This window comes from Sminthopsis crassicaudata, chromosome 4 (assembly GCF_048593235.1).
Source record: "Sminthopsis crassicaudata isolate SCR6 chromosome 4, ASM4859323v1, whole genome shotgun sequence".
NCBI classification, from domain to species: Eukaryota; Metazoa; Chordata; class Mammalia; order Dasyuromorphia; family Dasyuridae; genus Sminthopsis; species Sminthopsis crassicaudata.
The window spans coordinates 101442672-101503619 of NC_133620.1; the positions used below are offsets into that span (position 1 = coordinate 101442672).

The following is a 60948-nucleotide window of genomic DNA, read 5'->3' on the forward strand; positions in this document are numbered from 1 at the left end:
TGGCACATAGAAGATGATTAATAAATGTTAAGTGCTGGCAGTGCTGGCAGTGCTGCTCCCTTAATTGCAGCACTAGAAGTGTGTTGTGATGAGACTTTCTTATCTAGGAGTTTCTTATAATTAATTAAATCATAAGTCTAGTCCCTGCCCCTATTATTTGTAAATTCAGGAGTTTACATGTAGTAGATAGTAGGTACTTAAACAGAGACTTATTGGACTCACCAAAGCTCTCATAATGTTAAGATATCTAGTTCCAGTGAAGATTCTGAATAATCCAAATATCATCATAGGGAAAAACAAAAACTGACTATGGAAAATGACTTTGGGCCTCACCTTTTTTTTTTTTTTTTTCCAAGGAAATAACAATGTTCTGGTATGTAGCTTGCATTTCTATAGCACTGTACAGTTTATAAAGCACAGCCCTCACTACAGATCTTTGAGATCAGTAGAATAGCAAACACAGAAAAAAGCTCAGCTCACCTAATGCAAGTACTTCATTTTTACATATTAGGAAATGGAGGCCCAGAAAAGTGAAGTGAATTTTGCATGAAAACAGGTCTGGAAGAGTAGGAAGTCATTTGATCCAATTCATATCCAAAGCATAAATCTTGTTCATAACATCCCTAAATGGGGGAACAATCAATTGGCCTCCACTTGAAAAACTCAGAGGTTGAAGGACTCATTTTGTAGATCATTTCAGCTAGTTATTGTTTTATCAATTTGAACTGGTCATATGGCATTTCTGGCAATGTAAAGACTAGAACCCAATTTACTAGACTCCCATTCCAGTGAGTTTTCTTCCACTATGCCAAACTCTCTCTTCAATCTCTCTTGGAGTGAGGAAAGTAGGGGGAAGGAGGAAAAAAGACACAGAGAGACACAGAGACAGAGATAAAGACAGGGAAGAAGGGAGAGAGAGTGAATAATGGAGTAAATAGAAAAGCAGAATGAGGACTAGGGGAATAGTTCATTTCTATCCAGTTTCTGTTGTGCTTTCTCTATACTTTCTGTATCTGGAGAGATGCATTTGGGTCACAGAATGTATAATGTACTTAGAATGGACTCTAGAATTCATCTAGTTTAGCTCAAACCTGATTCAAAAGCTTTAGATTTATTTCCCTTTAGACACAAGATAATTTCATCCAGCAGATAAAAAAGAAGCTCTATAGATATCTTCCCACTCCTAAAAACCTTGCATCTTCAGGGGAAGGGAGGGTTTAGAGGAGTTGGGATGAGGGATATCAATCTCTATTCCATTTTCTCAAAGGGATTCCCATCTCAGCCAACCATAGTCCTCTGGATGGATTCCAGCAGCTGTTGGTGAAAGCCTAAGATGACATCTCCAGCTGTGCCTTCCAGAACCCATTAGGGCCAATAAACAGGTCAGTGTGGGAGTCAATGGGGTAGGGTTGTAGGAAGACCTTGCTCCCAGAAAGGTCATACCCCCTTTTCTGTGAGTACCTGTCTACTTTCCTTTTCCCCAACTCCTTTCACTGGAGGAGGAATGTCTCCTGGAGTAAATGGAAAAAACCAGGATTCAGGAGGTAAGAAAGCTGTGGGAATTTAGGCACTATTTATTTCAATGTGACTCTGTTGGGTTGAGGTGTTAACATCTACATTATTTCCCTCCCTACATTGTAGGAAGGAAAACACTTTTTAAATCATAAAGATCCATTGTTACAGTTACTGATGTTGTAGGAACCAGAGCGGGGTTAACTTTATCAGTTCAGAGAATTGTAATGGAACCACAATGCTCAGAGATGGAGAAATTCCCTTAACTCACATACCATTTTGTAGTCAGATCTTCATATTGCCCTTATAATTGAGGGAAGAGAAGACAGCCAGTCCCAGAGCATGCTCAGGAAGCAATTTAGTCTTAGACTGACTGGAACTGCTCCCTATACTGATAAAGAGGATAATACCTTCAACCATACTGCCAGTATATTTAGAGCCATAGAATGGGCATCAGCAAGACCTGCGTTCAAATTCTGTCTCAGTTACTTGTATAGTCCCTTGCCATTCATCAACCTCAGTCTTCTCATCTGTGAAATGAGGAGGCTGGATTTGATGCCTTCCAGGGATATGATGAAGCCAGCTGTGGAGCCAGGATCCTTGGAGTTAGTTATTAAATTTTCTTCCTTCTCCTTTGTAGGTAATTGGGGTTAAGTGACTTGTCCAGGTCATATAGCTAGTAAGTGTCTGAGGTCAAATTTGAACTCAGATTCTCCTGATTCCAGGAGTGGTTCTCTATCAACTGTTACATCTAGCTGCCTCTGATTGTTAAATTTTCAATATATTTATACCTCAGAAATTTACAAAAGTTACTAATCTGGGCTTGATTTATTGTTTTGTTGATTGTCCAGTGGTCCTTAAACTTTTTAAATAGGGGGCCAGTTCACTGTCCTTCAGACTGTTGGAGGGCCCGACTATAGTAAAAACAAAAGCTCACACTCTGTCTCCACCCCTCAGCCATAAATGTCCTCAGTGGGCCGAGTGTGGCCCATGAGCTGTAGTTTGGGAACCCCTGGTACTCTAGACTTAAAAAAGCGATAAAAAATTTGTAATAGTTCAGATTGAATTCAGGAGTCTATCATGCATTCCATTGTTTGTTTTTGAGATCCTGTTGTTAAATATTTACTGGCATGCCCCTCAGGGCCATTGAAATCCCTTCTATCTCTAACTCAATGTTCCTATGATCTCTGAGTTTAGCAAATTATCAAGATGGATTGGGGGCTTAGGGAAGCAGTGTGATACCTGAAAAAACACAGTAGCCAAAAATTTGGGACTGGAGGTTCTCCTCCTAGTTTGATCTGCCTAGAATGTATTTTCCATATCTTAGTTTCATTCTTTATCTGTTAGGAGTCCTTTTCCCCCATGCCTGGGGGAGGAATCATGTAAGCAATTTTCCTCTCAAAGGACTTAAAATTCTTGAGATGAAGCAGATAACTTGTTTAGGTAAGAATTTCCTGGGAATTTGACTGTGTTGGGAACTCATTCCCAATAGTTCTTTGATTTGGCCACCTAGAAGTGGTTCATCGTTCCTGAAGATGGTTACACCATCAACTGTAATGTGGAATCAATTTTTTGATCCTATCATTGCTCTAGAATTGTTAAGGTTTCTTACAACTCTAAAATACCAAGCTATGTTTCTAAATCTCACTAGTTTGTCTTTGTAATTCTATGTATTTTATTTTATATATTAAAAAAAAAAACCACTTTATTCTGAGAAAGGGGTCAGTATGCTTCATTGGTTTTCTTTGTAATTCTATGTATTTTATTTTATATATTAAAAAAAAAACTTTATTCTGAGAAAGGGGTCAGTATGCTTCATTCAACAACTACCAAAGAGGGGACATTTCTGGCCTAAACAATATTCAATCACAGGACTACCTATTGGGACCCAGGACTTGGCTCTGACCCAAACCAGGGTATTTTGATGATTCCCATCTGAGCCTTATCTGTTAGCGATGGCCCATGAAGGAAATGAACACTAGCATTTAGACCAAGGTAGATGTCTTTGGCCTGGCAAGCTGTATCTATAAGTCATGCCCAGGAGGCAGATAGAAGGCCCAACAGAGGATTCAGAGCCAGGAACAGTGAGCAAATGATGCTAATCTCTGAAACTCAACTCTAGCCTCCAACCAACAGTCTACCCCAATCCCTGCCCCAAAGGGAAATTCTATAAAACAGTGAGAGTGACTGACAGGGGAATTTGCTTACATCACAGGGATGGATTTCAGGGAAATTCCTGAATCATATGTTAAGGATGACATACCTAAATCAAGCAGATCTGGGCTTCCTCATACTTCTGACATCCCTTCACCCCATCCCCCAACATGAGAGTGATGAGACTGGGAAACAGAAAGAGAAAAATCCTCTTTTCAGCTCCTAAACTCTAAATCAGAGTGAAAAAAAAAATAGATTGGCTGTGAAATAAAAGCTTAAGAGAAACCTACACTCCTCACATTAACTTTCACCATTGTGGACATCTCAGATCTTTTCTTCTTTTTCTTTTTTCCTTCCTTCCTTCCTTCGTTCCTTCCTTCCTTCCTTCCTTCCTTCTTTCCTTCCTTCCTTTTCGGCAAGGCAATCTGGGTTAAGTGACTTGCCCAGGGTCACATACCTAGCAAGTGTCAAGTATCTGAGATTGAATTTGAACTCACATCCTCATAATGTCAGGGCCTCTATCCATTGTGCCCCCTAGTTATCCCAACCTTTTTAAACATGAGAGACATGGACAGAGATCAGATTGAGCCCCAGGAAACCAGGGTTAAAGTTCCTATTTTGCCATTACCTTACTTCAGGCATCTCTTTGGACAAGTGCTTTCCAACTCTGGATCTCTATTTCCTTAACTATAAAATGGGTGAGCTCTAAGGTCCCTTCCAATTCTATAATAATCATTAAATAATTCATCACTTCCCAGATAGCAACACATGCATCACTCTACATACAAACACACCCTTAAATGCTTGTGCCCTCTTGGCCTAGGTGGGTTTAGGGATTATTCTGCTTAGAAGCAGGATTGGAGGAAGCTTGCTTGACATGATGGATTTGTTGAAACTCCAGACAGAGATGCCTGACAAGAGTCCCATCTTTCAGACAAGAGCTCCAGGGGCTCTCCAGAATATCAGATCCCTGTGGGTCACATAGAAGTTTTACTGCCCACTTCCAGCCAGTGAGCTCAACCATTGTGTTCCCTTTCCCTAGAGCCTCCTGGAAGATGTCATCAACTTCCTTTAGTCCCCCCTCGCCCTCCCTCTGCCCCACCATGGAGGACAGGAAGGATCTGCAGGCCCATTTGCTACTAGACAGACCCTCTGGGTCAGGAATTAGTACGTTAAAATTGTGCCTCCTAGCTCAAGGACAGTGGGAGACCCAAAGAGTACGTCTTGGAATTCTTTGGCAAAGGGTCAGGTTCAGCTCATTGGTGCCCTCTTCTGGTTCTGTGCCCAGGGCCAGGTTGCATAACTAAGAGCATTTGCATCCTGGGATTAGCACCTACCACCATGAGGTAGGCTTTTCATGGATGGCAAGATTATAGACAGAGTTGTAAGGGATCTTGGAGACCATTATGGTCATCAATAATCTTCTTTAATTTAATATTTTAAAATTTTATTTTAATATTTTTATTTCTCCTAGTTACATGTAAAACAATTTTTTACATTTGTTTTTTAAAACTTTGTGTTCCAGATTCTCTCCCTTCCTTTCCTCCCTTCATTGAGAAGAAACTTGTGAGGTTATGTAAAACATTTACATAAAAGTCAAAACAAAACAAAACAAAACAAAACAAATCATAGAGCTACTCCCCCCCCCCAAAAAAAAACCCTCAAGAAAAATAAAGTAAAAAAAAAAAAGCATACTTCAGTCTGTATTCAGACACAATCAGTTCTTTCTCTTGAGTGTGAATGGCATTTTTCAGCATAAATCTTTCAGAATAGTCATGGATTTATGTATTACTGAGAATAACAAAATCATTCACAATTGGTCATCCCGCAACATTGCTATTAGTTTGTACACAATACATTTTACTTTGTTTGAGCTCATAGAGGACTTTCCAAATAATGTCTATAAATCTTGAGTACAAATTGAAAATCGAATAGATCTGCTCTGTGACTCTGGGTTAAAAACTGAAGATCCCAGAAGGTTTAGTTTTAAAATTGTAGGATACTATATTTAGAGTTAGAATCTGGGAACTTAAAAGTCATCTAATCTAAGGAGCTGAGGTCCAGAGGTTAAATGACTTGTGTCCCTGATAGCTATCTTCCTCTATCTCTTTTCCCTTTAAACTCCTACAGAAAGCTGTCTATACTAAGCTCCTCTACTTCCTCTAGTCTCACTATCATTTGCATTCTCTTCTCTAGCTGAAGGGCTTCTCTCTAAAAGCTAAAAATGATTTCTCAACTATCAAATCCAATGGCTTTGTCTCCATTCCCATCCTTCTAGGTTTCCCTGCAGATGTGGCCCTATTGGTCCCTTTCTCCTCCTGGCTACCCTCTCCTTCTAGATTTTTGGGATACTGCTGTCTCTTGGATCTTCGATTGCCTCCTTGTTCCTTATTTCTTACTGGGCTACACTACGAGGGATCATTTCTGAATTCTGCACCATGCCCCAGAATGCTCATTTGGAAAGCTTCATCATCCAGCAAGATCCCATCAGCCTCATCACAGCCCTTCTGATTGAAGAGTGGAGCTATGAATTCCAAAACCTCTGTTTAAGGAGGGTACTCAGCTTCATCTGGCTGCACTTCTTTGGGGCATCTCTGAGTCTCCACTAGACCTCCAACTTTCAAATACCTCCCCTACTTTTGTAGGTTGTTTTTCCCCCACTAGATTGTAAGCTCTTTGAGGGCAGGAATTGTCTTTTGAGTGTTTTGTATTTGTGTCTCTATCACTTAGCACAGAGACTGTCCTGTAGTTGGTACTTAATAAATGTTTACTATTGACTATCTATCTGATTACTATTGCATTGGCTAGCTCTTCATTCCTGTCATGCAGTCAACTGTGGGTAAAGTCCAAGGTTCTATCCGTGGTCCTTTTATCTCTTTATTCTACATAGTGATTTCATCTTTCAGTTCTCTTTATTCAGATGATTCTCAGATTTATAAATTCTGTCCTAGTCTTTCTCCTAAACTATGGACTGTCATTAATAGTTGCCTTTTGAACCTCTTGAACTTGATGTTCCATTGATATTTCCAATCCAACAAGTCTAAAACAGAATTTATCTTTTACCCCAAACTTTCCTGTCTTCCAGATTAACCTGTTACTTTTTCCTGTTCTATTATCTTCTCAGTCATCCATACTACTAGCTTAGTTTTATTTTTAACTCCTCCCTCTCACTCACACATTCAATTACAATTTATCATTTCTCTCTTCACAAAATCTCTCAGGTGTCACTTTGTCTCTATTCCTATAACCACCACCTTCAATCTGAGCTTTATTACCTTTTCCTTGGACTGTTTTTGCCCTAGACTTCTAATTTGTCTCTCTTCCTAAAGATTCTCCTTACTGCAATCCGTCTTCCTCCTGGCTACCAAAACAATTTTGCTGCTGTTCTGCTCTTCACCCTCCTCACTCATTGAATTCCCTATTACCTGCAGGATGGAATAGAAACTCTGACATTTAAAGTTCTCTCTCATCTGATGCCTTTAAACTTTTGCAACCTTATGATTTATTTTCCTTCATATCAGTATGATCCTGTAACTTGATTATCTGCTACTCCTTTAATAGGACTCCCAGAGTTGTCTTTGCATTAGCTGTTCCCCATGTCCAGAACACCATCTCTCCCCCTATGGACATCTCTTAGCTTCCCTGGTTTCCTTCAAAACTCAATTCAAATCCCACTTTAAGTAAGGGAGCTTTTCCAGTTCCCCAGGCTGCCAGTACTTTTCCATCTATTCAACACATATTTTTTATGTATCTAGTTTATGTTGAAAAATTATATATTTATGCAGAGGGGCAAACTGTACATTGCAGAGACCTGCAGTTCCTTCATATGTACTATTTTGCTATGTTCACAGAATTACCTTTTTTTTTTAAAAGAAAAAAAATATTGCATTTAGAACAATTACATGTTGTCTCCATGGGCATTCTTAAAGAGTCTGATTATTTTTGTGTCTTTGTCTCTCCAGTGACAAGGGTTTTATTCAATCATGTACTATTCTCTGTGACCTTGTGTGGGGTTTTCTTGGCAGAGATACAGAAGTGGTTTGTCATTTCCTTCTTCAGTTCATTTTACAGATGAGGAAACTGAGGCAAACAGGCTTAAGTGATTTCTCCAGGGTTACCTAGTAAGTTGTAACTAGTAAATATCTGAGGGTGCACTTAAACTCAGGAAGATGAGACTCCTTGAGTCTCCAAGCCCAATACTCTATCCACTGCACCACTTAGCAGGCTTGAAATTGATTTAATAAATGTTTATTCCTTCACTTCTGTTGAGGGGTAGATCATGGGAGAGGGAAGGGAAGGAAGAAGCATTTAAGTAAATGCTTTACAAATATACCTTATATATCCTCACAACAACCCTGTGAGATAAATGCTTTTTTATGCACAGTTGAGGCAACTAAGGCAAAGTGACTTGGTTATGGTTACCCAACTAGTAATGGTCAGTGGCAAAATTTAAATGATAATATTCTTCCTGACTCCAGGTACAGTACTGTATCCATTATGTTGGAAATTCTTATGCTTTTAAGTCTCTAGGAACTTTATACTCTTAAAATTCATAAAAGATTCCCCAAAGTTCTTTTATTTATGAGCTAGCTCTATTGACGTATCATATATTGTCTTGAGTATTATAGGTAGTGCAGTGGATAAAACAAAGGCCTGAAGTTGGGAAAACCTGACTTCAAATTTCCCCTCAGATACTTAGGAGCTGTATGATTCTAGGTAAGTCACTAAATAATTTCGTCTTTCAGTTTTCTTTATTCAGATGATTCTCAGGTTTATAAATTTTGCCATAGTCTGTCTCCTAAACTTTGCCTCAGTTTCCTCTTTAGTCAAATGACCCAGAGAAAGAAATAGCAAACCAATCCAGTATCTTTACCAAGAAAACCCCAAATGGGTTCATAAAGAGTCAGATAGGATTGAACAAAAAAGTTATTATAAAAATAGTTTGGTCTCTGGGATCCAGAGACCCACACTTTGAGAAGTACTACATCTTAAATTCGAGCCATTTCATAGACTCCGGGAGGGCTAGAGACAAAAAAAAGGGAAGATTGCCCTGGAAGAGCTTCCAGGTCCACGGGATTCCCCCGGATTGTAAGTAAGATCAAAAGCAATTTAGTCAAACTGATCCTGAATTGTGCCTACCGGGGCAGGAGAGCAGAGCAATATACTAAATCTGCAGTAAAAGCTGGCTTAATCGATGTTTGCTGAATGCTATGGATCAGATGCAGATAACAGAAGCCAGATGTCGAAAGTGTGAAACCCCAGCTGCTATAAAAGGATTAAGTGTAAGGAAGGCTCGAAAGTATTGCGACCTGCCAAGGCAGTTCAAAATGGGGGCGGGGGGGGGGCGGATTTTATGACACCCTCCTTTCAAAAGCCCAGCCCCCTTCCTGACCGAGGGAGGGGCGGACTGTGTCGGCTCTTAGAAGTCTGGCCTTTATCTGATTCTACCCGCATTCTCCTAGAGTTCTAGAATCTGGTCTGGAGGGAGGAGAAGATAAGGAAAAACTGACAGTGAAACTGCCCTGCGGGAGAAGGAGGGTGGGGGAAGGGTGGGTGTGTTTTAATTCCTTTTCTCCTTTTTTTTTCATTTATTTTTTTTTCTTCTAATAAACATTTACTAAGCATCTTCTGGACTATGTGCCCTTAAGTTCAAAATTTACTTAAGACTTACTTTCTGATAGGGAATAGGACAAAGCGACAACGTAGATAAAATATAGATATTTTAGATATAATCTATCTTATTATATCATATCTTATCTATTATGTCTATAAGATATAATAATAATCATAGATGAACATATATCATATCGTAGATCTAATAAGGGCAGCCTATGGGAACACCTTGTCATGGAGGAGGAAAGCATTTGAATTGGGTTTTATAAGCCAGTTAGAAATTCAACTGAAGTTAGAGGCTCTTGGGGCTTTTTAGCATTGCGGTTGGGGAGGTGGGGGAGGTGAGTGCAGGGGTGGAGATGGATGGGAATGACTATAGTATCTATAATTCCCTAGTCAAGCTTTCTGCAAGGTGTTTTTTGGGTTTGCTTTTTTAAGTGAAGAGGGTTCTCTTAGACTGGGGTTGAGAGGAAGGTGAGGGCAAAAATACCACTCTTTATTCTTCAAGATTATTGTGAGGAAAGCATGAGATGGGATGGTTTAGTGGAAAGAGCCCTAAATTTAAAATACCAGTCAATAAACATTTATTAAGAGTCTACTAAGTTAAGTGCTAGACACTGTGTTAATCCCTGGGGGTATAAATAAGGAAAAAAAAAAAAAGTCTGTGCTCACAATTTAATAAGATAACACACAAAAGGAAATTAAGGGGGAGGGCAGGGAAGTATTTAACACCAGACCTGCTGCAGGGGTCAAAATGGAAAAGACAGATAAGTTCTAAAGTGGTTGCATTGAAGTCACGTTGAAAAATGACAAAATGTTCTGCACTGGAGATCCTTCTTAAGTGGAAGTTTGGATTTGGTGGCTAGACCCTCCAATCAGTGAGACTGAGGGTGGTGATGAGATGGCTTTATTTAGGCTGATGAGATCAGAAGACAATCACAAAAGTTCAGGATAGGAGCCCAAGAGCCCTATTTGAACTGCTCTGCTAGGTCTAATAAGTGGTCAACAAGATCTCTCCATTTCTCCCAAGATATCTAATAAAGAATCTTCAGTCTCAAATTCAGAGCTCCTGAATCTGGTTAAATTCAGAGGAGAACTCATTACCAGAGAATCTGGCTAGCAGACGGTCAATTTATTTGAATATCTACCCAGATCTAAGAGACTGTGATCTATGTTGATAGAAATATAGCCACATCAATGGATTCTCCTTTATTGAAATGGACTATAGTTGTTGGAAGTTTTGCCTCACATTAAAGTCTATATTTGACTATTGATCCTAGTTCTGACTCCCTGGGGCCCAATAATTAAAAAAAATCCAATCCTACTTCTAAATGAGAACATGCCAAATGCAGAAAAGATATCCATCATAGCTCATTTTCCTGAAGAGTTCTTTGAATTGATCTGCAAAGGCCTGATTTCCTGGGCCTGATCATCAGTTTCATTGGGGTGTCCACTTTGTTGTTCAGTCATTTACCTGTGTCTCACTCTTCTTGATCCAGTGGACCATTCTACATTAATATCTGCCATGAGGTTTTCTTGACAAAGATACTGGAATGGCTTTTCATTTCCTTTTCCAGTGGATTAAAGCAGAGATTATGTGACTTGCTCAGCGTCATGCCAGTAGTAATTGTCTGAGGTTCAGATATAAATTCAGATCTTCCTGACTTCTTCCACTGAGCTATGTACCTGCCTCCCCAAGTATGCACCTAGGAATTTTATTTTCTTAAAGATTATTTGATCATAAATGATATTTAAATTCCTCAAAAAAATTAAAGAAAATGAAACTTAATTTTAAAAAATAGTAATTAAATATTATGTTTAAAAATGAACACTTTGCAAAGAGCTCATATCAATCACATCCTTCTTTCCCCCCTAAGATATAGAACAATCTTTTTAGCTTCAACTTCTTGGGTAAAGAACATCTTTCTGACAAGATCCTATTTATTATCTTATTTTATGCCAAATACCACACTCTGCTGTGAAGGGTCAGCAATTTACTTTAAGGATTGGTGACTAGAAACCCATTCTTTTTTCTTTCTTTCTTTCTTTCTTTTTTTTTTTTTAAGTAATAATAGCTTTTTATTTTTCAAAACATGTGCAAAAATAATTTTCAACATTCACTCTTCCCTTCCCTCCTCTCCTAGATGTCAAGTAATCCAATATAAGTTAAACATATGCAATTATACTAGACATATTTCCACATTTATCAAGTGCACAGGAAAAATCACATAAATAAGGAAAAAAATGAGAAAGAAAAAAAAAGCAAGCAAACAATAACAACAAAAAAGGTGAAAATACTATTCTATGATTCACATTCAATCCTGATAGTCCTCTTTCCAGATGCAGGTAGCTTTCTCCATCTATTGGAATTGGCCTGAATCATCTCATTATTAAAGAGAGTCACTTCCATCAGAATTGATCAGTCTTGCTGTTGCTGTGTACAATATTCTCCTGGTTCTGCTCATTTCACTCAGCATCAGTTCATGTAAGTCTTTCCAGGCTTTTCTAAAATCATCCTGCTGATCGTTTTATAGAACAATAATATACCATAACATTTATATACCATAACTTATTCAGCCATTCCCCAACTGATGGGCATCTACTCAATTTCTAGTTTCTTGCCAACACAAAAAGGGCTGCCACAAACATTTTTGCACATGTGGGTCCCTTTCCCTTTTTTATGATCTCTTTTGGGATACAGACCAGTATCAAAGAGTACAAACTCACATTTCGATAGCCCTTTGGGCATAGTTCCAAATTACTCTCCAGAATGATAGGATCAGTTCACCACCAACAATGTATTACTGTCCCAGCTCAGAAACCCATTCTTTAAAACTTATCACTTTCATCCTATTTCCTACCTTGACCAAAACTCTAGGGATAGCCCCAGACTGGAAAAAAGAATTGTTTGGGGGCTACACTATCTGGAGGGGGGTTTTCTAAAGTCTTCTAAAGAAGGAGAATTAACTGCTAACACCGGCAGAAACTGAATTCTACCAGTAGAAGCTCTTCCATCAGCGCAGATGAGGCAGAGTCTTGGAGAGTCTGAGAAAGGGTCGCAGAAGGGCCCTGAACTCCAGTCATCAAGGCAAGAAGGGAAGCACCAATGGCGGGAAGCTGATGAATGAATGAAAAGCACTGGAAACACATAGCAATATAGTCTTGGGGCTTCCAAGGGGTTCCTGGACTCCACTGCTGATGTAGTAGAAAAAATTCTGGATTGAGAATCAGAGTGTAGATTCAAATCTTGTTCCTGCTGCAAGCCATGTGATTTTAGGAAATTAATTTAACCACTTTGGACTTCAGTTTCTTTCTCTGTGAAATAAGGAAATGGAACCAAATAACCTTTGAGACCCTTCCCATCTCTAAATCTGTGGGTTAAAAACTATAGCATATGATCAGCTTTACAATAGGACTCTATGAATGTGTGCAGTGAGGATGCCTTATGGATGAGCAACACCTTGACATCCATGACTGCATTTGAAACTGTGATGTCCAAACTTGAGTAAGAGCCTAGGTGGCACAATGGTCAAGTCTGTAAGGTACTCTAAGGTCATTCCAATGTGGGTGAATCATGAATAGAAAGGAACATTTGTCCTCCTTATCCCTCTGGATCTAAATTTAGAATTATCTATTCCAAACTCCACATTTTACAGATGAGGAAACTGAGTCCCAAAGAATAGAAGTAATTAAGCCCTAGTCACACAGAAAGCAAATCCTGAACCAGGATCTGAACCCCGGACCTCCAAATCCATGGTCTCATCTTTGTACTACATAGTATTCATCCATTTTGAATCTCCAATCCTTTTGAAATTATTACTAGTAATTCACTAGCAAAGAGTCTTATATTGAACCAGCTTTCTTTTCAGCAAGATCTGTGTCTCCAAAACATATTAGCTGAATGACTTCATTTAGTACATTAAATTTTTCAGAGCTTTACAAGTTCTCTAAAACTAGAAATTTCAGAAAAGGAACAGATCTTAATTGTTGGAGAGATCTTCCTTACTAGAGTTCTATATATCAATGAAATCACAAATCTAGTCCATTAAAAAAAAAGAGAGCACAAACTGTTTTTCTCATAAGTGTTGTTATCCCAGTTTTACAGATGTCAAAACTATGGTATGATTTCAATCATAAGATTAGTAAATTTCAGTGCAAAGAACCCAGTTCTTCTCACAACCTGTACATCTTTTGGGGTTGTTCTATTTACCTGGTATCTAGCCTCATCAAATTTGGCACATTTTGCTCTGGACTGACCCATTTGGGAGAGGAATGGGTATACCCAGCCGGGAGGCATAAATGGGCCATGGCCAGAGCCCGCCTGCCCTGTGCCTGGCTCCTGCTGGCAACCCGAGCCCTCTGTCTCCCACACAGACCCTGGAATGTAAAACCCAAACAAAGCACATTCTTGAGCTGGGTCACCAGCTCCTAGACCTGGGAAGGCCGGTGCCAGGCCACAGGCAGGCAGAGGCAGGACACTGCCCCAAGGACACAGGCTGCTGCTGAGCCAGTCCAGGGCCCACTATTGCCTCTTAACAAGGGTACCATTAACTGGCCAACTCACCCTCATTGGCCCATTCAATCATCCTGTTGACCCCTCCCCCCCAGCTTTTGTATCACCCATCCTGCTAAGCTAGGAACTGCAAGAAAAAGGGAGAGGGAAACAATATCCTTTGGGACTCGGCTCTCAGCCGGGGGATTTGAAATGCTGAATGCTTCCTGGATCTAGGACTGCATGCTTGAACTCTTCTGTATCAACCCCCAGGGAGCAGATGGTCTGGGGTGGCTAGTGGGGGTAGCAATAGAGTAAGATACCAAGTAGCCAGGATGGTTCTGAACTCTCTAAGCCTGAGGCTAAGGGCTGAACAGACACTCATTAGATATAAGGTGGTGGGCAACAGGCCCATCCCCAAATCAGAATCACAGATTTATAAGATTTCACAGTGAAGAGGAATCTCCAAGGGCATCTGTCTGACACACACCTGAGAATCTCTTCTCCAAAATCCCCCCAAAGTTCTCCTTCAGCCTTCTCTTGAAAACTTCCAGTGAGAGGGAGACTATGAGTTCCCAAGATGGCCTATTTCATTGAAGATGAATGAATTCTGCTTTCCAGGATCTTCTCCTTGCATTAAACCAAAATCAGCCTGACTTTATAATCATGGCTGACCACCTATTTCCAATCATTAGCTAAGTCCCAATGAAAAATCTCTTTTATCCTCTGACACTATTATCACTCTGGTATAAACACTCATCACCTCAAACCTGGATTATTGCAATAGCTTGGGAAGGCTACCAGGAGTTTATAATCTAATGAGCTAGATATGTACAAAAATGCTATACACAGGATAAAGTCTATTTAACTGTGTGTGTCTGTGTGTGTGAAATTGTTTTTGTGTGTGAGAGTTGTTTCTGGCTCTTAGTGACCCCATTTGGAATTTTCTTGGTAAAGATAGAGTGGTTTGTTATTTCCTTCTTTAGCAAATTTTACAGATGAGGAAACTGAGGCAAACAGGTTTTAAGTGACTTGCCCAGGGCCACACAGTTAGTTCGCATCTGAGGACAGATTTGAAGTCAGGAAGAGTATTCCTGACTCCAGGCCCTGGTGACTATCTACTGTACCACCTAGTTGCCCATAAATTTGATACAAGAGGGGAGGTACTAGAATTAAGGGGGATCATTGAGAAAGATTGCTTATAGAAGGTGGGATTCTAGTTGGGACTTGAAGGAAGGGAAGGGAAGAGATAGAGATGAGGAGGCAGAGCCTTCCAGGTATGGGAAATAATCAGTGAAGATGCCTGGAGATAAGAGATGGAATATCTTAAGTGTAAAGGAACTGGAAAGATAGAGGGGATTGGATTTGAAGGGCTTTGAAAGTCAAAAGAAGAATGTGCTCTTTGATCCTGGAGGTCATAGGTAGCCACTGGAGTTAATTGAGTTCAGAGGGGGTACTGGTTCAAACCTCACCTTGGGAAGATGACTGACAGCTGAATGGAGGATGGACTGGAGAGGAGAAAGGAGAGAGGAGGCAGGGACGTCCTCCAGCCCACTAGCCATGTGGGAGGTGATGAAGACTTGTACCAGCACACCTTTAGCATGGGGGTGGGGGTAGGGGAAAGAGTGGTGTGGGAGGACTCTAGGAGAGCTACTGAAAAGACAGAATCAGCAGGATTTGGCAAATGATTGGATATGAGGAGTTTGATAGATAGATTGCAAAAGCAAAGCTGGAGGAAAGAGTTCTGGGTTTCTAGAGATCCATTCATTCTTGCTGAGGACCTTTCAACTCTATTCCATTATAAAGAGATTTCCCCCCACCTCTTCCCCTTCTCAACCAGCTAACTACCATGGAGCCTCTCCCAACAGAATGTGAACCCAATTAGGTAAGGTGCTAATAAGCTGCATTCCTAGAGTTCCTCCACCAGTCCCTAAGGGACTCCAAAGAGGAAGAAAAGCCACAGACTTGACAATTCTCATTTTTCACATTTAAACCAAGTGTGAACCACAAAGGTCTTGTTTTAGGCACCTCGCTTCCAGTTCCCTCTGCCATGTTTGTCCTCTCCCCCTAGCCCCTCAGTTCCAGCCAGATGAGTCATCACTGAGCAATTTCCTCTCTGGTACAAGGTGGCAAGGAAGTTTTTAGCTTGAAAGAAGAAATGAAAACAACCTTTAGGGCTCAAGAGGTGGTCTTGAGAAGGAAAAGGGGCAGAGGAAGAGGAGAAGAAGAAGGAAAGAAATCAGAGAGCTGAATTGAGAATGGAGACGTGGATTTAACTCAATTTTCCCCCTAAGACATAAGACCTGGACCAATTCATTGGACTTCTCTGTAAAGTGAAAGGAATGAAAGACATTTGTATAGTACCTACTATGCATTGGGCATTTTATTAATATCTCATTCATTAATATCTCACAGCAATCTTTGGAAGCTTTTCAGTTATGTCTGACTCTGTGGACATCATTTGGGGTTTTCTTGTCAAAGATACTGAAGTGGCTTGCCACTTTCTTCTCCAGCTCATTTTACAGGTGAGGAAACTGAGGCAAACAGAGTTAAATGACTTGCCCAAGATCATACAGTAAGTGCCTGAGGCCAGAGTTCAGTTTTCTTTTGTTATCAAACTTCCTGAAAAAGATGAAACCAAATACACCTCACCTCACTCCCCACTCCTCACCTTCAAGAGGAAGAGAATTCTTAGAACTTTGAATCTAATACTGTTATTTAAAAGGTGAGCTGTGAGCTCTTTATTGCCAAATCTAATGACTATTTTAAAATACTTATTCTGCTTCTTGGAACATTTGACACTCAATTGCCTTTTTCTTCAATTCAACACAGTTTAGTTCAGTTAGATTCAGTTCAAATTGATTAGCCACCTACTATGTCCAAGATACTAGATGAACAAATGAAAAATACAATCACTCTCTTTAAAGAGCTTACCATTTCCTGGAAAATATTACATATATACAAATAAGGGTGTGAAGTAGGCAAAGAAGAAAAAAGGTTGCTAGGAACAGTTGGGAAGGGAGTAAAGAAACATTTGTGGAGTGAAGAAATCAGAAGTGGAGGAGGTGGTGCTTGAGCTGAACCTAGAAAGAACCAGAGTAATCTGGAAGAAAAAGATGAGATTGGGAGTGAATTGCTATCTTTATGAATACACTTGGGAAGTTTGATATTTTGCAATTTAGTAGAAGCTCAAATGAGGTCATTTACATAAGCTGCTTTTTGAATTTTAAAGGGATGGGAGAAGGACTAAACCCATGATTTCAATGGTAAATTTCCAAATGAGGAAATAACCAATATAGAATGGTATTTCCCATGCAATTTATATTCTGAGAGTTGTTTAAAGATTTGACTGATTAAGAAATTGGTCCAGTCACACAGCCAGTGTGCGGTAGGAGTGTTACTTTTAATCTAAGTCTTCTTGACTTTAAGGTCTATTCTTTATCACCATGCTATCCTGCTGGAGCTCTTTATTATTTATCCTTATTAAATTTCCTTATTGAGTTTTCACTCTGTTCATTACAGTAGCTCTCCCTCCCATCTTGGTGTCAACATTTACATAGTGCCTACTATGTATCAGACACCGAGTTAAATCTATACAATTATTGCCTCATTTGATCCTCACAACAACCCAGGAGGATGCTGTTAATGTCCCAATTTACAGATGAGGAAACTGAGGCAAACAGAAGTTAAATGATTTGCCCAGGGTCACACAACTAGACAATGTCTGAGGTCAGATTTGAAGACTCAACACTTCATGTGCTGCCATTCCCTAAGTGCTTTATATCATGTTTTGAGTATATTTTATTATTTTCCCATGAGGCAATTGGGGTTAAGTAACTTACCCAGGGCCACACAGCTAGGAAGTGTTAAGTGTTTGAGGTCAAATTTGAACTCAGAACCTCCAAACTTCAGGGCTGGCACTCTAACCATCATGCCACCTAGCTGCCCCTTGAGTACATATTATATTCAGTTCTTGAGATCATATTTTTATTAAAGCTTTTTATTTTCAAAATATGTGCATAAATAGATTTCAACATTCACCCCTGCAAAACACCGTGTTCTAATTTTTTTTCTTCCTCTTTTCCCACACCCCCTTTCTTTAGCTAGCAAGTAACCTAATATATGTTAAACATGAGCAAGGGAAAAAAATGAGAAAGAAAAAAGCAAGCAAACAACAACAATAAAGTGAAAATGCTATGTCATGTTCCCACAGTGTTCTCTTTCCATGCAATAGCTCTCTTCTTGATATTATATTTTAAGAAGTACATTAATAAATAGTGTTCAAAGAAAGGTCAATAGGATAGTGGAAAGGCCTTGAAGGAATGAGGAATGTTTATCTGCAAGAGGAGATGAATTTGGTGTGGGGGATGAGAGGAATGGCAGCTGTCTTGTGAGTATTTGATAGTCTGCCATCTGGAAGAGTGATTCACCCTAAAGGACAGAAGTAGGAAATAGAAGAAACATAGATTTCAGCTCTGTATAAGAAAAACTTCTGGAGAAGCAGAGCTGTCCCCAAGTATGATGGGCTGCCTTGGGAAATAGTATAATATCCTTCAGTAAAGGTCTTTAAGCCAAAAGGACTAAGTTTCAAGGATGTTATAGAAGATTCCTGTCCTGACACAGGTTGGATTTAGATTATCTTCATGATAAAAATATTAGGTTTAGAACTGGAAGGAATGTTAGAGATAGTTTAACCTAATCCTCTCAGTTTATAGATGAGGAAACAGGTGCTAGAAGGTAGATTTCTTTGTTTTTTATGGTTTTCTTTTTTTTTCCTTTTTAAAAAAATTGAATCTTTTTATTTTCAAAACATACACAAGGATAATTTTTCACCATTGACCCTTACAAAACTTGTGTTCCAATTTCCCTCTCTTCTTCCTACTCCCTCTCCTAGATGGCAAGTAATCCAATATATGTTAAACATGGTTAAAATATATACATATATATATATATAAATCTAATATAGGCATACAGATTTATACAATTATCTTGCTGCACAAGAAGAATCAGCAACAATGATGGACAGAAATAACTACACCCAGAGAAGGAACACTGGGAATTGAATGTAAATTGTTAGCATTACTGTCTATCTACCCAGGTTACTTACACCTTCGGAATCTAATACTTAACGTGCAACAAGAAAATTGGATTTACATACATATATTGTATCTGGGTTATATTGTAACACATGTAAAATGTATGGGATTGCCTGTCATGGGGGGAGGGAGTGGAGGGAGGGAGGGGAAAATTTGGAAAAATGAATACAAGGGATAATGTTATTAAAAAAAAATTACTCATGCATATATACTGCCAAAAATTTTTTGTAATTATAAAATTAATTAAAAAAAGAAGAATCAGATCAAAAAGAAAAAAAAAAGAGGAACAATTCAATCAAACAACACCAAAAGAAGTAAAAATGCTATGCTGTAAACCATATTCAGTTCCCACAGTCCTCTCTCTAGGTGTAGGTGGCTCTCATCATCACAAGATCTTTGGAACTGGCCTGAATCACCTCATTGTTGAGAAGAGCTACAGTCAGGACAGCTAGTTGGTGTAGTGGATAGTCAGAAGGAACTGAGTTCAAATCTGGTCTCAGTCACTTAACATTTCCTGACTGTGTGACCCTGGGCAAGCCACTTAACCCCAATTGCCTCAGGAAAAAAAAAAAGGCACATTCATTAGAACTGATCATCGAATAATCTTATGGTTGTCTTGTACAATGAAATCCTGGTTCTGCTCATTTCACTCAGCATCAGTTCATGTAACTCTCTTCTAGCCTCTCTAAAATTATCCTGCTGATTATTTCTTATAGAACAATAGTATTCTATAACATTCATATACCATAACTTATTCAGCCATTCTCCAACTGATGGGCATCCACTCAGGTTCCAATTTCTTGCCACTACAAAATGTGATCAGAATTCTTCAATCTTTCAAAGTTAGCTTTTTTTTTTTTTTTTTACAATGTTGTTAATGTATCAATTATTCTTCTGATCATGTTTATTTCACTTTGTATCTGTTCATTCAATTCTTCCCAGGCTTCTCTGAAACCATCCCCTTGATAATTTCTTTCTTAACTCTTATCACTTTTATTTCTCTGTCTGTGCTAGTTCTTTATTCTCTTCATGCCCATTTATTGTTTACATTCCAAAGTTTGTTTTTTAATCCTTTTTTCCCCCATCTCTACTCTTTATCTGGATAATCTCATTTATTCCTCAGAAACTATATATCTGGCTCTCTGAAGCTTGACCCACAATCTTACCTGAACCCAGCACATCTCTATCTATATCCTCCTGAAATCTAACAATGAGATGGTCCTTTTCCTCTAATAACTATCACCAGTATGATTTAGTGAATAGAGATCTGATCTTGAGTCCTTGAGGGGATAGGGAGTAGAGATTGGGGAACAGGCTTTAACAGTTTAAAACAGCTTTCACCTGCTTCACTACTTTGATCTGGGACTATTCTCAAAATAGCCCCCATTATTTGTCTTTTTATCTCTTTATATGTTTCTGAAGTTTAATTCTCTTTCTTTCTTTCTTTTTTTTTTTTCATTCTTCTTCCAGTACTATGGTACACAACAGGATCAGGGATCAGGAATCGTCTGCCATTTATTAGCTAAGTGGTCTTCACTTAACTTTTCTGGGCTTCAGCTGCTAAATGAAGGGATTAAATTAAATGGTTACTAAAGTCTTTTCCTGGTTTCAGATTAAAAGCTATATTCCTTAGATCAATATTCAAGGAGACAAGAAATTTAAGACCCTCAAGATTCTGGTTCCAGACTACTTTCTTGACCATAATTCACACTATTTTCTTCATTTCTTACCTAGTTATACTCCTCATCTAGCCATACATCGTGCTTCAAAAACCTTATCATCATGCACGACACGTCTTCTTCTTTTCTTCTTCTTCTTCTTCTTCTTCTTCTTCTTCTTCTTCTTCTTCTTCTTCTTCTTCTTCTTCTTCTTCTTCTTCTTCTTCTTCTTCTTCTTCTTTTCTTCTTCTTCTTCTTCTTCTTCTTCTTCTTCTTCTTCTTCTTCTTCTTCTTCTTCTTCTTCTTCTTCTTCTTCTTCTTCTTCTTCATCTTCTTTCTTTCTCTTCTTCCTTCTTCTCTTCTTCTGTAGTAGATGTTTAACAAGTATTTATGAGCTGACTAACTTCAAATGCTGAATCCCAAATAGCCTTTCCCCCAATCTCTTTCTTCCTCTTCACCCTTGAGTGCATTTGTGCATACTTTTATTCATAGCTGCGATGGACTTCCTCTATATTCCCATCTGCTGTGATCTTTTCTAGGATCAGCTAGGATCCACCTTACACCCAGTTAGAAGGGTTTCTTACCTCTCCAGTCTTTCATGTTTGACCTCTCTTATATCATATCACATAAGATATGATATATATCGTATATGATCATATTCTAACTTGAATTATATATGTAGTAGAGGCCATTCCATGGAGTTTGGGTTGAGCACCCTGGCCACTTCAGAGATTCCAGCCATGAGCATACTGAGGGGACTTGATACTTTAATAACCTAGTAGTCCCTTGGTCCCTGTTCAGGAAGCTGCAGGAATAGAATGTGTTAGGGAGACAAGAAGTGGAAGAATCACTCAGTCAGTAAACTTGAAAGGATGAGATGATTTCTATTCTCTCTAATAATAAAAATAACTAGCATTTATATAAAACTTCAGCATAGTGCTTTACAAATATTATATCTCCTTTGGTCCTCAGAACAACCCTGAGTCATTCTGCATTTTACAGATAATAGTGATAATAATACCTAATATTTAAATGGTGCTTATTATGTGGCAGTTCCTGTACTTAAATGCTTTATAACAACAACTAACTAACATTTACATACTATCTGCCCAGTATTGTGCCAAAATACTTAATAATAATAATAATATAGCACTTACTCTGTGGCAGGGGCTGTACTTAAATGCTTTATAACAACAACAAACTAACATTTATATAAGGTTTTCTATGTCCCAGGTACTATGCTAAACTGCTTGATAATAATAATAATAACAATAATAATAACAATAATATAGCAATATGTAATAGGAACTGTACTTAAATATAACAATAACTAATATTTATATAGGGTTTTCTATGTCCCAGGTACTATGCTAAACTGCTTGATAATAATAATAATAATAATATAGCACTTACTATGTAACAGGAACTGTACTTAAATATAACAATAACTAACATTTATATAGGATTTTCTATGTCCCAGGTACTATGCTAAACTTCTTGATAATAATAATAATAATAATAATAATAATATAGCACTTATTATGTAATAGGAACTGTACTTAAATATAACAATAACTAATATTTATATAGGGTTTTCTATGTCCCAGGTACTATGCTAAGCTGCTTGGTAATAATAATAATAATACAGCCTTACTATGTGGCGGGAACTGTACTTAAATAGTTTATAACAACAACTAAGTAACATTTACATAGGATTTTCTATCTTCCAGGTATTGTGCCAAAGTGCTTAATAATAATAATAATGTAGCATTTACTATGTAGCAGGTATTGTGCTTAAATGCTTTATAAGAACAACAACAAACTAACTTTTATATAGGGTTTTCCATGTGCCAGATACTCTGCTAAACTGCTTAATAATAATAACATATTAATAATAATGTAACACCATGTGGCAGGTATTGTGCTTAAATGGTTCATAAGAACAACTAACAAACATTTATATAGAGTTTCCTATGTACCAGGTACTATGCTAAACTCTTTAATAATAACAATAACAATAATAATGTAGCACTTACTGTGTTGCAGGTACCGTATTTAAGTGCTTTATAATAGTTATACTATATATATACTACACATATACTATATGTACTATATATACTATACATATATACTATATACATATAATAATATGGTGCTTACTATGTGCACTGTACTAAGTGCTCAAATAGCAATAACAATAAAAAAGCTAACATTCACATATTGCTTACTATGTGCTAGATGCTTAATAATAAAAAGAAATAATAGCAATTATAGCTAATATTTATATAGTGCTTATGTGCCTGGCACTGTGCAAAGTGCTTTACAATTGTGATCTCATTTGATACAACAATCCTAGGAGATAGTTATTATTATTCCCATTTTGCAGATGAGTTAACTGAGGCAGACAGATTAACTCATTGGAGCTACTATGTATGTATCTGAGACAGGATTTGAATTGTCTGAATTCCTGCCTCCAGGTGGAATGCTCTGCGCTCTTTGGCGCCACCTAGTGATAAGCGCTCATCCTCTGTGTTGGGGATTCCCCACTAAGGGATGAGAGGACCGTTTCTCTCCAGGCAGCAGCAAGGTCAGTTGTTCCTCCTCAGGAGTGCTCACGTACCACACCAAACTACTGGTGGCTTTAGATTTCTTTGTTGTTTTCACTCATTCCTGACTCTTTGTGAGCCCATTGGGGTTCTCTTGGTGGAGACACTAGAGGCATTTCCTTCTCCGGCTCATTTTACAGATAAGGAAACTGAGGCAAACAGGATTACGTGAGCTGTAAGTGTCTGAGGACAGATTTGAACTCAGGGGAAGATGAGTCTTCCTGACTCCAGGTCTATCACTTTATCCTCTGCACCACCAAGATGCCCAAAGAAAGGATAAGTAAAAAGAAAATATGAATGGCTAGACCAATATAAATTGATGTGTCTTTGGCCAAGTTCAAATGCAGGGAGATGAGTTTTCTTGACCCAGGCTTAGTACTCTGCCCAGCTGCTGGAAAGTTACTTATCAGCCTTTGGGTTTCAAATATTTCTTTTATATGAAGAAAGTAAATAGCTGTCTTATACCTGATCTAAGTTGTACCTTGAGTACCTTTTTATTTATTCCTTTTTTTTTCCCTGAGGGAATTGGGGTAAGTGACTTGCCCAGGATCACACAGCCAGGAAGTATTAAGTGTCTGAGACCAGATTTGAACTCAGGTCCTCCTGACTTCAGGGCTGGTGCTCCATCCACTGCGCCACCTAGCTGCCCCCCCCCCACTTTTCTATTCCCTTTTTGAAGAGATTTTAGACTGATGTCATATCTCAGCTTTAAGTGATTTTTTTTCCCCTGAGACCCAAAAGTGGGGGTGAAAGTATGAGAAAAGAGCCACACCTCTTTCTTTAGAGACCAGGCTTCCAGGCTGGTACCTGCATGAACCTGGAATTAGGGGTTCCTTAGTGGGAGTGAGTCCCTCTGCCCTCTTGGGCCCAGTGTGAGTATGTTGTTTTACACACATACACATACACACAAAACCATTGCTTGCATCATTGCCAATTTCTCTACCCTGAGATTATAAACTTCTTGAATACTTTATTGTTTCTTCCTTTTGGTATCCTAAGAACAGTAATGTGCAGATAAAGACATTTAAGAAATACTTGTTGAAATGAGGTGTCTGAATGCCATTTCAATAGACTCATGATGGAGACAGCCATCCATATCCAGAGAGAGGACTAGAGACTGAATGTGGATCACAACATAGTATTTTCACCTTTTTTATTGTTGTTTGTTGGCTCGGGTTTTTCTTTCTCTTTTGATCTGATTTTTCTTGTGCAGCATGATAAATGTGGAAATATGTTCAGAAGAATCGCACATGTTTAATCTATAGTGGATGACTTGCTATCTAGCAGAGGGGGTGGGAGGAAAGGAGGGAGAAAACTATTTGGAACACAAGGTTTTTCAAGGGTCGATGTTGAAAACTATCTTTGCATGTATTTTCTTTTTTCCCCTTTTAAAAATGAAAGCTTTTTATTTTCAAAGCATGTGCATGGATAATTTTTTCAACATTAACCCTTGCAAAACCTTGTGTTCCAATTTTCCCTCCCTTTCCCTTCCCCCACCTAGATGGCAAGTAATTCACACATGGTAGAAATATAAGTTAATTTCAATATATGCATACATATTTATACAATTATCTTGCTGCACAAGAAAAATCAAATCAAACAGAAAAAAAAGAGAAAGAAAACAAAATGCAAACAAACAACAACAAAAAGAATGAAAATCCCATATTGTGAACCATACTCAGTTCTCATAGTCCCCTCTCTGTGTGTAGCTGGTTTTCTCCATCACAACACCATTGGAACTGGCCTGAATCACCTCACTGTTGAAGAGAGCCACATCTATCAGAATTGATCATCATATAATCTTGCTGTTGCCATGTACGATGATGTCCTGGTATTTAATTTATACTTTAACATATTGAACATGTATTGGTCAGCCTGCCATGGTGGGGAGGAGGGGAAAAATTAGAACAAAAGGTTTGGCAATTGTCAATGTTGTAAAATTACCCATGCATATATCTAGTAAATAAAAACTATTAATAAAAAAATCACATAAAAAAAAACAATGATGGACTGGTTCTGCTCATTTCATGTCTGTCTCTCCAGGCCTCTCTGCTGGTCATTTCTTAAAGAACAATAATATTCCATAACATTGATATGCCATAATTTATTCAGCCATTATACAACTGATTGACATCTACTCACTTTCCAGTTTCTAGCCACTACAAAAAGGGCTGCCACAAACATGCAAAAGCATGTGTGGGTCCCTTTCCCTCCTTTAAGATCTCTTTAGGATTTTAGTCCAGTAGAAACATTTTGTATGTATTTTCAAAAACATAAAGCTATTATTATTATTATTTGTAATTTTTTTTTTTTTGCTGAGGCAATTAGGGTTAAATGACTTGTCCAGGGTCACACAGCCAGGAAGTGTTAAATGTTTGAGGTCAGATTTGAACTCAAGTCCTCCTGACTTCAGAGCTGATGCTCTATGCACTGTGCCACCTAGCTGCCTCTAGCTATTATTACTTAAAAAAAAAAAAAGAAGTACTTGTTGAATTGAATGGAAAATACCTGAGTAGCATGAAAGGAGGAAGGTTAATAAGAAGGGTGCTAGATTAGTCTTTAGATTTTGAGAATTTCTTTTGTGTGGTGGAAACAAATAGCTGCCCTATATCTGAGCTGAGTTGTTTATTGAGTACTTCTGCACTGAAGAGACCTTAGATTTGTGTCGTATCTCAGCTTTAAGTTACCTAAGGAAAAATTAGATCCCTGCCTTATGTATCATTGGGATGAACAAGTCATTCTTGGAGTTTCCAAACCTTTTGTTCTAATTTTTCCCCTCCCCCCCCATGGCATGTGCGCATGAGAGTTTGGGAAATTAAAATAATCTCTCTAAGTTGAATTTCAGTTTTCCTCATCTGCTTTATAGGATTATATGTAGATATAGATTTTATAAACCTAAAAGCTTCTTAGAAATCTGAATTATTGTCTACAAATGGTCCAAGTAGTTTCTATCTTGAATTTTTCCATGTTTACAGTAGGGGGCACCAGTGACCGAGTGCCGGACATTCAGCCTTTCCATGGGGCTGGGATGGAAATGTTACAAGTGGCCAGCAGGTGTCAGGGCTACCCTAGGACCCAGGTGGGGAGGCAGCCCTGACCGAGGAGACAGCGAGGGTAGGGACCCCCCAATCTCTGAGCTTTGCTTCCATGCCAGAACACTCAGCCTTTGAGTCTCGGGGTGATAAGGATGGGCCAAGTCTTATGTTAGGGCAGGCTATTGGTCCGGCAGAGAAGGTGCTGCATCCCCAGAGAGCTTGGATTTGGACCTCAGATACCCATGTGCCCCTGAAAAGTCCCTTGATAACACATTTTGGACAAGAGGCCCCTCCAGCTCTTAATCTTTGATACCAGGATGAGATGAGGCTGGACATTAGAAAGACTTCTTCGTAAGGGATCATGAGATTGGGAAATGTTTTCACTCTATTTTCCCAGGGAGACCTAAGAAAAGGAGTTTCTCCTTGGTGTCTTTTTCCCCCATGGTAGTCATGATCCTGCCCCACTCCCCATCCCATAAAACAATTCGAGAGAACATAGGAATATAGACTTTAATTGTTGTGCTGCTGCTAATAACCAGAAGTGCAATTAACCCATCCAAGGTGGATTTGGATGGCACAGTGTCAACAGGAAATCCCTATCCCTGCTCCAGGGGAAGGGTCCTGGGAGAACAGTGACATTAATATCAGGCCTCAGGAGGGAAGGGAGCTGGAGGAAGAGGGGGCACTCCTCTTGGATTAGGGTTCGGCTCCCACCCAGGACAACTCCAAGTGGAAATAAGCCATTCTAGGAAATAGTTTGATAACTCCAGACCCCTATCAGCTGAGCTGCATCCCCTTCCCTTTATGTCCAAATTCAGGTCTCTCCCAGTTGAATGGAAGAGCCGAGGAACTCTATGTCTCCATCCCTAAGCTAGGCCCCAGGAAGCCAGATTATTATCACAATCCCAATTCACTGAAATCATTGAGATAAGGGTAGTGTAACGGTTTCCCACTCTCAGTTCATAACTTCCTTATCTTCTTTCTATCCAGTATAATAGGGTGTTAGAAGTCAGTACCACTGGTGGGTAGGAAATCCCCCACCATTGTTCTCCATGATCATCTCTGCAGAATTGCCCTAAACCAATGAATATTTGGGGCCAAACCTCGACTTGCAAACAGTTCTCCAAACCTGAGGGAAAAGAAGGGCTGAAGTCCAACATGTGGATATAGGACTGAATGGGCCTGATGGTGAGATGAGATATGGCGCCAGGCAAGAGGAGACAGAGGAACCATGGCTGTAACCTGAAACTTTGTTGAGGATGGGAAATGCTCTGGGAAACTATCCTGGGAGAGTGCCAGCCATGCCAGGCTACAGGGCAGAGACCATCCTCTAGTAAAACAATGCACCAGAGACATGAAGGCTTTTGGATTTGCTTAAAACCATTCTGATCACTGTAAGGGTTCCTCACGCCCCTCCTCAATGTCAGCCAGAAAGTTGATGGTCAAGCCTGCAGATACAGAGATTAGATCGCTTTGATTTTACACCTCTATGTGATGTGGGGAGTGAGGGGCAGTCTGTGGCCGAAATGCCACGTGCACTAAATGGCTCAAGGACAGAATAATGCAGTCTGATATCCCCTTGTCTTTAGCTTGATGTGAACAGCTTCCCAGAGGCAGCATGGGACTGTCTAGACCAGTGGTCCTCAAACTTTTTAAATAAGGGGCCAGTTCACTGTCCCTCAGATTGTTGGAGGGCCGCACTATAGTAAAAATAAAAATTCACACTCGGTCTCCACCCCTCAGCCCATTTGCCATAACCGGGCTGGACACATAAACTTCCTCAGTGGGCTGCATCTGGCCTGTGGACGGTAGTTTGAGAACCTCTGGTCTAGAGAAAGAGTCAATGCTCCAAGCTCAGCCCAGGAAGGAGCTCAGCCTTGGACACCTTCCTTTTCCTACCTTATCCTAACCTGTCTCTAATCTCTGCACCATGCCTATATTCCAGCCTATATTCCTCTCACCTTTCAGATGGCAAGCCTCCATCAGAAACAGCTGGGTCAGCCATTCTAATGGGAACCAGCTTCATGCAGTTCCATGGCATTTTTGCTACTGATACTTTGGCATCTGAGAAGTTGCTGATGTAGGTGAACCCAGCAGGAGAGGGGTTTCTTGTTTCTTTGCTCAAGATCTGGAATCCAGTGACCCCATTTTCTTGTTGGGTCTCAGTGTTGCTGCTATTGCTAGTTCCAATTTGGAGCAGAGGAAGTATCCAGAGTTTTTTTTTTTTGCAAACCCCTTTCAAAAATTGGCCAGTATCCCCTCCCTTGTGCTTATTATGATCCTAGGGCAGCTTGAGGTTATATGGTGGGGTGAGAAGAGGACTGGCCACGCAGGTGCCCAGGGCTATTTCAGAAGCAGGGGATGAGTTCCACCCTTGAGGCCTGGAGCCTTGTTCAGCTGCCTTTGGCCAAACACACCCAGGAACAGCGGCTACGACAGGAGGAATCACCAGCCTGGATGTCAGCGTGCCGAACAGTTTTAGCAAATCCAGCATCCACTCTGTGACTGGCTCCTGGCTTGATAAAGACAGCCCTGGTTCTGTAGCCTGTCAGAGCTGGTCTTTTCAGCTTCTGCTAGCCCCCACCACTGCAACTATGGAGATGTCTTCTCTGTCTCGTCTTTCCTGGGGCCATGTTTGCCCTCATTGTCTGGTGTGATCACCCCCATCCCTGCCTGGTGTCAGGTGCAGCTTCCTGCCTTCCTTTCCCTGCTTGTCAGACAGACAGTCTGGCCCTAGTCTACCACTGAGTTAAGGCAGTTCCCCAAGTGGTTGAGGGGAGGAACGGCCTATTGCATCAGACTCTGGGAGACATGGAGCACTGTCTCCAGCTGTAAGGACAGTTATAGGAAGGGTATGGACAGCATGGGCAGAGTAGTGTTCATCTATCTTTCAATAGCTGATGTGGGACAGCCCTGATTGAGACCCTCTGGACATTTGTTCAGTGACTTTTCAGGGAGCATTTTTTATACTCTTGGAAGAGAGGCCCCGGTGGAGATGGGTGGATTTCAGAACTATGGGCCCTTGGAGATTTTGCCCACTTTTCTGCCATGTACTGAAGAAGTTGAGTAAATCCCCCAGCCCTGCCAAGGAACAGTGAGTTTCTGAGGAGCCAGGTTCTCAAGGGAGAGCTAGGCCAAGGCTAGGAGTCTGAGACACACAGGGCTTCCACAGCATCGCTCAGTCCCTGATTGACGCCTCCCACTGCGAGGAGGCAGCTTTTGATGACGATGCTGGAACAGGCACAGCGGGGAGTGGGCATGGGGGGCAGGCTCTCCCATTTGTTCTTCTCTGGGTGGAAGGCCTCTGCTGTGTCCAGGACTGTGGGCTGGTTCCCTGAAAATGCAGATAAAAGGCATGGGTTTCTACATCTTCCAGAACAAACCCCTGCTTGGTTTCCCCACCCGTATCCCACCAATGATGGACTCATGGACTTCATCATCCTTGGCTCCAGAGGGTCTTTGTGGCCAGCATGCTGGCTGTGATGTAACACTAAACCTAAAGCCCGGAGGCCCGAGTTCTAGCTTCATCTAGGGCACAATAAACTAGTCCAATGACCTCAGGCAAATTAGTTAATCTCCTTCTGTACAATGAGAATAATAATGTTCCTACTGCCCATCACAAGTGGCTATTTTGTAAACCTAATACATTAAAGAAATGTAAGTTGGGGGGCGGAGCCAAGATGGCGGAGAGGAAACACACGACTCAGTGAACGTCCTCACTCCCTCACAACCAATTAGATAAATTAAGTCTCAAAATTAGCTCAGGATTGATAGATACCACAAGGACTGGAAGCACGACTTACCAGCTGAAGAGAATCTGGAGTTTCAACAGGAAAGGTCAGTTCTCAGGGGAGGAATAAGAAAGACCAGCACAGACGGTGGGGTAGGGGCACACTGCGCCCATTGCGCTGGGAGGGGCTCTGGGATCAGAGAAGCCACTGAGGTAAAGGAATCTGGCACAGGCTGTTAGCTCTTCTCTGCTAATTATTTAGCAGTTCAGAAGAGAAAGCCAAAATATTTTAAAACTCAGATTAGATTTTCCCCGGACCCTGGGGGTGACTCAGGCACCAGGGGGTGTGGCCTCAGCTACCTCCTGAGAATAGTTAAGAGACTGACAAGTGGGTGGATACGGCCCAAGGCAACACACACTGCCTAACTTAGCTGGAGGGAGTGGAACTCAGCTCCAGGAAGTCCCAGAGAAGCGGAACCTTTGAACTAGGGACCGCGGTTTCTGGCAGACACTTCCAGTTTGAGCGCAGGGGCTTCTTACGTCACCTGCTGCAGACACCCACTCCCCACCCGGACACATAGCCTGGGCTTCCTGCAGTCTTCACTATTCTACGCCCTCGAAGCACAGCAGTGCTAATCACCTCTGAGGCACTCCCAGGGAGAGGGTGGGGAACTCTCTCCCAGAGCTCTCTCTTAGCTCAGGCTCAGGAGCCGCTGCATCCATCCCGTCTGGGAGGAAGCTGGTAAAGAAGTAAATAATTTCCTACCCCAGAGACAGACCCCAAAAGATTTTTTTTAAGTATGAGCAAAAAAGCTAGAAAAACCATAGATTCCTTCTATACAGAGAAAGAGCGGGTATCCAACCCCGAGGAAGCTGACAGCAGAGAATCAGATAACAACCTAAAGGGGAACGATTCCTGCCCCCCATCACATAACTCTCTCCTAGAAGAAGCTCTTAAGAAATTGAGGGAGATCGAAGAAAAATGGGGCAAGGAAAGGGAAGTTATGATAGAGAATAACAATGTCCTGAAATTGGAGTTGGAAAAAATAAAGAATTCACAGGAGATGCAGGGAAACAAAATTAGTGAATTAGAAAAGGTTAAAAAAACACAGGAAAGTAGGATATCTGAATTGGAAAAGATAAAAAAGTCTCAAGAAAATAGAATTTCTGAATTGGAAAAAGAAAATAATTCTCAAAAAAAAAAATTAGGGAAATGGAAAAAACTCAATAGAGCAAAATAATTCATTTAAAAACGAAATTGGGCATTTACAAAAAGAACTAAAAACTGTGAAAGAAGAAAATAACTCCTTAAAAGTCAGGATGGAACAAATAGAAATGAATGATTCACAGAGAACCCAAGAATCAGTCAAACAAAACAAAAAAAATGAGAAGCTGGAGAACAACGTCAAATACTTACTGGGAAAATCTATAGACCTGGAAAATAGATCTAGGAGAGATAATCTGCGGATTATTGGACTTCCAGAAAACTATGACCAAAAAAAGAGCCTAGATTCTATTTTACAGGAAATTATCAAAGAGAACTGTCCAGAGATAATAGAAACAGAAGGGAAAGTAGATGTGGAAAGAATTCATCGAACTCCTTCTGAAATAGACCCTAAAAAAAGAACACCACGGAATATTGTGGCTAAGCTGCAGAATTACCACACAAAGGAGAAAATCCTGCAAGCAGCTAGAAAAAAACAATTTAAATACCAAGGTGCCACAATAAGGGTCACCCAAGATCTGGCTGCCTCCACATTAAAAGATAGAAGGGCCTGGAACCTGATATTCCGAAAGGCAAAAGATCAAGGACTGCAACCAAGAATGAACTACCCAGCTAAGTTTAGCATCTTTTTCCATGGAAGAAGATGGTCATTCAATGAAACAGAGGAATTCTATATGTTTCTAAGAAAAAAACCAGACTTAAACAAAAATTTGATCTACATCCACAAGACTGAAGAGAAACAGAAAAAGGTACACAGAACCCTTGAGAACTGTAACTTTGTTGTGGGTATATAAAAAATACTCAAGGATAATTTGATTTTACTGATATAAAAGAAAAAAAGGGGGGTGTGGTAAAGGGAAGGAGGTCGGTTCAGAAAAAGGGGAAGGAGTGATAAAAAGAGGGAAACTACATCCCAGGAAGAGACATAGAAAATACACCATATCTGAGGGAACTTAGTGAGGGGGAGAATCATTGTGTGAATCTTACTCTCATCAGAAGAGGCTCAAAGAGTAAATAATTAACATATTTGTTTTTCAGAGAACTTTCTCTCACCTCATTAAAAGGGGGGAGAGGAAAAGGGGAAAGGAAAAGGAGAATAAGTGAAGGGACTTGGAGGGAGGGGGGAGGGATCCTAAAAAAAAAAAAAAAAAAAAAAAAAAAAAGAGGGAGGGTTGCGCGTCACAAGGGGGGTCTGTAAATTAAATATCGGGGAGGGGGATCAGGGGGGTCAAGGGAAAAAAGTATAATCTGGGGATAATACGATGGCAGGAAATACAGAATTAGTAATTTTAACTGTAAATGTAAATGGGATGAACGATCCCATCAAACGGAGACGGATAGCAGATTGGATCAAAAAGCAGAACCCTACAATATGTTGTCTACAGGAAACACACTTAAAGCAGGGAGATACATACAGAGTAAAGGTAAAAGGTTGGAACAGAGCTTATTATGCTTCAGGTAAAGCCAAAAAAGCAGGGGTAGCTATCCTTATCTCAGATCAAGCAAAAGCAGAAGTAGATCTCGTTAAAAAAGATAAGGAAGGAAACTATATCCTGCTGAAAGGTAGCATAAATAATGAAGCCATATCAATACTAAACATATATGCACCAAGTGGTATAGCATCTAACTTTCTAAAGGAAAAGTTAAGAGAACTGCAAGAAGAAATAGACAGTAAAACTATAATAGTGGGAGATCTCAACCTTGCACTCTCAGATTTAGACAAATCAAACCACAAAACAAACAAGAAAGAAATTAAAAAAGTAAATAGAACATTAGAAAAACTAGGTATGATAGACCTTTGGAGAAAACTGAATGGCAATAGGAAGGAATATACTTTCTTCTCAGCAGTTCATGGATCCTATACAAAGATTGACCATATATTAGGACATAAGGATCTCAAAATTAAATGTAGGAAGGCAGAAATAATAAATGCCTTCTTCTCAGATCACAATGCAATAAAAGCTACATTCAGTAAAAAGTTAGGGGTAAATAGACCAAAAAGTAATTGGAAACTGAATAATCTCATCTTAAAGAATGACTGGGTGAAAGAGCAAATTATAGAAACAATTAACAATTTCACCCAAGATAATGATAATGATGAGACATCATATCAAAATCTTTGGGATGCAGCTAAAGCAGTAATAAGGGGAAATTTTATATCTTTAGAGGCTTATTTGAAGAAAATTGAGAAAGAGAAGATTAACGAATTGGGCTTACAACTTAAAAGGCTAGAAAAAGACCAAATTATAAACCCCCAACCAAAAATTAAACTCGAAATACAAAAATTAAAAGGAGAAATCAATAAAATTGAAAGTAAAAAAACTATTGAATTAATAAATAAAACCAAGAGTTGGTTTTATGAAAAAGCCAATAAAATAGATAAACCTTTGGTAAATTTGATCAAAAAAAAGAAAGAGGAAAATCAAATTGATAGTCTTACAAATGAAAAGGGGGATCTTTCCACCAATGAAGAGGAAATTAGAGAAATAATAAGGAGTTACTTTGCCCAACTTTATGCCAATAAATTTGATAACTTAAGTGAAATGGATGACTTTCTCCAAAAATATAGGCTCCCTAGATTAACAGAGGAGGAGATAAATTGCTTAAATAGTCCCATTTCAGAAAAAGAAATAGAACAAGCTATTAATCAACTCCCCAGGAAAAAATCCCCAGGGCCAGATGGATTCACATGTGAATTCTACCAAACATTTAAAGAACAATTAGCCCCAATGTTATATAAATTATTTGAAAAAATAGGGGATGAAGGAGTCCTACCAAACTCCTTTTATGACACAGACATGGTACTGATACCTAAACCTGGTAGATCGAAAACTGAGAAAGAAAATTATAGACCAATCTCCTTAATGAATATTGATGCTAAAATCTTAAATAAGATATTAGCAAAAAGACTTCAGAAAATCATCTCCAAGATAATACACTATGATCAAGTAGGATTTATTCCAGGAATGCAGGGCTGGTTTAATATTAGGAAAACTATTAATATAATTGACCATATTAATAATCAAATTAATAAGAACCATATGATCATCTCAATAGATGCAGAAAAAGCATTTGACAAAATCCAACATCCATTCCTACTAAAAACTCTTGAGAGTATAGGAATAAATGGATTATTCCTTAGAATAATCAGGAGTATATATTTAAGACCGTCAGTAAGCATAATATGCAATAGAAATAAACTGCAACCTTTCCCAGTAAGATCAGGAGTGAAACAAGGTTGCCCACTATCACCATTACTATTCAATATAGTACTAGAAACGCTAGCCTCGGCAATAAGAGCCGAGAAAGAGATTCAAGGAATTAGAGTAGGAAATGAGGAAATCAAACTATCACTTTTTGCAGATGACATGATGGTATACTTAGAGAACCCCAAAGACTCTGCTAAAAAGCTACTAGAAATAATTCAAAATTTCAGCAAAGTGGCAGGATACAAAATAAATCCACATAAATCCTCGGCATTTTTATATATCACTAACAAAATGCAACAGCAAGAGATACAAAGAGAAATTCCATTCCAAACAAATGTTGAGAGTATAAAATATTTGGGAATCCATCTACCAAAGAAAAGTCAGGAATTATATGAGAAAAATTACAAAACACTTGCCACAAAAATAAAATCAGATTTAAATAATTGGAAAGACATTCAGTGCTCTTGGATAGGCCGAGCGAATATAATAAAGATGACAATACTCCCCAAACTAATCTATTTATTTAGTGCTATACCAATCAGACTCCCAAGAAACTATTTTAATGACCTAGAAAAAATAACAACAAAATTCATATGGAAGAATAAAAGGTCAAGAATTGCAAGGGAACTAATGAAAAAAAACTCAGAGGAAGGTGGTCTAAGTGTACCTGATCTAAAGCTATATTATATAGCAGCAGTCACCAAAACCATTTGGTATTGGCTACGAAATAGACCGGTAGATCAGTGGAACAGATTAGATACAAAGGACAAAAAAGGATACATCTATAGCAATCTAATCTTTGACAAACCCAAAGATTCCAACATTAGGGATAAAAATTCATTATTCGGAAAAAACTGTTGGGAAAACTGGAAATTAGTATGGCAGAAATTAGAAATGGATCCACACTTAACACCATATACCAAGATAAGATCAAAATGGGTCCATGATTTAGGCATAAAGAGGGAGATAATAAATAGATTAGAGGAACAGAGGATAATCTACCTCTCAGACTTGTGGAGGAGGAAGGAATTTATGACCAGAGGAGAACTAGAGATCATTATTGATCACAAAATAGAAGATTTTGATTACATCAAACTAAAAAGTTTCTGTACAAAGAATACTAATGCAAACAAGATTAGAAGGGAAGTAACAAATTGGGAAAATATTTTTAAAAGCAAAGGTTCTGACAAAGCTCTCATTTCCAAAATATATAGAGAACTGACCCTAATTTATAAGAAATCAAACCATTCTCCAATTGATAAATGGTCAAAGGATATGAACAGACAATTCTCAGAGGAAGAAATTGAAACTATATCCACTCACATGAAAGAGTGTTCCAAATCACTACTGATCAGAGAAATGCAAATTAAGACCACTCTGAGATACCACTACACACCTGTCAGATTGGCTAAGATGACAGGAACAAATAATGACAAATGTTGGAGGGGATGTGGGAAAACTGGGACACTAATACATTGCTGGTGGAGTTGTGAAAGAATCCAGCCATTCTGGAGAGCAATCTGGAATTATGCCCAAAAAGTTATCAAACTGTGCATACCCTTTGACCCAGCAGCGCTACTACTGGGATTATATCCCAAAGAAATACTAAAGAGCGGAAAGAGACATATATGTGCCAAAATGTTTGTGGCAGCTCTTTTTGTTGTAGCTAGAAACTGGAGGATGAATGGATGTCCATCAGTTGGAGAATGGTTGGGTAAATTGTGGTATATGAAGGTTATGGAATATTATTGCTCGGTAAGAAATGACCAGCAGGAGGAATACAGAGAGGGTTGGAGAGACTTAAATCAACTGATGCTGAGTGAAATGAGCAGAACCAGAAGATCACTGTACACTTCAACAACAATGCTGTATGAGGATGTATTCTGATGGAAGTGAAAATCTTCAACATAAAGAAGATCCAACTCACTTCCAGTTGATCAATGATGGACAGAGGTAGCTGCACCCAGAGAAGAAACACTGGGAGGGGAATGAAAATTGTTAGCACTAATATCTGTCTGCCCAGGTTGCATGTACCTTCGGATTCTAATGTTTATTGTGCAACAAGAAAGTGATATTCGCACATATGTATTGTACCTAGACTATATTGTAACACATGTAAAATGTATGGTATTGCCTGTCGTCGGGGGGAGGGAATAGAGGGAGGGGGGGTAAATTGGAAAAATGAATACAAGGGATAATATTATAATATATATATATATATATATATATATATATATATATATATATATATATATATATAAAAATGTTATTAGTGTAATTTCATGCTAAGCCTCGTAAAATCTGAGGATTTTAATTAGGTATCGGGCATTTTCTGTTTTTACAATTTGTACTTTATTTAAGAATTTTGGTAAATATAAATCAAAATGTTTCAGAAAATAATCATAAAATTATATTATCATTACTCATAAAAAAAAAAAAAAAAAAAAAAAAAAAAAAAAAGAAATGTAAGTTATAGATAACAATGGATATTCACTCATAACAAGCAGATGAGTGGTTGTTGTGTGATATAGTGGAAAGAGGAAAAGTGAATGGAAGAAGCATTTATTAAGCACCTACTATGCGCCGCAAGGCAGCTAGGTGATACCATAGTGCATAGACCACTGGGGCTGGAGTCAGGAAGATCTCCGAGTTCCAATCTGGCCACAAACATTTCTTCACTTGTGTGACTCTGGGCTAGTCACTTCTCTGGTCTGTCTCAGTTTCTTCATCTGTAAAATGAGCTGGAGAAGGAAATGGCAAACCACTCCAGTATCTTTACCAAGAAATCCCCAAATGGGGGTGTGAAGACAGATACAATTGAACAGATTGATCCTATAAGGGGTAGATGGGATTATTATCTCCATTTTGCAGTTGAGTAAACTGAGGCAGACAAAGTTTATGTGACTTTTTTAGGATTATGTAGCTAGTAAGTGTCTAAGGCTACATTTGAACTCAGGTCTCCTTAATTCTAGTTGTAGCACTATACCTCTTGAACTGCCTGGATCTGGAGGCAGAGGACTTGAGTTCAAATTCTGTGGGACTTTGTGCAAAATATTTAATCTTTTTGGGCTCAGTTTTCTTCTATGTAAAAGAGGGGGTTGAATGATATGACCTCTCAGGCCTCTTCCAGTTTGAAGTCTAGGGTCCTCTGGTGCCCTTCCCTGATATTTTACCTTATTTTCATCTCCATAGGAGCTGAGCCTCTCCCTACCCATGCTGCTCTTCTTAGGTCCTTCCTACTACAGCCGGGTTTCTTAGCCTTATTGTGTCCCTTGGGCAGGCTGGGGAAGCCTGGGCACCCTTTTCAAATTGCTGTTTTTAAATGCATAAAATAAAGTACATAGGATTAACAAGGAGACTAGTGGTTAAAGAAAATAAAAATGTCACTTTTCCCCCATCCAAATTCATGGACCCCGTGGTTCATATTTTTATTTTTTACCAGAGAGCTCCCTCTTAGAGTTCAACAGTCAGCTTTTCTGAAGCTTAGGCCAACTAATTAGGAGCCTGAACTGAGGATGAGAAGGGCTCCAGCCTCCTGATCTCCTAGCCCCTAACCCCCAGACTCTCCAGAAACCAGCTCCCTAGAACAGACTGTCTTCGATGTCAGGAGTGGCTTCATTTGAATTTTATATCGCTAGATCTCTAGATTTTGCCTGACACCTAGTGAGATTAAACATGTAGCAAAAATTTCATTCCACTTTGAGATGTTCATTCTTCTTTTTCCTCTTCTTCTTCCTTATCTTCTTTTTTCTTTTTCCTCTTCCTTTTCTTTTTCCTCTTCTCCTTTCTCTTTTTCCTCTTCCTTCCTTTCCTCTTCTTCATCCTCTTCCTTTCCTCCTTTTCTTCTTCTTCCTCCTCTTCACTGTCTATGTGTGTCTCTTTCTCTGTGTTTTTCTGTTTCTCTCCCCTTTCTTTGTCTCTATCTCTCTCTTAAATAAGGGATTATATTCAATTTTCTCAAAGATCTTTCTGACTTAAATCATCTGACTCTCATTCAAATATCATGAGAAAGCCAGCCGTGAAGAATAGAGTACAGAAATGGGAAGAAATAAAACAGAATGGTAGAAAGAACCATTTAGAGACAATATTTTCCAAAAACAATAATTTGATCTAAACCTCACGTGTACCAGGATTCTGGGGATCAATGCCCCATGATCCTATGTAGCTAATTGTCAGACCCTTGTCAGTAGTATGCCAGTGAATGTTTGTTTAGCTCTCCAAGAAAAAAAATTGTACACAAAATTTTTAAGATTAATCTATGGTATCAATATTTTCTCCATCAGTTTCTTAAGTGTAGGCAATCAGTATAACGATAAATCAGACCCTGATCTGTGGCATTTGTTGATTTCCAGTGTATAAATGCCCATACTGAAAATGTAACAATCTACCTAGCCTAGATCAGTATGAGCTAGATGCAACACATTCTGTATGTCTTGATGTTCTCCTCTAAAAAAGGGGGCAAACTCAGCCTTCAGATTCCTAGTGATTCCCTGTAACTGTGATGATGGTTGAAATTCTAAGTGGAATATTAGTCCTGGAATAGAGAGCCAGAAGAGGTCTAGTCCCCTAGTTCAATCCTCTCATTTTAAAGATGGGGAAATTGAATCTCAGAGAGAAGGGATAGCTTGTCCAATGTTTCAGAATTGGCAAATCTTTGTTTCATTTTCTGCATTTGTATTCCGTACTTAATACAGTTGTTGGCATGTAGCTGTCATTTAAATGCATGTGGTTTTATTGCAGAGCAGCAGATCTGGGCTTTGAAGCAGAACCAATGGTGTTTTGCCTCCAAATCTATCTTTCTTTCTACCATAGTGGGCGGTTTTTGATCTTTGGGGAAAGGGACAGCTCTGCTTTCAGGGTATTATTGATGGTTGCCATTGCTCATTTGGTACTGACCTAAACCCCATGGCATCAACCCAGCCAGTCGGTACTGGCCAAAGTGCCTTTATTCTTACCCAAACCACCAGCCACTATGACTCGTCCTCTTAAGCATCCTGATACAAAGTCAGCTCTGCGCTTTTTTAGGAATGAAGACCGCTCTATCTTCATCCAACCTCCTATGGGCCAAGAAAGGAGGAAAAAAGATGTTGACAACAATCAATGCAACCTCTGAGAAAGCAACTAAATTCCTGATGTTTGGGATGGGAGCAAGTACACTAGTCTATTCACACCTGACATTCATCAGCACCAAGTGTGTCCTTTGGGGCATGCAAATGGTGGATTAAATTCAGCTTCCTGAGTACAGAACTGGCCTCAGGCACTTACTAGCTGTGTGACCCAGAACAAATCACTGTTTGCCTCAGTTTCCTCCTCTGTAAAATGAACTGCAGACGGAAATGGCAAATCAGTCTGAAATCTTTACCAAGAAAATCCAAAAGGTTTTATAGGATTAGAAGATTATAGATTTAGAGTCATAAGAGTCCAGAGAGATCAACTAAGCCAGCAGTTCTCAAACATTTTTGGTCTCAGAATGATTGAAAACCCCAAAGAGCTTCTATTTGTAAGGCTTGCATCTATTGATATTTACCCTATTAGAAATTAGAGCTAGTAAAAATCTTAAAATATTTATTCATTAAAAAACAGAATAGATCCATTACATGTTAATATAAAAACATATGCTTATGAAAAATAGTTTCCAAAACAAAAATAAAATTTAGTGAGGAGAGTGTTGTTGTTTTTACATTTTTTTTTTTGTTTTTCAAATTTCTTTAATATTTGACTTTGATAGAAAATAGCTGGATTCTCCCATTGGCTTCTATATTTGATTTATTGTGATTCGTTGTTTTGGTTAAAGTATATGAAGAAAATCCCTCCTCACACAGATATGTAGAAGAGACGAAGGTTATAATAGTCAAATGATGTCTTAATAGATTATGAAAATTGTTTTGTTCTGGTGGACTCTCTGAAAGAGTCATGGGGACCCACATGTGGGGTCCACCGATCATGCTTTGAGAACTACTGATTTCACTTTAGTTTCTCATTTTATAAAAGAGGAACTTAAGTCCAACAGAAATGAAGTGATGTCCCCCAGTGTCAGAGGCGGTAGACACCAAATTAAGCCTAGTGTCTGCTATCTCCTGCTCCACATGACCTCATGGCTCTTCCCTGCTCCCTTTTTAGCCTTGATTGTGGAATTGAGTTTGAACTAATTCTACTCAGGTCTACATGATACTCCACAAGGGCCTTGTCCCAATCCTCTTGTCTTTTATGTCTACATGTCTGAAGGACTTGTTCCTGTGAGTCCTCCAGTTCATCCCACTGCATGACTGTAGGTAAGGTACTTTGCTTCTCTGAGACTCAGTTTTCTTGGCTGTAAAATGTAGAAATTGTATTAAATAATCTCTAATGTCCCTTCTAGTTCTAATATTCTTTTTTTTTTACCATAAGAAAAGTCAATTGTACAAGCATTTATTAAGTGTCTGCCAGGTACCAGGCAAGCACTTTGTAAACCTAAAAGTTTAATAGAAACATGTTGCTCTAATCTTCTACAATTCTATTCTATACCATTATGTCTCCTTTCTCCACAAAGAATTTTTATCACATTGTCCCTGAACTAGAAAATTGCTTCTTCTCCTTGGACCTTGGTTTCCTCATCTGTAAAATAAGAAGTGTGGACTAGTTAGTGGTTGATAATGTCCTTCGCCATTCTAAATCTCAAGATCCTGTTAATTCAAATTTCTGTCCAAAGGGCACAGTTGTTCAGTCCTTCAATTATACTAGGTGAACCTATAGGCATTTTCCATGGAGTTTTCTTGGCAAAGATACTGGAGTGGTTTGCCATTCCCTTCTCTAGTGTGCCTCTGTTTTACAGATGAGGAACTGAAGTAGATGGGTTTTATTGACTTGCCCAGAATCATACAGCTAGCATATATCTGAGACTAGATTTAAATTCAGATCTTCCTAGTCCCAGGCCCAGTGTTCTATCCACTGTACTATCTTGCTGCCTCTAAAAGTGCCCTAGACAAGTAGAGAATTTGGATTCTAGTTCCAGATTTGTGTCCAATTTGCTATATGTGTTCTTGATCAAATCATGGCCCTTTTCTTAGTTCCTAAGCTTATCCATCTGTCAAACAGAAGTACAGAACACCAATCCTACCTCATGCAGGTGCAGGGTTATTGTTAGGATGCTGTGAGAAAACAGATGGAAATGATCTTTGGCAAAAAACTATTCTCTAGATAACAGGTATTTATATTTAGGGATGAACACGAATAATACTAAATAAGACATAATGATAATAACACCTTTATATACCTATATATATATTTTTTTTCCATGATAGGCTCATAAAGTAGTTACTGAAATTATAATTATTTTATTTATAGTTTGATCAATGAGACAATCAATAGGCAGTTATTAAGTCCTTACCAAATTCAGAGCACGTGCTAAGCACTAGAGAGACAGAGACAAAAATAAATAGTCTTTGTTCCCATGGAACTTTCATTTAATTGGCAGTTGAGATAATTAAGGCTTAGGTAACTAGGTTAAGTAACTTATTTAAAATGAGACAGGTATTTAATGTCTGGTAGCTAGGTGAAGCAGTGAATAAAGCAAATGTGACCTCAGACACTTACTAGCTGTGAGCCTCAGTTTCCTCATTTGCAAAATGATCTGGAAAAGGAAATGGCAAACCTTAGTATCTAAGCCAAGAAAACCCCAAATGGAGTCATGAAGAGTTGGACATGACTGAACAACAACTAAAATTAATGGTTGAGGCAATATTAGAACTCAGGTCTTTTGACTCCAAGTTTGCTGCAGTGTAGTAAGTACTTACTACACTTATCACACACCTCTCTGTGCCCCCTGGGGCAAAGTTTAGACATCAATCCCCTTGTCCCCAGCTAGCACATTGAGGTTTCCAGAACAAATATCATCTACTGCTGGTTGTGAGCCATCACTCTAAGCCAACTTGATAGGGCTGGCTGAGCTGGTAGTTGAGGCTGGTAAGGAGCAATCAGTAATGCCATCAAACAAAGTGGCACAACTCAGTCCTGGACCAAGTGTACAGAGCATTGAGCAGAAAGACACCCTTTTGAAAGCAGAAAACTAAGAAACAATTTTTACTGCCAGTGATTCTGATAAACACCTCATTTCTAAAAAAATGGAGAAAAGCAAGTCAAATTTCTAAGAATACAAATCATTCCCCAATTGATAAATGTTCAAAGGATAGGAACAAACAGTTTTTATATGAATAAATTAAAGTCATCTATAGTCATATGGAAAAATGCTCTGAATCACTATTGATTAGAGAAATGCAAATTAAAATAACTCTGAGATACCACTTTTACCTCTCAGATTGGCTAATATTACTGAAAAAGAAAATGGTAAATGTTGGTGGGGATGTGGGAAAAATCAGAAAACTAATGCATTGTTGGTGGAGTTGTGAACTGATCCAACTATTCTGAAGAACAGATCCCCAAAATTATGCCCAAAGAGCAATCAAATTGTGCATACAATGAGGAGTTGGACATGACTGAAAAATGCCACCAATAATACTACTAAGTCTGTATTCCAAAGAGATAATTAAAAAGGAAAAGGACCCACATATATTTATAGCAACTCTTTTTGTGGTGGGAAAGAACTGGAAATTGAGGGAATGTCCATCAACTGAGAATTGGGTGAACAAAGTATGATATAGGAATGTAATGGGATACTATTTTGTTATAAGATCCAATGAAATCCACTGTTATAAGCCATTGAATTTCAGAAAAGTCTGAAAAGATTTACATGAACTGATACTGAGTAAAGTGAGAAGAACCAGGAGAATATTTTACACAGTAACAGCAACATTGGGCAATAATTAACTTTGATAGACTTAGCTCTTCTCAGCAATACAATGATCCAAGACAATTCCAAAAGACCCATAATGGAAAATGCTATCCACATCCAGAGAAAGAATTATGGAGTCTGAATGTAGATTAAAACATTCTATTTTTATTTTTGGGGATTGTTCCTTTTTGTTCTCATTTTTCTTTCACATCATGAGTAATGTGGAAATGTTTAGTATGATTGTACAGATATGAGCTATAACAGATTGCGTGCTGTCATAGAGAGAGGGGAGGTGAAAGAGAATAAATATAAAACTCAAAATCTTATAATAAAAGTGAATGTTTATAAATGTGTATCTTTGCATATTATTGTAAAAAATAAAATGTGATTAACAAAGGGGAAAAAAAGGAAGAGACCCATCCAGCTCCTAGCTTACCAGACTAGGCCTTAGTTGTGAGGCTCAAAGAGCTAGATGGAGCCCTAAGCCGACAGGTAATGTATTCTGGCAATTTAGTGTCATCAAATCATAGATTTAGAACTCAAAGGGACTTTGTTGTTGTTGAGTTGTGTCTGACTCTTTGTGATACCATTTGTTTTTTGTTTGTTTGTTTGTTTTTGGCAAAGTTACTAGCCTGATTTGCCATTTCTTCCTCTAGCTCATTTTACAGATGATGAAACTGAGGCAAACAGGATTAAGTGACTTGTCCAGGGTCATACAGCTAACGTCTGAGACCAGATTCAAACTCACTCAGACACAGCACTCTATCCACTACAATACCTAGCTATCTTTCATAGGGACTTCAGAGGTCCTCATCTAGCCCAATCCCTTGGTTTCACAGATGAGGAAACTGAGGCCCAATTAAGTGATTTGGCTAAGGTCACACCACAAGCAAATGAAAGTGCTAAAATGTGAACTTTTTATATTTTAATATTTTTAATATTTTAATATCCAATTTAGCATTTTCTATCACACCAGACTGTTTCCCCTGTGATAATTTGAATTATCACTGAGAGGAAAAAAACTACATGCCCTAGAGATAGGAATTTTCTGGTGTTAAATATGTTTGTTTATACAAATGCCTATTTACAAGTGAACCTGATTGCATCTTCTTGTGCTTTGTGCCCTGTTGGGTTATGCCCTTGCCTGGTTCTGGCTCTAAGTCGTAGCAAGCTCTCTTTTCTGCCAAGAGTAGCATTCCTTCTTTCCACTCATTTGATACAGGTTTATTAAGTGCCTACTATGTGCCAAGCACTATCCTATCTTCTAGGAATATATAGATATAAAATAATGGAAAAGATACATCCATGCATAAATAAATATAACAAATAAAAAATAATAATTAGTAGCAAGAGCCAAGAAATATAGGAAAGGAGATGATGCTTTCAGTTGGGGAATCAAGAAAAGCTTCATGAATTCTGAGTCTTGAAGAATGAGAAAGATTTCCACAGGCAGGCCTATATGAATGCACAAAATTGTTCAAGGGGCAGACCAGGATCAAAAAAGGGTGTGAAAAGTCTGGAGGAGGTGGATGAAACCAGATTCTGAAAGACCTTAAATACTGGCTCTGGGAGTTTGTAGGTTATTCTATAAACAATAGGGAGCTGGTGAAGGTTTGGGGGCAGAAGAGTAACCTGGTCACATGTATACCATGGAGAAATGATTTTTATAGATGGGGGAGGGATTGGAGAGAGATGAAACTGGAGGTGGAGGAAGTTTGAACAAAAGATGATGAACGATAGTGGCAAAGTTATGAAAAGTTCATGAAGCTGTGTAGCAAAAGGTCAGATTGGAGGAGCTAGAGACAGAAAGACAGCCATTCAAAGCTTTCAATGTCCTAGAAGTAAGAAAGTGATGGCTATTCCCCTCCCTTTTCCTGCCTCCTTTTGTGTATGGTTTCCTCCTTTATATTTTAACTTTCTTGAAGGCAGGAACTACATTTTTATTAACTATATCCCCAGCATCTAGCATACTGCCTTGGCATACAATAGGTACTTAATAAATATTTTATTGGATTGGTGTGAGAAGATGAGGGGACTCTATAAGTAGGTGTAGAGTTTGAAAGACTCACCCTGTTCCATGTCAAACACATCCATAGTCCTCATGAACTTGGGCTGTCGGTAGAGGCGGCCTTGCCGCAGGCCTCCCAAGCTATACAGATAGCCATCCATGGGGACAAAGCTGGAGAAAGCTCGCTTGCAGGGGATGCTGGGAAACTTGGTCCATGAGCGTGTTTCAATATCGAAGACCTCAAAAGCATTGACTGCATACTTGGATTGACGACCCCCTAAAAGCCAAGATCAAAGACCGTCTGAAATCTATCTCATTAGACACTCATTCCCCACCCACCCCCACCAATCTAAAGATTCCAGATTTCCTGTGCTTGCCAACCCAAGGAAGTAGATTCCATCTGGAAAAGCCCCTAGAGAGTGGCTCCCATCCCTCTTGGTGTCAGGGGGTTGTATCAGTGTAACAAGCTTATTATAACTTTTCTGATGGTTCCTTCTTCATGCTTTCCTCCCCTTCCCCTTCCTGAGAGAGCAACTAATGTGCCTTCTTCTCCCTTAAATGAGGGTACCACTTCTTTTCAGGGAGCCTATCCTGATTGACCCATGTCCAGTTCTGACTACTCCTCAGCCTCACGTCCCATTAGAACTTATATATTTAGTCAATTTCACAGTCATAGATATAGTGCAACCTTATTATTTTACAGATGAAGAAACTGGTTCCCAAATAGAAGTTACTTGTTCAAGGACACACAGGCTGCATAAGTGAGAAAGTCCAAATTCAAATCCTGTCTTTTAATTCCCAATCCAAGAACTTTCTATGCTGATTTTCATTTGTGCTTATTTATAGGTTGTTCTGAAAATTCAGTTGTGTACATGTACCTTGTCTTTCGCCCCCATCAAATAGGAATCTCCCTCAAAATACACAAGTTTGTTTTTCTTTTTTACCCCCATAAAGCCATGACCTTGGATAAATAATTTTACTTTCTGTTCACCAGTTTCTTCTGAAAGATAAAAATATTGATGAGATGATCTCTGAGGTCCCTTTTCACTCTAATATTTATTAATTATGTAACAGCTCTATGAGGGTAAGCCCTTTTTGCTTTGTACCTCTGCCCTGCTCCACAAGATCTAGGAGATGACTCTGTACATTCCCCAAAGCGGAGAGATGATAAACCGACTCCTAGAGTACATCAAGTGTACATGTAATGTAGCCCATCCTTACCTAGCACATAAATCTTGGAACCTCGGAGAAAGGAAGTAGCAGCATACCTTGGGGTGGGCATAGGGGCTAATGATACCCACATGTCCTTGAGCATGTCATAATGCTGTAGGTGGTTGTGGGGGCGGAGATCCAGCCCCATCCCTCCTGCTGCATATACCCTGTAATCTAAAGAGATAGACCACAGTCAGGGTTAGTGGGCAACTTGCAAGTGGATCTATATAATCCCTTCTGAGGTCAGGAGCGTGAAAGTTTCCTTCCTGTACAATGTCCTGCACACTTGGTATGGAAGTTGGGTCTGTGCCACTCTGGTGGCATGATTAATGTTTCCTTCCAGTCTCATCAGCTAAGCCAGTTCTGTCAAGTTCCCAGAGCACCTAGCCTAGGGTAACTTTATACTTTCTGTACTCTGACTTCTTTCCCTCCTCAACTAAGGACAGCCAAAAGGAAAGCCATAAAACTCCGTTGGGGAACCAAATAGGAGAAAGTCTCCTTTTCTCTGATCGATTTCTTTGCTTGACAGGGCCCAGGACAAATGGGGATTATAAGAAAATGAAGAAAGAATTCCACCTCACATACCACAGTCCAAATGAGGCACCAGAGAAGAAAATATGTATAAGATATTTTCTGGGGATAGTGCCTGGTTCGAGTGGGCACTCAATAAATCTTTGTTCTCTTCCACTTTTTGCTCCTTCTTCCATCTCTGTACTTTTGCAATGTGCTGTTCCCCATACCTAGAACATTCTTCCTCCTTACCTCTGCTTCTTCTTTCAAGACCCAGCAAAATCCCACCTTTTGTAGCAGGACTTTTCTGATCCCTCTGTACACTATATGTGTGTATCTCTTATATGTACTAAGTTATTTACTTGTTGTCTTCCTCATCAGAATATGATTTCCTTCGAAGGCAGGGATTGTGTTTTGTTTTGTTTTTTGCCTTTTTTTTTTTTTTATCCCCAAGGCTTAGTCCACAGTACCTGGCACTCAGTAGGTGCTAAATAAGTGTATGAGGATTTCTTGATAGACTATTTATAAAGGGAAAATGTTGAGAATAGATGGAAGCCTGTAGTTGAAAAGTACTATTATAGATATTCAGTTCTCGATTTATATTGATATTTCTGTAACAAAAGTTGGCATTTCCACTGGGGGCACAGGGAAGTTGAGAGGTGGGAAGGAGTGGTAGGAGAAATAACTAGAGAGCTCCAGATTGTTTAGAGCAAGCTACAGAGTGATTGGTTGTCTCTAGATACCTGGACTCTTCCCTTTTCAGCCTTTATGATGTGCTGTTATGCTGTGTGAATCAATTCAAAACTACTGAGTGTCAAGCAGCTATTTGTGACTGGGACACCTGTGAGGCAGAATTCAGCCTTTTGTACCTGTTTTATATGGGTGAGAGGAGAGCAAGGGGGCCTGAGAGGTTATTGGGAGCTTTTAGAAAAGTTGCAAGAGGAATAAACTGGGGATCCACTGTTCTAAACCCAACTCAAAGTCCTCTTCCCTTTCCAACCCTTCAACAAGCCTGCCCTACTGATTTCCTGCCCTGTTTCCAGCCCCTCTGTGCCCAAAGCCTGGTCTGGCTTGCCTTTTGTAGTGACGGAGATGCCCATGGCAGCCTCTCTCAGCACACTCCTCTTCTTCCACTTGCCTTCATCGATGTTGTACATCTCCACAATCTTCAGGGGCAGCTGATTGGTGCCCACACCCCCAATCACCATGATCCGTTTCCCCAGGGCAATGACAGCCACCCCAGCCCGGGCTGTGGGCATGGGGGCCAGGAAGTCCACTGGTCAGCCTCAGGGGAGTAGACCTCAAAGCAGTCCATAGGGACCCCGTTGTCATCACAGCCTCCTATGGCATAGACCTGTCCTCCAGTCTCCACCAGGGATGAGTAGACCCGACGACTGGGCAATGGGGCCAGGGTCTTCCAATGGAAATCTTTGATGTTGGGCACCTCCATGGCAGTCACGGGTGGCACTGTCCGGGCATCCATCCCCTCACCTCTGTGGAGCAGTTACCCTGCCACCCCCTGAGAAGCAGCAGGGGCAGCTGCTCCAAGGGCAGGGAATAAGAGATCAGAGGCAAGAGATATGCTGACTAGTCCACAATCAATATCCCTCAGCCGCTTGCAGCATCCATCACTGGCCCTAGCTCCTGCCCACCCCCACAAGCCCCCATGCCGACACACACACACACACACACACACACACACACACACACACACACACACACACACACACACAAAAGAGCAGCCGATTCTTTACCTTTCCTTATGGCTCCATCAATCCCGAGGCATCCATACCTGGCCCTAGGAGGACAATGGAGTGGAATCAAGGGCAGCTGGTTGAGTGAGCCTCCTCTCCTGAGCAGACTCCCTCTCCCTTTCTCCAACTTTAATTAACAGGGAAAGAAGCTGAGAATGCAACACAGCATGATCACACATCACATTGGGCTCCCCTCCACCCCCCAACCCAACCAGGTTATGTCAATCCCGCGTGGCTGATGTTTGGGGAGCAGCTTAAGGGACAAGTGGGGGTGGGGTGGGATTCACAGAGGTTCTTTCAGCTCGCTGCTCCACCTACACTGTTCCTGAGAAGGAAGGAGTTAAAAATCACTGGAGCCTCTGCTCTTTCTAACCCTCCCTCTGCAGTTCAAGACATTTTCCACTCCCACCATCCCTCCCCCAAACGTGCTCGCTCTCTCTCTCTCTCTCTCTCTCTCTCTCTCTCTCTCTCTCTCTCTCTCTCTCTCTCTCACACACACACACACACACACACACACACACACACACACACACACTCTCTGATCTCTCTCTCTCTCTCTCTCTCTCTCTCTCTCTCTCTCTCTCTCTCTCTCTCTCTCTCTCTCTCTCTCTCTCTCTCTCTCTCTCTCTGTCACTGTTGATCAGGGGAGGGAAGCAAAAGACAGCCCATTAAGAGACACTGGAAATCACCCGCCTAGCTTAGAGTCTAAGGGAGAAGGTGATTTGTCCTTTCTCTTCTCAATACATCGCTGGCAGACATGCAGATGAGCTGAATAAATGAGCAGCCAGGATGAGAAAAATACACAGACTACAAGAGAAGGGAACAAGCTAAATACACATCCCCTCCCAGAGCTTCACACCTGTGCAAAAATCTCTATGCACCCCCACTGCAGAGTCATCAGCCTCCATTATATAACCCAGGAGGGCTTTACCCATTGGAGGAGGAAAAAGGCTGTTAGCTGGGTGTACCGACCCTTATCTCCCTGAGTAAGTGGAGACAATCGTTTGAATCGCCAAGGCCAAGACCTTCTGCTTATCCAACGACCGAGTATTGTGTGTGTGTGTGTGGGGGGGGGGAGGACAGTAGAAAGAGGGGTGATCAAATTACCCAATTTGTTTATACAGACACAAAGAACCAATTAATGCTTTTCCCATTTCACTTTGGGTATTTAGGCATAGGGAATGTGGGAGACTTCCTCATTTGCACTAGCATACACTATGATATAATATACTCCTTAAAATGTACATGCAGGCAACCACCCCCACCCACCCACATATACATAGTCCCCACCATACTGAAATAGAAATGAATTTCCAGGGAGATATACAGACATGAATTAAATCGCACACACAGAGAAACATTGGGATTATGATCTAGAGTTGAAAAGGAGATCGCTAGTTCAGACAGAGGGCTCACCAACCTCCAGAATGTGGCCAGAACTGGATTAAATGTAATTGGAAAATATTTATTAAAAATAAATAAAAATACAATGCAACATATACAATATTACATTTTAACACAAGTCAATATGTGGCCCACAGGGATCCTTATGGATTGGTGGCCCCCTTCCACAGATCCATGCTGCCATTAGTCATATAATCGCATACACAAGTCTCAAACTCCCTGTAAAAACCACATGCACACAGATCTTTCTTTTGTCCCCAATACCCTGTTGACATGAAGCCTGAGCAAAAGCACATCAAATGCTGCCAGGCTTAGATGATCAGAAAAATCAAAGGGCACTTAGCTTTTCACACACAATAAAACCGCATTACAAAGCACCATTAGGCTGTGCAAAGGAACCTCAAAGGTGCCCTACATATGTGCATTACTTGGATTGATTCTTCAGCAGCCCCCCCATGTACACAGAAATGACACATCTCTCTCGAAAGAATTTTGGAAACTAATAAAGGGGGTGTCATCTTTGCTTACTGACATCGGCATCGTAAGTTGGTTCTCTACTGAACAGTCAAACCAGTAATTTGAAAATGAGTAACAGTGAGTAATGAGGTAAGTTACAATTCACTGTAGGCCCACAATACATAAACATGGATCATAAACACAAAAGTCTTTTAATATGTAGGAATTCAATGTGGGCCCCAAGAGTTGAAGGAATTTTTTTTTTTTTTTTTTTTTTTGCGATCTTGGTATGAAAAAGTTCATTCCTTCTCCACATGCTTATAAAAATAGTAACTGAAAATTCAAAGTGGAGGAAATTGCCCTTTACTCATATTATTAAGTGAAAATTAATGCAAATTTCAATCATTGGACTGAAAAAATGAATTTTGATGACAAGTTCCCCAGTTTTTTCAGTCTGCAGAGAGACACTAGGATTAAACCCTTCCTCAGCAAGTCAAAAAGTACCTACTGTGTTGGGCCTTTGTACTAAGCATTTCGAATACAAAGAAAGGCAAAAACACTATGCCTACCCTCAAGGATCCCATAACCTAATGAGAGAGACATGTAATCAACTTCATATAAATAAGATCTAGACCTCATGGAAATATTAGAGGGAAGATATTAGCAATGAGGCAGACTGGGAAAGGCGTTTTGCACATGGTGAGATTTTGGCTGAAGCTTGAAGGAAGCCTAGAGGCAGAGATGAGGAAGGAGAACATTTTAGGCATGGGGATGGCTCATAGAAAATACAGTCAGAAATTGCAGAAATATACAAGGACAACAAGACCATCAGTGTCACTGGATTGCAGAATACATGGAGGGTGGTAAAGTATTAGGAAATAGGTTGTGAAGAGCTTTAAATGCCCAAAGCAATGTCTGCCTTGTGCTTTAGGAAGATTACTGTGACAGATTAGAATAGAGAGACATTTGAGGGAGGCAGACCAATCAGCATTCTATTCCAGTAGTCCACATGTGAGGTGATGAGTGCCTGCAGAAGGGTGTTGCCAGTATCCAAGAGAAGATTTTTGTGTGGGGGAGATATATTAGAGAGTTCATGAATTGCATATGGACAATGAGAGAAAGTGAGAGCTCTAAAATGACATCTAGATTGGAAGCCAAAATTCCTAGAAAAATGGTCATGCTCTTTACAGTGATAATGAAGTCCAGAAGAGAGTGGGGTTTTAGAGGAAAGATGATGAATTCAGTTTTGCACATATTGAGTTTAAGATATTGGGAGACTAGGTGGTAGAGCAGACAGAGCATCAAACATGGAGTCAGAATGACCTGAGTTCAAATATGACCTCAGATAGTTGCTAGCTGAGAAAGTCACTTTTACCCTGATTGCCTTTTTTTTTTTAAGCTATTTATGGGGCATCCAATTTGTGATGTTTGATAGAGATGTAAGAGTGGAGGTCAGGAGTAAGATTAGAGCTGGATAAATAGATCTGGGAATTATCTACATAGAGATGATAATTGGAACCATAGGAACAGATGAAATCACCAAGCGAAAAAGCAGAGAGGAAGAAGACAGCCCAGAACAGAACCTAGGAGGACACCTGAAGTTAATGGTTCTTACCTAGATAAAAATTTAGCAAAGGAGTTGAAGAAGGAGTGGTCATGAAATTAGGAAGAAGATCTGGAAAGAACAAGGTTATGAAAATCTAGAGAAAAGAGTATCAAGGAAAGACACAGATCTAACGATCTGGCAAATGAGAGAGCATTGGTAACTGTGGAAAGAATAGATTCAGTTGAAATATAAAGTTAAAGGGCGGTCTGCAGAGAGTTTAGAAGAGAGTAAGAGGAAAGGAAGAGCAGGTACTCCTTTGTCTAGTTCCTGATTATCTACATCCAATTTGGGGACTGAGAGCAAGCAGGAGTGAAATCATTCCAAGCCTTGTGGACATTCATCTTATCTTGCTCTGCTTTCATTCTATTTTCTTCCCTATCTGGCAAATAAGTGATCCAGGTTGATAGCAGTTTCCTTTTCTTCTCTCCTTCTGCCCTAGGTAAATTTTTGATGAACAGGGAAATAGCTAAAAGAGCAATAGATCAGGCAACTGATGAACCGTTAGCCTTAAATGAAATTGTTCATTTCCACTATCAGTAAGCACACATTGCCACCTTTGATTCCTGGGAGACTTGTCAAGCTGTTCCATAGAAACCCCAAATGCCAAAGATGGTACTTATCCCCAACCTATGGAATTATACAAATGAATTGAGATCTGTAATTTCCAGAATATTTCCACACTGATTTCCAGACATTTAACACATTTATCCACCAAATAGGTTGTCTAAATCCTCAGGCTTCTATTTCTTATCCCTATACTGTAACCATATTTGGAAAGGACTACTACAAACTGTGCTTGAATAGGAATCTTTTCCATAATATCCCCAACTAGTAACCATTTAGCTTCTTCTCAAAGACCTCTAAAGTTAAGAGAACTTGGCAACCCCGAAGCAGTCCCCTTTTGAATGGTTCTAATTATAATGATTTGGAAAAGTTCACAGAATGCAGACTCTCTGTAAGGCCCTAGGGTAGTGATTTAATGTGATAGTTATCATTCACATAGTACTTCAACAGTAGCTTTTTTTCTGACAACCCTCAGGAATAGGTGCTATTATGATCCCCATTTTATAGGCAAGAAAATTGAGGCAGACAGAAGTTAGACTTTTAAGAGAGTCTCATAACTACTAAATATATTTGATTGGATCTGAACTCAGGACTTTCTGATTCTAGGCCCAATATCCTATCTACTAAACCACACTACTGCAGGGTTGCTGGAAGAGTTGCTTACTTCTCCCTCCCTGCCTTCCTCCCTGTCCCTAAAACCTAGCACCAATTACAATTATTTCAATCCTTTGGGGGCATCACAGCCCTGATTGTACTAAGCTAGTTGCCAAGTGGGATAAGAATCTGCTACTTCTCTCAGCCTTCCAATCCAGGGCAACTGGCTCCCTGAATAAACAGTTTTTTTTTTTTCATGTCTAACAAATTCTTCTTACTAAAAAATGCACTCAAAGGTATCAGGCCTTCATTTTCTCTTCTCATTCAAATTCACAATTTCACTTTCCTTCATTGAGATGAGGCTGTGGGTGCTTGTGAGAGACCTTGAAGATAAATGGATTTTGATACTGTGGAATCTCTTATTATAATATTGATGCATTATTCACACAACTTGTCCCTCTTTCACTTTCCATCTTGAAGGGATTACACATTGAAAGCTGGAAGGGACCTTAGAGATAAATTAGGATCCAAATAGTTAAGTGACTTACCCACAGTCTCACAGGTAGCAAATAGTAAGGCTGGTATTTAAACCTAGCCTGTAACAGTTAATATTTCTTCTGCAGTCAAATGTTGGAAAAACATTCCTGCCAGCTTATCCTATCAGTCAGTATTCTGTATATGCTACATATTCAATACTGTTTGATTCTGTAAAATGGGCAGCTAGATGGTACAGTGAATAGAGCATCTGGAGTCAGGAGGATCTGAGGTCAAATTTAAGATACTATTGTGTGATTGTGAGCAAATCATTTAATACTACTTGCCTCAGTTTCCCCATTTATAAAATGTGCTGGAAAATGAACTCCAGCATCTTTACCAAGAAAACAACTTAAATGACCGAACAGTAACATGCCAAACTCTCCCAGACATTATCCTTTGGAGAAACTCAGGGAGTAACCTGGAGGGACAATCTCACACCTAACAGACTAAGCAAACTCTCATGATCTCGGGGCCATTGGGAGTGGGAGTGGGAGTGGGGGAGGGGAGATAGCAAGGGCAGTGTTTCAAGGATTTTGTGATAGCTTACACAGTGTCTCATGAGAGTGAGCACTGAGGACACACGAAGACAGAGCTCGAGATTAGCTGTTGCTGTTTCTCTTTCCTCCCCTTCTTCCAAGAAAAAGCAGATGATCCTTGGGCAAATGACAAAATACTTAGACCAGTGCCACCTGGACCAGAGGTATGGGACTGAGCTAATAAATTCCTAAATCTTAGGGCATTCTCAGTAGTCAGGGGCTATTTTTCTGTGTAATTCTCTCCATAGATCATGTCTATTCTAATGCTATGTATAACTAATCAGATGCTTAATAAAGATCTTTCAAAAGCAATAAGCAATAATTAAAGCCCAGAATATTTGCAGTATCCAAAAAGAAAAACCCACTGTAAGGAACTAACTCCACAAACTAGCTAGTTCTTAATAGGGTCGGACAGATGCTTTTTTTTTTTTTTTTTTTTTTTTTTTTAATACACACCCCCTCCAAAGCAGGGAGTTTTTTCTCCTTCCTCTCTCACCTATTTCAGAATCTCACAACTCTCCTGATATCAGAAAGCCTTTCTTCTTATCCAAGTTCAACACCATATTCTCTAGCCAAAGTTCATCCCTCTTAATCTGATCTCCAGTCGATTCCCTTCCTTTTAATGTAGCCTTCTTTATTATGAAAAGAGAAGGGCAGTATGGTGGTGTGGACAGAGAGCTGACTTCAGAATCAGGATAGACCAGGGTTTAAAGTCTCATTTCTCATACATACTAGCTCTGTGATTTTGGCCATGTCACTTAATTGCTTGGTGACCCAGTTGATTTTCATCTACCAACTGCAGAGCTGGTGCCAACCTAGAGGCAGCTAGGTGGTGTAGTAGACAGCGTGCTGGGTCTGAAGACAAAGACTTGAATTCAAATTCCTAGAACTTCTCAGATACGTGCCAGATGTGTGACTGTGCCTGCTTTCCACACCACCAGAAATGCATCATTCTGCAACATGAAATAAACTCTGAAACTCATTTCCTCAAATCACCTCATCTTCCCTCATTTCCTCATCGGCTTCTTTGAATGTGTTGTCTTTCCCCATTAGATTGTGAACTTCTTGAGGGTAGGAATTGACTTAAGCCTTTCTTTGTGCCTCCTGGTGCTTAGCACATCACCTAGTAGGTGCTTAATGTTTGACTCAATCTATTAAAGAGAGGAGCTAGGAGGAAAGACACAAACATATAAATGGCCACAGAAGTCAGTGTTTTCCTGATCCTGGCTGTGCTATTCAGTTTCCACTGATTTTTTTCAACAAGTCCTTGACCATCTTTGAAAGGTATGCCTTCTTCCCAGGTGATGCCTGAGTGAGTGTGCTCTGGACTCTCTAGATGCTGATTCTTAACCTTCACCCCTAAGAGAATGGGGGGGGGCAGGAGCCGATGAGGCTATGAAGAGTCATTCAACAAACAAGGGGCAGCAGGTGGGAGAGGGCAGTATCCTATTCAAACCCAGGCTCTTTACATGCCAGTTAATAAGTTAATACCACTGTCCCCAGAGTCAGCAACTCCTTCCATCCTTCTTAATTAAAAAGAACTCCATGTCACCATGGAATTGAGGGCTGTGAATGATTTACAAATCAGCCAGGCTCCCCCTCCTCAGGGAACATGGAGAGGAGATTCATCTGTCTGTCACTAATGAGGGCTGGGGTAACAATGTGGCAGTCTGGAAAAAGCCACCTCTGCAGCCTCAGCTAGTGGGGCATCTGGCAGCAAAGGGCAGGAAATCAGAGTAAGAGGGTCATTTAGAAATAAAAGGCTCTTTTGTTTGCCTCTGTTCTTCTAATCTAGGAGAAGAGAGCATATGGCCTCTGAGGTTTACCAGAGATATGCAGCCATAGATATGCAGCCATAACAATTTCTTCTAGAGGTGAGGGGAGAGATATGGGTTTTAGGGGAAAATATATATGGAAAGGCCCTTGGAGAACATCTAGTCCAGCCCCATTTCACAGATAAAAAATGAGGGGCAATCATGTAACTAGACCAAGGATCCCCACTTCCTATAGCTTCTTTGTCTCAGCCATCACTGCCTAATTTTCACTTCCCTGATACATCCAGTTAAAAAAAAATTATATATATATATATATAACACATTTGATAGGCCATGTATCTACAGCATTTCACAGAACTAAGGCTAAGCCCTTCTCTAAAGTACGAGGGATGGATGGGGTTGCACTGCTTAGCTTGGGTTATGAGGGAATGATGTCCCTCCTTTTCATCTTCCACCTTCCCCCCCCTTCTCATATTCCTCTCCCCTAACCCAGGTTTCATTCCATTTGGGATCCCAGGAACAGACTTCCAGACTGAAGGTGAAATGGCTGGTGCAGAAAGAAACTTCCCTCCTGCCCCTCTTGGCAGGACCAGCTCTTGCTCATCTCTTCTTACAATTCGGATGACCACTTCGAAGATCAGGTCTCCTTCACTCCCCTGAAGTCAGTGCTCACCTTTTTAAGAACCCCCCCACTGTCCACTCTGAGCCACAAAAGGAACAGATCCAGCTGAATGTTCCAGCAGAAAAAGGCTGCAACTTACCATGCTCTCCAGAGACATGTTTTTCGGGAAGCTTCTGTTCTAGCTCTTGACTTTTTTCTTCTAGTGTTTCACCACATACAAACACACATATGCATATTACAAGCCCTACTTCTCCCCAGCGGTTTAGCAAAAAATAACCATGAGAAGACAGGCTGAGGCAGTGGGACTGGCAGGGCTGGAGTTTCTAAATCATCCAATCCCTGCCTTAATCTTTGCCTCCCTCTGGGAAAATAGACACAATCATCTTTGGCTGGGTCTCAGGCTGATGTGATCTGTATTCTCTGCTGCAGTGGCCAGAAAAAGGTGGGGGATCAGGCGTGCACAAGCCTGTGTGTGTGTGTGTGTGTGTGTGTATTGGCATATAGGAACCAGATGAAAGCAGCTCCGAGAAATCTTTGGCATTCCTGTGTTAATGGCATGGGCAGTGGCTCATTAGGGATCCTCTGAATTCAGCAGAAATTCAACAAGATTTTGGAATGATCATGGAGATACAAAGGAAAAAAGAGGTTTAGAAAACACTCTACTAGCTAGTTCTAAGCCCACAAAGTGTCCTTTTTCCTCTAGCTCATTAACTTTTTAAAAATTATTTTCAATGTTCATTTAAAAAAAATGTTGAACTTCAAATTCTTTCCCTCCCACCCTTCCCTCACCCATTGTTATGGCAAGAAATGTGATATCATGTATGTGAAATCATACAAAACCTATTTCTATATTAGCTATGTTACAAAAAAAGCAAGAAAAATAAAGTTAAAAAATTTTCATTTTCTTTCAAAAAGCTGAGGAAGAAATTGACTAGGTACTCTACCCATCAGGTCCTGTATAAATTACTCCAGAGGGCAACCAATACATGTGTCTAACTCTCCTTTCCTCTTCCATTTTTCTATTTAAACAGGAAGCAAGTAGCAGTGTCGAGTCCCTGAACACTTCAGTCTGGCATTTGGAGAATTGGCCCTATTTGATTTGCCCCCAGGAAACATCACTCTTTCCTCTGTAAGTCACTAGGCAAGAAATAAAAGCTGTTTCCAATTCCCTTCACAACTAGTGGCCCCAACTTAGGTATCTGCTGCAGCATCCAGGAGCTTTTTCTTCCAGCTGTTGCTGAGTCCTTGTCTGGAAATGACACTTGCCAGTTTCAAGTAATGTTCTTCCTCCCTTCTGTACTTAGCAAACCTACTAAAATTAGCTTTTGTTTCCATCTCCTATCACCCATTTAACAGAAGTTCCCCAAATAAAAGAGTGAATGATATCCATGTTTATTTCTCCCATTTTCCACTCCATATTCCAAGGTACTTTTAGAGCTAGAAGAGATACTACCCTCTATCACATTTATAGGTTTGGTTTAATCAGTTGTTCTGGCATCTTGTTATAATAAAGAGAGTATTCAATTTGTTATTAAAAGATGGTTTTAAAATAATTTTTTTACCACTTATTGTGACCTCGTGATCAATAGTTTCACCTTTCTGGGACTCATCCCAGATTGATCACCCCTATTATATTATGAAGGCCCAGATTATAGAACATGCCAGAGATCCAGTTATCTGGGACTTTCTTTATATACACAAAATTTTCCACAGTCTCCATCTTCCTTCCCCTTAAAGCCTAAAATATCCAGGTGAGAATGACTATGGAGAGAAGGAACACATGAATTAGGAAAACTTGATAGCAAAGCAAATTTACTTCCTTTCCTCTCTACAACCCCCTTCTTCATCCCTTGCCATCTATTTTCATTTTCTATTAGCTTTCCTTTGGGAAGACTCAATTTGCATTTAAATAGAAAATCTTCAGAATGGCTCTAATATAACGTTAAGATGTTAATTACAAATTCATTCCTCTTTAAAAATTAAGACCTTTCAGTTCATCTTGGTGGTAAGGGAAAGGCAGTAGAAATGCTTAGTATTTATAAGTTATTATTATTTAACATGGTTTACTGCAAGTCCTTACGGCAGAGGGCAGAAGTGAGGTGTTTTGAGGAGCATGAAAGATTTAGGAACAGGTGACTGACTTGGAAAGCCAATGTTTGGTTATACACTTCCCAGATACACAGGGATGTCATCCAGATCATAATAATAAGATTAGTGTTTGTGCTACTGTGCAGAACATTGCACAGAAATTGTGCAATAAATTGTTTAAGAAAACTCATAGTAATGAAAAATGTTTTTTTAAAAATTATATTGGAGGAAAAGAGTATAAAAGAAGGGATAGAATCACTGGTTGGGGTGGATGGGATAATGATAACAGATGACAAAGGGGAAACAGAGCTGTTTTTCTCTGTAATGGAGAAAGATCTTTGGAGTAGAAAAGACAGAACAAAAATATTTCGTTGGGAGTTAAACCCAATGTAACAAGAGAAATGAGCTTGCCCTTTAAGAATGCAAGTCAGCCAGCTCAAATGAACTATGTCCTAGGGTACTGAAAGTACTGGCAGATGGGAACTCATAAGCCACAAAGATTTCTGAGTGATCTTTAAAAGAACAAGGAAAACAGAAGTGCTGCAGGATTGAAGAAGGGCAGAGATTGTTCAGATTTTTTTAAAAGACAGTGGGTCTGCAAATTGTATGGTAGTAAATTTAACTTCAATTCTTAGCAAAATATTAGATGATTGTTAGAGAAGTTCCCAGTGGACAGCCAGAAAAGGAAATGGTCATCACAAGGAGCCATCAGGGCTTCCAGTTTGTGCTTAACATATCCTTTTCTGATAACTACTAAACTTGTAGGTCAGGGGAACACTACGGATATCATTTATTCAGATTTTAGTGAAGTATTTGACAAAATCATTTATGCTCTTCATTGTGGAAAGATGTAGCCTGGATGACAGTAGAATAAGAAGTACTCAGAAAGGGTTGAATGGTTGCATCCAAAGAATAGTTAACTATTGGAATGCTCCAGGGATATATCTTGGTGCTGAGCTGTTTATATTTTTATTGATTAAATGCTAAATGCATAAATGGCATACTTATTCAATGTGCAAGTGTTGAGATAAAGAGATAGGATTAGGAAATATTTTAACAAAATAAGAATATTGGGGCAACCCTACTAAAATAAAACTTAATAGGGATAAATAGATCTTCCTCTAGGTTCAAAAATTCAATTTCACAAGGAAGCAGCTGGAGTAGTCTTTAAAAAAAATTGGTGAGTTTTAGAGAACCAAAACCTCAATGTGAGTGAAAGGAGTGATATGCAGTTAGGAAAGGTGATGTGACATCAGGCAGTAAGAAGTGAGAGGCATAGCTTCCAGAAGGAGGAAACAATTGTTCCATTATATTTTTAACATGATCAGATCAAATTTGGTTACTATATATTATGTTGCTCTAAGTACAACATTTTAGGATAAGCAACACTTTCTGTGAAGTCTTTATTGATCCCAATTGCTAATAATGTCTTCTCTCTGAAGGTACATTGTTACTACTATGTATTCATTCTCCTTTTATTTTTTTCTATACATACTTATATATATACTTGTTAGAATATGTTTCCTATGAATAGGTATTGTGGTATTGTTTCATTCATTGGATTTGTACTTTCAGTTTCTAAAAGAGTACCTGACACACAATATGGGCTTAATAAATAATAATATGTCAATTGATCAACATTGATAAGCTTCAAAAATATCTCATAGTCAAAGCTGTATATAAAAAATAATGTTAAAAATTGTCATTATATATAATTGGAAAAAAATGCTATTTAAAAGGAAAAAAAAGAATATCCCAGTTCAATAAAGTAAATTCATGTCCATATGAAGCCTGAAGAAATTGGAAATATTGAAGCTGGGGGAAAAAATCAGAACAAAGGGAGGGGCTACCAAGTATTTGAAGGATTCTCCTGTGGAAGAATGAGGACTTGGAACAATGAAGTTGAAACAGTGGGTAGGACATTGGAACAGTGAGAGGGACATTCAGAGACACAAATTTAGAGGTAATATAAGAAAATCTTAACAATTAGCACTGTCCAAATGGTATTGAAAAGGAGCAGGTTACCCTTCACTTGATGTTTTCAGGCAAAAACATAATGAGGATGTTAGAGTTTCTTTTTTACATACAGTCCACAGGTTGGACTATATGACAACTGAAATTTCTTCCGACTTTAAAATTCTGTGATTTGTGATTTATAATTTATAGAATTAGAAGTGGAATAGAA

The 60948-nt window shown here is 39.5% G+C and overlaps 1 protein-coding gene across 1 annotated transcript; it reads right to left on the reverse strand.

The window, feature by feature from the left end:
- Positions 1-26662: 26662 nt before the first annotated feature.
- KLHDC8A (kelch domain containing 8A) lies at positions 26663-57360 on the reverse strand. The gene is given in 8 exon segments (XM_074308949.1): positions 26663-29500; positions 39286-39387; positions 45167-45382; positions 46327-46491; positions 47903-48088; positions 48091-48366; positions 48582-48625; positions 56815-57360. Coding segments are annotated over 6 exon segments (1083 nt in total). The 5' UTR covers positions 48311-48366; positions 48582-48625; positions 56815-57360; the 3' UTR covers positions 26663-29306.
- Positions 57361-60948: the final 3588 nt, after the last annotated feature.